This window comes from Acipenser ruthenus, chromosome 29, assembly GCF_902713425.1.
Source record: "Acipenser ruthenus chromosome 29, fAciRut3.2 maternal haplotype, whole genome shotgun sequence".
NCBI classification, from domain to species: Eukaryota; Metazoa; Chordata; class Actinopteri; order Acipenseriformes; family Acipenseridae; genus Acipenser; species Acipenser ruthenus.
In genome coordinates, this window is record NC_081217.1 from 21,518,837 (window position 1) to 21,590,925 (window position 72,089).

The 72,089-nt window shown below is 40.9% G+C and overlaps 2 protein-coding genes across 4 annotated transcripts; one reads left to right on the plus strand and one right to left on the minus strand.

Annotated features, from left to right (window-relative positions):
* Nucleotides 1-24,836: 24,836 nt before the first annotated feature.
* On the plus strand, nt 24,837-38,309 carry LOC117428861 (protein Wnt-2b-A). The gene is made up of 5 exons (XM_059004103.1): nt 24,837-25,640; nt 33,141-33,361; nt 36,143-36,420; nt 36,873-37,137; nt 37,790-38,309. The coding sequence occupies exons 1-5, from the start codon at nt 25,444-25,446 to the stop codon at nt 38,017-38,019; spliced, it is 1,191 nt and encodes a 396-aa protein (XP_058860086.1). The 5' UTR covers nt 24,837-25,443; the 3' UTR covers nt 38,020-38,309.
* An 8,852-nt stretch (nt 38,310-47,161) lies between these two features.
* On the minus strand, nt 47,162-71,856 carry LOC117966042 (suppressor of tumorigenicity 7 protein homolog). Of its 3 annotated transcripts, none has more exons than XM_059003919.1 (15): nt 71,787-71,856; nt 68,651-68,733; nt 67,984-68,149; nt 67,512-67,566; nt 67,053-67,168; nt 65,253-65,331; nt 64,836-64,990; nt 64,129-64,226; nt 63,782-63,896; nt 63,158-63,251; nt 62,399-62,501; nt 55,614-55,764; nt 54,321-54,413; nt 53,688-53,827; nt 47,162-47,930 (listed from the first exon to the last, which is right to left on the minus strand). In XM_059003919.1, exons 3-15 carry the CDS (start codon nt 68,060-68,062, stop codon nt 47,835-47,837), a joined length of 1,374 nt encoding a protein of 457 aa, XP_058859902.1. In that variant the 5' UTR covers nt 68,063-68,149; nt 68,651-68,733; nt 71,787-71,856; the 3' UTR covers nt 47,162-47,834. The 3 variants fall into 3 exon arrangements, with proteins under 3 accessions (XP_058859902.1, XP_034767303.1, XP_034767302.1); XM_034911412.2 differs by lacking the exon at nt 71,787-71,856 and adding an exon at nt 69,814-70,124 and having other exon boundaries at nt 63,158-63,230; XM_034911411.2 differs by lacking the exon at nt 71,787-71,856 and adding an exon at nt 69,814-70,124.
* Nucleotides 71,857-72,089: the final 233 nt, after the last annotated feature.

Here is a 72,089-nt window from a genome sequence, read left to right on the forward strand (position 1 = left end):
AGTTGGCTGAAATAGCTGAGTAATTATACGGTATGCCTCCTCGGGTTACAAGAATGTTTAAAAAAAAAAATGGTAACATTTGTTGTAGGTAATGTCCCCCCCCCCCCCCCTTATCTAGTGCACATGGGTCAAAGGTCAAAACTTCAGAAATGAGGTGGCGATAGGCTACGGAAAGCAGGAGACCTCTTTACACAGGGAGTGGTGAGGGTACGGAATGGGTTACATAGGTTACTTAGCCATGTTGTTGATGAAGAATCATGTGGATGCTTTAAGTCTCAATGTTTTGAGATCAATCAGCTAGTAGGAACCAGACAAGCATTGATATTCTTATGAGGCTGGTTTTTTTTTGTTTTATTGACAGCTGAGGAAAACTGAGCACATTTTGTAAATTATTTTTTGTTTAAATCCTTGGCTATTGCCATTTAAAAATCTTGCATTCTGTTAATACTGCTTGACTGGTTTTCGATCCCTTTCTAAACCGCAGAGCTATTAAAAGCAGACGCATATCATTCCAATGTTTTACAACCTTCCAACAGAGAAACCCGGCATTCAGATAAGGTTTCAAAACCAAGGTGAGGTAACAGCATTGTTCTGGAGACACTCAGCACTCCCATGCTGGGGATGTGTTTAAAGTACTAGATCTCGCTCATAAATATCTCAGATTAAGTCATAAACTGAGCTCAGTGTTTAACAGCTGGCGGAGCTGCCAGTTTTTCAACTTTGAAAAAATTGTTATTATTTTTTTCCTTGGTGATAATAACTCAAAGATCTGTATGAAGCTGTTGGTTAAACTTTATAATAGCCTGTGATGCATAACATATTTAATAAGCTGATACTGAAAGCAGACAGTGAGGCATTGTGCTAAGCATTCAAATCTGGAACAGACATGCATTTCCTGGTGTCAGTCCCAAGATGACTCTAGTGGTAAACTATATATGGATTAATGCAGTGCCTGGATACATTCAGAATAGCATATCGAATTCTGGGGTAGTTCCGCCTGTGTTTCCGAGGGGATAATGACACCCGGACAGCAGTCAACGTGAAGTGTAATCACCCAATGAAGCAGCTCAAGTTACCAGGTTGAGCTGCTTCATTATTTCATTTATACAACGGTTTGGATTTATAGTTTACCTGTGAGGAGTTTCTAGTGGGGTTTCAGTAACCGTCATTGTCTTTATCAATACTAGGCATCGCCTCCCTAAGAAGTTGTAAAACAAAGGCCGGGACAAAATATTAAGGTTGAAAACTTGAAGCCCAGTTTTTCCGGGACGTTTGGCTACCCTCGTCCAAAACCTGAGGTAACACATTTTTAATGGTAAAATATAAAACAACTAAGTTGTAGGTATAAGCTATTAGTTTTATACTGTTACATATCATTTTATATAGTGTAACTCGTTTCAAAGATTGATTTAATTGAACTTTAAATAATCTGGCCCAATGAATAAATAGTAAAAACAAAAAAAAAAAAAAATTGAGAAATGTTATCAGATGAATCACGGAACATGCAAATTTGTTTCAGATTTTTAAAATCCAGATACGCATTTTTTTCCCCATAACTAATGCATATTTGTTTGAAGCTGAACAAACTAATGTAATGGTTCATATGTTTTAAATCTCCCTTATCTTAAAGAGCTGGTATTCCAAGGGGAATTGGTTAGGACCGAGCAGAAAGCCCAAGCTGTCTCTTGGTATGATTCTCTCAGAGCTGTAAAAATAAAGCTGTTATGAACTTGATGTTGCAGGCCAGGGAGTTTCTCTGCTAGTTAACGTGGAGGGCATTCGTTCCCATTGCAGAATGATTGAATAATATTTGCATAGTCCAAATAAAGATTGAGTTGAAGATACAACAGTGCTTTACAGCAACCCTTAAATACAGGTTATTTAAGCAATTATTTGCAAGCACAATCAACCGAACCCGTCCAATGTGTTTGCTTTCCCTGAACCAGCATCCCCTGAGAAAGGGAAATGTGTGATTGACATTGGGAATGGTATTAGCGTGTTTTGCTTTTGGAAAGAAAACACTTTGATACCTTTTTTTTTTTATGCCGCGATTGTACTTGTCGTTAATTTGGCAGCAAATATGCATACGGATATCTGATACAGATCTTTCTTGGACGAAGGCTGGATTTGCAAATCGCTATTTTCTAAGATATGCGTGTTTGCTTATTCAGTGGGCTTGTGTTTAATAAGGAATGCTGTTGCAATGAATTGGCAGCTCAGTCCATTGAATTGAGTGGAAAGGCAAGGGCTGGACACGAACAGCAAACTGTACAGTACGAAGACAAACGTCTTACCATTCAACTGAAGAGCAAGCTGTGCCGTTGAGAGCGAAGTATGTCTCTTCTGATCATGTCATTATGATTCAGCCGCTAGGAGGAGCTCCTTCACACTGTACACATTCTAAAAAAAAAAAAGCTGTTTCTTTAAAATGGCAGTAGCTTATGAAATAATTCTATACATCTTACCTCTTTTACTGTGAAGATGGAACTCCATACCTGAACATGTATTTCACAAACGATATTATAATTAGAAGCGGAATAATGTCAATAAAGCCACAGGCTGTCCTTTATTAACGGGAGAACAGTGCCGGGTCGTTGTGTACGGTATTCTGAAATTTCAAAAGTACTAAAAACCTGCGTATGATTTATTTGAAAATAAGTCATCTTTTTAAGAAGAGTACCTCTTTAATTTTAAAAGAAAACAAAATTTGTGTCACGAAAGGTGTTAAACAAGTGTGAAAAAAGAGGAGTGAGCACTAAAGGGTTTTACATGGGGAGCCCAGTCCTCATGGGAGCCCAGTCCTTGTGGAAGAGCAGTTAATTGAGTCTGAGGTCTGCGAGGGCTTGCTCTCCAGATTAGCACCTCAGTAATGATCTTCTTACCAGCTGATGAGCTCAGTGTGTTCACACATCCTCCAACACGCGTCGTATCCAAAGATCATTTTTTTTCTACTTTGAAAGAAGCTCTTGTAAAGCCAGACTGACATACCCATACAGATTTTAAAGCCAGGTCTAAGGAGGTCCTCTATTAAAGGTGGTGCTTGAGCTAACTCCATGCAGGTGGGACAAATGAGTAAAACCTTACCGCCCCTCAGCAGGAAACCACGGGGGCAAAGAGAGAAAGCTGGCCTGGGAAAAGAAACAAATGTCAAGGCGTAGGATTGGTCCCACCTGGCGTTTCATGATTTATATTTTGATCTGGGGATTTGTCTCACAGCAGCAAAGCTGTTGTGTGACACATGGATAACCTGGATATACTTCCTAGAGAGGTCACCTCCAGGTTCTGTTTGCTGAGCAGGTTTACAATGAAATACATTTCAAGCCAATTCAATAAAAGGCAGTCTCCAGTCGGTTATCTTTCAGTGCAGCTATCCCACAATCAGTGACTAGACATGTTTCCAGGTTAAATCGGTCAATGGCCAGCTGAATATAAAGAGAATGGCTACCCTCATAGGTAGTTTAACTTGGAAAATCACATTTTTATAACTTTTATAACTAAACCAAGCATGAAACAACTCTATCTGATTTTAAGGCACGGCTGCTAAATCCTTAAATGTTTTTAGGTGAAATTTCGAAATGGCATAGTCAGGTAACCATATGGGGCAGTCGGTCATTACATTTAGCTGTGAGTTTTGGTTTCAGCTTAAATGGTCCTACATTCTCCCCCAGTAGAAGCACAGTTATAGCCCAGTCGGGTAAGCTTGTGTCCATTATGCCCTGAAGAAAAGCAGAAACAAATTGCCAGACTCCGACATGAGGCCCGCAGATGTGGGGGGGGGGAGAAGTTTTGAAAAGGTTCTGTGAAGTACAAAAGGTTGCCTCAAATCAGGTACAGATGACGATGAGGAAGGAGAAGAGGAGGGTTATCCATTCGCAAACCATTTTAATCTGTGGAGAAGCCCTGATGCTTGAAAAGCATAAATTACCAGATGAGAGCTGATTTGAAGTTAACGGACTAATTTGCAGCCTTCTGTTTCAGATTTGAAGAATCGAGTATTTTTGATCTGCTGCAATTTGTCATTCGTGCAGAAAGGTATAGAGATGGCTGGTCCTGGCCATATTTAACTAATACCATGGGTGGAGGCCTCATACCTTTGACTGCAAACAGCATAGTGGCCACAAGAATTGCATCAGCACACCTTCCAGTAATTCTGGGCCTACCGGTTTCAAAAGACAAGCTCTACAACAGCCACTTGAATATATTAGGAAAGCTAGCTATAGCAACAAGAAGCACTCAAAATGATGTGAACCGACAGCAATATCAGTTCTCTCTCATCTATGTGTTCTTTGGTTCGCCGTGGGTTTGGCTTGACCTTGGAAATGGCGCCAGCTTGCCCACCTGTGTTTAGTGCCATTCGACTGCAGTTCAGAAAGTGCTTGAACACCAACGCTATTCAATTTATGGACTGGTAGCAAACACAATTCACAAATTAAACACAGGGGACAAACATCTGGAACTTGATGAGGTGCAGATAGCCCTAAACATTTATTTATAAACAGATGTTGGGATCAGCTCCAGCTAAGTTCAAAGTACAAATCACAGCCCTCATTTAAAATGACTGTTGAAAAAGACCTTTTGATTAATCTAAACAAAACCATCGTTTGCTTTGGGAGGGTCATTCCCAAGAATTACAAAACAGAACTGTCAGGGTTTTTTTTAGGGGTTTAGATTGACTATAACTGAAATCCAAATTTGCATTTACTGAAATATAACAGACAGCATTTGGGGTAGAGCAACAAGAAGCACTCAAAATGATTGCAAATGTCATAAAAAGATGAGATTCTTCCCTACTTGCTGGCTATACCAGGTTCCTTTTTCCTGCTAGGTGCTCAATGTGCCATATTTGCCTGATCCTAATAAGAAATGCCTGAAAAGCCCTGGATTTAATCTGTTCCAGCACTCCCATCTTTAACCCCACATACTTCCTCTGATTGCAATTTTGCAGATGATTATACATGTACAACCGTATTGGGAGAATGAATGACAAATGTATTTATTAGAGGGTGGTTAATTAATGGTGGGGGGCCTGGCCCTCCTTGGGTCTGTTCTCGGCGCCAGAGCTGATAAAGCACAATTTAAAAGAACTCTAAGTGGGTGGAAATGGTTGCTATTAAAGCACTAAGGATCCCTGAACTAATAGCTTAGTCATGCCGGGGACATTTCTGATCTCCAAATTAGTACAAAGAGCAGAACTTAGAGTTCAATGTAAAGTCTTATCTAATGACAGGTAAGGGTTAAAGCCGGACCACCAACAAACAGCTCAGGAACTGTATTAGAAACACATGGGCAGGGGTACAAGAACGTGTTGTGATTCCCAAGAGGCTGAAGTTTCCAGATAATCGCTGGAACGGGCTTGATTAATAGGAAAAGCCCACTTTTCCAACAGAGTCCGAGAAACCCGTACGGTCTAATATTCGCTGCTTCTTATCTTCTGCCCTGATCGACATGTTCCCTCTTTTCTGGGAATGTTGTGTTCTTTACAGTGCGACTGCAATGCATTCACTGCCACGCACAGCCTGGTTATAAAGTGTGTAAACCTGGGTGAAGCTGTGGAATAGTAGGGTAAGATTTATCGAAGCAGGCAGGCCAGTGCGGGGTTTCACCTTGCTCAGGTTGCAACCTCTGACTGCCCAGCCAATTGTCTTTTTTCACCCACTGATCCCCAGCAATGAATGTTGTGTAGCCACTGAGCCCTGGAAGTGAAGTCCAGTCTGGCTGGCCCGTACTGGTTGGGCTCTTGACCAGTAGGGGTCATTGAACTATCCTTTCCCTTCCCCATTATTATTATTATTAGTTTATTTAGCAGACGCCTTTATCCAAGGCGACTTACAGGGACTAGGGTGTGTGAACTATGCATCAGCTGCAGAGTCACTTACAATTACATCTCACCCGAAAGACGGAACACAAGGAGGTTAAGTGACTTGCTCAGGGTCACACAATGAGTCAGTGGCTGAGGTGGGATTTGAACCGGGGACCTTCTGGTTACAAGCTGGTTTCTTTAACCACTGGACCACACAGCCTCCCATACCTGCTTGGGTGCGAAAGCCAATGAAAAGCTGATCAACAACTCGGCATGAGCGGGATTCGAATCAGTAGGCACATGAAGGCATGATTCACCTTGCATACCGTGCATATGATATGAAATGCTTTCTCAGTACAAACTCTGTAAACACGACAGTGTCGAAGAGAATACAAATAAAGAAGAGCATCCGTGCTCCACTGTATACAGAGTACTGGACTGCCCCCTACCTGTCCTTCAGCCAGATCCCAAGCCTTGTACCCCATCCAATACCTGGGGGGGGGAGATATGCAAATGAGCTTAATATCAACTATGAACTCTTAAAGAGGCAGGCTACACCTTAGTCAGTAGTTCATTACAATACCATTCATATTTAAAAACAAAGTGTGGAAATCAAAAGGATTTCTGATATAACCTTACCTGTTTACATACCCGCTTTAAAATGTAGAAAACCTAACGCTGAGCACTCAACAAGTGAGCTGCTTTAAAAAAGTCTAAGGGTCTCTGCACTTAGAGCTATTAAAGTAGGCATATTATGTACTATATTATATAACTGCTTAATGGGCTCAGGGAGAGTAGTCTCAATAAAGCCTGAATCTCATTTCTCTGAAAGTACTTAATGTTGAAAACTCAATGGCAAACATCTGTGGAGAGGGCTGACAAGGCCATCATATTTAAGCAGGCATCTGCATTGTAAGTTGCAGAATAAAGTTGGTCTGGCATGAGGCTGGGGGAGGCAGTGGGCAGGGCAGGGGTGGAGTGTTTAGAACTTGTGCCAGTCAGCTCAGGATCTTTGTTTCAGCCTCATGTGGATTCAGTACAGGGTCCTTCCCCCACGCAAGGTGGATTTTATAGATTTCCACCACCAATGACAATCTGGAAGCCACGAAGCCGTGCAGGTACAGAATGGGTGATCCACATCATAGCCACCCTTTTATGCTCAGTGATTCAGTTGTAAAGTGGTTGAAAAGGTGCTGTATAGAAAACCCTTCTCCAGCTGTGATGAAACTTGTTGTGAACAGTATTTAGCAGACACAGCATCAGATACAGGGGATACACCAGGTTGTCTGTCTGTCTTTATATGTGTCCATTAAAATGGGGTGAAACTCAGTATGACCGTCACTGGGAGTCTCAGACTGTGCTGTTCTGTTCTTACTGTTCATCGACGTCATGGTTGAAGTTACAGCACGGCAGGAATGCATGTTACTGACATATTTGTTTTTATGACAGTGAAACCAGCTGATGTCTCAAAAAGTTTTGATTCAACAGGTGAAACTATTTGTCTGGTTATTGTTTGTGATGATGATGAGGTATTGTTATAACGAGTTGGCTGTTCTATAAAATAAGACTGCAGCTGATCTATCACATGCTACACTTTCATTCTTTGTCTGCATCTGTTTTCTTTCGAAGAACATAACAGCACCAAATATATATATGGAAACATTTCAAACGTGGTCCAGGGTGCCATTGATTGGGTCATCTTGCTCTTTGAAGAGATGTCCTTTGTGTAACGTGATAGTTACACTAAATGTCTTACAGATGTGTGTGTGTGTTTTTATTATTATTTATTAAATGTTATTTTTTTAATTACTCTCATAAATATTTTTTTTATCGTGTTTATCTTCTTGAGCATTTATGGATTACGGTTTACTTACAACTCAGCCTGACTTTGTTAACACACACCTCGATCCTCTGTGCTAGTTATGTGGAGGAGTTTTCTGTGGGATATATTTACAGAGAACCGCCTGTCCAATTGTGATGAAACTTGCTCAGGATATTTAGAGTCTGTAATCTACAGGCACATGGAATCTGTCTATCGGTATGTCACACATATATTTAGATTCATCCAATTGTGATGAAACCTGTTAAGGATATTTTTTCAGCACAAGTTATCGAGAGTATCAAAGGGTTGTTTGCGGGATTCGAGCCATTGAGTTTTCAGCAGTTTTCAACCATCTTTACATTTTCCTAAATATCTTTTCCATTTACTGCGGTCCTATTAGTCCTTCTAGGACCTTTGAGGACCATGATCTGATTTACCAACAGATCTTTGTTTGAAGCAAAGGTGTCAAGGCTTATTGCCTACACAGGCGTTGTTTAGTTCCTGAACAAATTACCATGATCAAGAAACCTTTGTTGGAAAACAAGTTAGAATGTCTTTGAATTAGTAGTCTTAAAGTAATTAGATTACTGATCTGTCTGTGTTCTTAAAATAAGGCAATATGGCACCTACAATTGGCACCTGCCTGCACTGTGCCAGTCTAAGCCTGTGCCGTTGCCTTCATGGTGTAAAATGTAACATAATTATGCAGCAACTTTACACAACGTTGGCTTCCCTTCCATTTTAAAATGTTAAGAGCCTCTTGTGTGACCCTGCGACCTGTTGACTTAGGGGTCGTTAGGTTCACCTTCCAGTCATCCTCTCATAATGTTTTACGTTCACAAAGAAATGACAGTAATTGCCCACGACCCCTTAAACAGCACGGCCCGGTGTTCTTCACTTCTACTTTTTCAGTGCAGTTATTTTGAAGTCTTTTCCAAACAGCCAGGATGGATATAAACACAGTAAGCTGTAAAAGTGAGAGCTGTGTAACATTGTCCCCGGCTTGCCTGCCCTTCCCAGTCACAATGCGAGAGTCCGGGTGAAGGGGATAGGGCTCTCTCTGCACAGCCCCATTAATCTGTGTTTGGATAGCAGGATCATCCATCTTCATTGAGCTGACAGCCTTGTTGGAGTGCTGGGATGATATGCCTGCAGCACCCTTAACAGCGGCTGGAAAGGCCAGCAGATTTTCAACTAGAATAATATACTGGCTCCTTTTCTATCCTTGCATTCGCTTTTTATTTGGTACACTATCAACCCCAAAAAAAAAAGATGATCATATTGCGCCTAGTTTTGGAGGACCTACACTCGCTCCCAGTTCGATACAGGATTGATTTTAAAGTTCTGCTCCTCACATCTAAAGATTGGTCCCATATATTCCAGGGCAGACGCTCTGATCCCAGGATGCTGGGTATCGCACCATTCCAAACATTTTAAAAACAAACACAAGAGGTAGAGCATTCTGCTATCTGTCCCCGAAGCTATGGAACGAATCGCCGGTTCCTGTTAGGAAAGCTCCTACTGTAGCAATCTTTAAAATAGGCTGAAGGCACATTTTTATAGCTCAGCGTATTTATCAAATTGACTTTTTATTCTTGTATATTCTATGTTTTTTTATTTTTTATACAGTTTTTTTGTTGTTTTATTGTATTTTTTGTATTTATTTATACAAAAATGTTTTATTTGTTAATTTTTATTGTATTTATTGCATTTTCCTAGCTGCCTTTTTTTTGTAATCTTTGATGTTCTGCAGATGTTAACGCGCTGTGTGGCAACTCGTTGCGAAAGACGCTATACTAAATAAAGATGTGATTGATTGATATTACATTTTACCACAGTGAATTTGCACAGTAATTCTGCAGGTTTCCCATGCCTGTCCCATGGCTATACCATGCATTTATCAGGATACCTTTTTATGATGTTTGCTGAATGCTCGATGGTTCGAAATGCAATTTCTTTATTTTGTGTTTAGTCTGTTTTCAAAGTTTTCTATGAGTAATTGAAATCACTTTAAACCAGCCCCACCATCAGTAATTTCATTTACATTCATTCATCACAGAAAATTTATTTAGAACTTTTACAAGCAATAAAATGATCTTATAAAAAAACACTCTGCATATTCCCAGAAAGTTACACCCACGGTCAGACCCCAGCGACTCCTTTTAATAGATTTCTACTGACTTTTAAGAGCATGAACATGAACCATCACAGTTTTATCTTAACTAATGTATTCTTCTTGTTTTTTGGAATCACTTTGTATATCGTTTTCTATTTCCATCAACACATTTAAAACAGATGTTTAAAGCACCCTGGTGGCTTCAATAGAGATCTAACACATACATTAGTAAGAGACACCATAGCAGCAAATGAGGTATTTCAGTAACACTGTACATGGTGTCTCTCATTACTGTGTATTTATATAGTAGTTACTTAGTACATACATATTTACTTACCCATAATTACAATGTTATTATGCATAGTTACAACATACAGTACTTAATGCGTAAATCTGTTATCAAACCCGCACACCACTTTATTATCCTGGAACATCGTTATTCGGTGTTAAAAGTAGAATTAACATTGTTAAGTTTTCTGTCAAATATATTTTTTGTCTATTGCACTGGTTTCAAAAACAGCCTGTTTGTGGGCCATTTTGGCTGAAGCCACACATGACAGAGCCCAGCTGAAGTTATAATTCACCAACACAGGTCATAGTTGGGAAGCTTGTGTTTTTCGACCTTATCTTTAAAGTTGTAGGAGGTAAAAGGGGGCTCTGGGAAAAGCAAGGACACATAAGAGCGTTGACAGCACACCAGCTGATTTCTATTTGATCACACCATTATCGGCTCATCAGGGATTGTTTTGTTCTGTTTCCCATGAGTACAAAAAGATAGATTTTTTTGTTCTAACGCTCTGCCTGACCCAGCGTGCGGCCCCCCTAATGTTCCACAGACGGCTCATGTTTGTGGAAGAGCCTCAGTGGCGTGTGTGCAATAGCAGAGCTGACGATAGTGCCGTGTTTACAGCAAGATGTTCATCAGGAAAAATAAATCATGCACTCAAACAGCACATGGGAACACACTCAAGAAGCAACATCCTTCATGATAGTGTCGTTTGCAAGGTTATTTTTTTATATATTATTTCTCTTTTTTTCTGTTTCATGGTACTTACCATTAGAGGAGTGATAGGTGGTAACACTTTACATGAAGAGTCTCTAATCACTGAGTATTTACATAGTAGTTGTTTAGTAAATGCATGTTTACTTACTCATATTCACAATGTTATTATGCATAGTTACAACGCGCTCAATGTGTAAATCTTTTTGCACGCTATATGTAAGTACACAATTGTATCAGAAAAGGGTGAGGGGTTGGGGTTTGGGTTGGGGTTGGGGTTTGGGTTAGGGTTGGGGTTGGGGTTTGGGTTAGGGTTGGGGTTGGGGTTGAGGTTGGGTTGGGGCTTGGGTTGGGGTTGGGGTTGGGTTTGGGGTTGGGGTTGGGTTTGGGGTTGGGGTTGGGTTGGGGTTGGGGTTGGGGTTTGGGTTAGGGTTGGGGTTGGGTTGGGGTTGGGGTTGGGGTTAGCGCAAGAGCCAATCTGACGGAATCCCCAGCGAAGACCAGCGACCCATAACTGTGTGACTCACCTGCATCAGAATCCTCAAGGGCTCTGTATCACACAATACTAGCTGTTAAACTTGCTGGTGTTTTTGCAGCTCCAGAACATTTAAAGCAAGCATCACTAAGAGGTCCTTTATTCTTTAGGGTGCTGTTTGATTAGTGCTGTCAGCCTCCAAATAGCACAGAGGGTGCTGGTCTATCACTGTGAAGGACTCGGTTTTCAATGGATTTATTTCTGCAGTATGAGAAATACTTTATAAATGGCCAGATGTAATCTAATCCAGGTGAGTGGTTTCGCAAACATCAAAATATTATCCCAACAAATTATATTGGTGTAAAAAATGGATATTCTGATGGCTTTCTTCTCCTACCTGTTTTCTTTGGCGGACAAAAATGTTCTTTAAAAGTCATAAAATATAGGATCCACGTGGTCTGTAGTCTGCATATCGCTCTATAAATAAAGCCATGTGTGTTTCACTGATAAGCATTACCGTGGAATAAAAACAAAAAACTGAAAGAACTTTGTCTGTACGATTCACAGTGATGGTGGAGGCAACCTCATGAGTGTCCAATGAGAAGGGCATCGAAGGCGGGTTAAAAAAATAAGCAGGCTGAACATGAAGGCTGTGAGCATATTATAATGTCAGGGAAATGGGAAGCACTTTACATGAAGTGTCTCTGATTACTGTGTATGTACACAGCAGTTACTTAGTAAATTCATGTGCAATTACGTATAATTACAATGTTATTATGATAAATAGCACTTATACAAAAACGTAATGCATACAGGTGATCCTTCTCTTGTGTGTAATGTCTGGCTGTGGATTCTAGACTGCAGACAGAACTGGCTGTAGCACCAGTTTGATACTGGAGCGAGAGGAGAATGAGTTTCATGGTACAGTATGGAAATGTGAAGCTGAAGCTGGGAACAGGTAAAATGTGCTTTTGATCATATCAGATTCTGGGGGTAGAGGGGTGTGTCTGTCTGTAGATCCATCACACTTACAGATATGTGAATCTCAGAATGGACTTTGCTGTGAATTTGTTATATATTTTTTATATACTTGTCCATCATAACCTGGCACAGGATTTGTGTGTTGACCTTATTGAGAAAATCATTATCCGTAGTCAAGTTCAAAACTGTTATTGGAAGATAGAGTTTCTCTGGCTTAGGAGGGCTCCCTATTAAATCTCTGTTTATTACAAGTGACAGCATATGGAACGGAGAGGAGTTGTCAGTTTACGCTTGCAAAACTGGTGTTCGTAAATGGAGAGGAAAACACTGTTAACAGCGCTGTGGCACTTTTTACATGCTCACTGCAAACATGAGCCATATGTTCCTGTCCTCTGGGAGGGAGGGTTCTTATTTTGGGGGGAGGGAGAGAGGCATTGTTCAAACAGTGGATCTGGCAAGGACAATGGCTTAAGAGAAATACAGTAGCTTTCAGATGGTTTACTTTGCAAGAACAAGTGCAAAGGAGTTTAATATCAAGTCTGAAAAGAGTTTGCTCTTTCCTTGTTCCTACTAAGGGGGTGTCATTTAGTCGGACAAAATCAAATTGTTTTTTTAAGATTTATTTTGTTCTGTAGTATTTTTTTGTTTTTTTTAAAAAGCTAGACCTTCTATCTCAAAGGTCCACAGTCATCCGTCATGTATTTTGAGGAAATTTGTAAAGTAAAAAAAAAAAAAAAACACAACGTGTGCTTACTTCCTTTTCATGTGCCACTTTTCGAAACTAATTGAAACAAAATGCAAGTGAGGTGTCGGGCCGATGGTGGTCTGAGGTCCTACTTGGCTGCAACATCAAAGCGTGCCTCCCAGTTCAGAAGAAGCACCTGCATCTTATTAAGGAATGGTGTCATCGCTTGGTGTGCTAAGAAGGCCGTTCTCATGCAGCCACTCCACAACAGACTGGCCCCCTGATGTCCAGCATCCTTGAATTGCTTCCTCTGACCCAGGGCTGGTCAACTGAGATCCTAAGGGAGCAGTTCCTTCCCAATTTAATAACTTTAGCAAAATAATAAACCCAAAAGAGAACATGGTTGGAACAAAGACCTGGACTGTAACTTTCCCCGCCCCTGCTCTGACCAAAGACAAAATCAGTGTGGCTAAAATAAAATGTAGACATTGGTATACAGTTAGTCCCGATATCCATAATAAAATAAACTGAAATTGAGTTACAACACAGGGTATTGATACCAAGATACAGCGGCAACTGCTTTTATAGATTTGTACTCGAGAAATGACTATATCCCAACGTTGTGACTTATGATACACATGTAAACTCAAGTATACCACATGTCACAACATGCATTCTGTGTGTAAATCGTGCTGCAATGCTTTTAAAATTTGGAAAAGGGTGCGTGTAAAAGCTTTATAATCATACCCCCCCCCCCCCCCACCCACCCCCCAACCTTCATTTTTGTCTGTCAGGAGTTGTTGGTTGTCCAACTGGCTCCCCACCTCCCCGCCTATCTCTCAGACAGGGACGAACGCCAGAACCAAGCAAGCCAAAATACCGATACATGCTTATATCAAGTGCTTTTATTCTCTAATAAAAGAGAATCCAATCAGAAGGGCTGCCAAGTGAAAGCAGAGCGCAGCGTTAGCATGGGAACAGCAACTAAACACAGAGCAAGATTATCATCACCTTACAGTCAAGGCAGTACACAGTGCTTGGGCATACAAGAACAAATGCTTCGTTTATAATCAGGTGTAGAACTATAACAAAGTCAAGGCTAGCAATGCAGGGCTCTAATCTCATTTCTTCCCCTTTGCTTCTCTTGGACTGTCGCCCACGAGTCTGGTGTCTGGGGCCTGTGTTCTTTGCAGGCCTTTTGCAGCCAGCCCATCACGCTGTGATTAGAAAACGATGTGACATTTCTGCTGAAAGTGCAGTTTGGAAGCCTCCCACGAACAGACATCTGAAAGAGGATTATTACGTTTAGATTTAGTTTCGCTTGTTACTATTTTACAAAACCCCAAGGAGGAGGCAGGCACTCCGGCAGGCCGGTTTGTCATCATTCATCATGCAGGGAGAGGAATGGTCTTCTGGCGCAGCGGCGATCCCAGAGAGCAGTTCTGATAGTCTTGCATGTTTAACCTTCAATCAGGGGAGGCGGTTGTGGAATTGTGTTGAGAGACCGAGCTCCATTTGGCCTCTTTATTAGGACCTGTACCCAATATCGGGTTAGAACATCTGTAAACGATGATGTTATGATGTTTTCAGTGCTGTGCCTTTAAGACATGACCGTGCGAGAGACTAAAGGTCACGTGAGACTCTAATGAGCGAGGGAGAGAGCGAGTTTGGTGTAAATGTGTGTTGTCATGCTCCGTTCCTCCTTTGAGTTATCGATGTAGAGACTGCATGCCCAATGCCTATATGTGTATAGGATTGATACTGCTACAGAAGGGAACAGAGTTATGTATAACTCATGAGACATAATAAAAGTCTTATGCTGGATTCCCTGAAACGCCGCGTGCCTGTGTGTTTGGGGCCTCTCCTCAAACCTGCAGCCGAACCTTCCGCTAATGGACGACGGCCAAGAACCACTTGTAGCGACCCCATGACAGCAAAACTATTAAACAAACAAACACCCACAAAACTTCAAACACAGACACTCAGACACCCCATGATGTAAATATGCGTGACTCGATAGGCTACGAAAGGTGACAAAAAAAAAGAGGAAGGCCAAATGTTTACATTTTTGAACTGTGAGTTATAACTGCTGTTGTCCAGGAATGTGTACTGTAATCACACATGTTTCAGTTAATTTGTTAGTCATATGACTTAGTCTTCCACACTTTACCAGTTTAGTTTCCTTTCCACCTACACGTTTGGATTCATGTTTTCAAGACTTAATAAATCATTATAAAAAACAGAAAGAAAGAAAACAAATCTTCCTCTCCTTCTCATCAGCTTTTCAATTACAACATTTTCCTGGATTAGCCATTATGGAAAATAACTAAGTGACATTGTTCATATCCATAACCGTAACCCTAGAAGCAGAAAATACATGTCTGGCCTTTAGATTTGAGAGACCTAATATTGAGGTGTTTTAACCATGTTCTATTCACAGAACTCACAAAAACTTGTGTAATGCTATATTCGGCAAACTCATTTGTAAAATTGAATCCCAAACCATCAGTTCAAAATGATGTTTCATCAAGCTGGTTCCCCTTAACGTCAAATTACACCTTCCTGCCATGCTTACACATACAAATGCACACTTCCCTTATAACTGTCATATTAAAACTTAAAAACAAATCACAAAGCACATATTTTCATAACCTTGTAGACTGGCCTTCTCTTGCTTCAGTGCCAACAAGAGATCTGCATGTCAGACTGTCAATTTCAGAAAGTGTGCACGGCTAGTACTCAGCACACATATACATATTCCCACACAAAAAAACAGGCTTATAAATAAACATGTTTTTTGCATCTAGAGCTGGTGGAGAGGAAATTATGTAGCTTGCCTTTACTTTTTTTTTTATCACAACCATGCTGCACTTGAATCCCTTAAGATCTCGCCAGTGTACCTACCATTTTCAGAAATGTTGCTTGTGTTCTGTAATGGCTGGTACTGATAGGCTCAATCGGACACAGACAAGCCCTCAAGTAGCCTACCGCATGTTTCGTTAGGGTAATGAAATGGATGGAGCACTGTGATTGGCCAGTTTTTCGCATCTTGTCAAGCCTTTAAGGCACCTAAAATGTTGCTTAAAAAAAACCCAAAAAAGACTGAAACCAAAAGACAAAAGCGTAGCTCCCAAAGTGAGATAACAGCGTGCCTCACCTCTTTGATTATGATGCACTGCTTGTAAGTTATGCCAGAAGGTCTAGTGCAGACGATATGGAGCACAGTCATCCACGACTTATGGAATTGATTTTTGCCAGGATTTTGAGTGTTTTATTCTTTAAATAGTTTAATACCATCTGGTACTGTCGCACCAGGAGCTTCATGATGTATGTTACTTTCATCCAGGTGTCTTCAAAGTACAAAACATATCCATGTCCAAGTGAATGATGTGGGTTTTTTTTTTTTTTTTGGTGTACAATATTAGGTCAGATTGATCAGGAATGATTGTATCTGGAGAATGGACAAAGAACACTATCAAACGAAATCCACAAAGGCAACTAAAAGCAGCGAGAGAAGATTTTGTTAAAACCGTGACAGATCATTTAAAACCAGCAATGGCTGTAGATTTCCCAACAAACTTTGTAACCACGGTAACAGGAAAAAGTGAGGAAAATTGATCATTTTTAAATATTTCAGACACATTCCACAGTCAACCCACACAGCAGTGTTTCATTTCCAGTTTTTATTCCACATTATAAACTGCTGAGGATCTTTCAGCCAATCAGAATGCACAGTTTGGCTGCGCTATGTCACGTGACATTAGAATGCAACCCCTTTCATGACATCAGTATAGTCAAAGTCACCTGCTTTACAAAGCCACGCCCAAAGCACCTCTTGGAATACGCTTGGATTGGAACGTCAATTCAGAACGTTGACATGACAATGGGACATGAATCCCAGCCTTTAAATAGTATTCTCTTTATCAGCCGTTTCCCTGTTTTCAATGAAAATCACTTTGGACTAGAAAGGCTGGCCATGAGCTGGATTTCTTTTAAACTTGCATATTGACGATAAAGCAGTATATAGTATATGCATGATGAGCTATCTTTTCTCATGCCCTGTTTTTTATAAGGCAGTCAAATGTCCAAACCCAACACAATCAGGAGATGTGAAAGGAAACAATACAGCAGCTTGTTTTGTCTACACAACTCGGCATGTTTTGTCAACATTGGGAGAGTCATTATCTTTTTGACCTGCAGTTCTCGGAAAGGTATCAATGCCTGTTCTTTATGAAGTCCCCCCTATTTCCAGCCTCTGCACAGTGGACATCTTTTTTAGATTGGTTTCATAGCACCAGCAACGCCTAGGTCAAATGAGGTGAAGAGCTCTATAACTTCTTGTGCAAACAAGCATGGCACAGTAACACGAAAATAATCAAGCCGACAAGTGCACAAAATCTCATTAATCCCCTTCTTACCTCAAATTGCTTCTGGGCAGGAGAGTGCTCCTTCCCATATCTATCAGGGCACCTGGCTTAGAAGATATTAGACACAAACCATTTTTATTGATCTTATAGAACAAAGAGAATATGAATGTCCTGATCCCAAACCGTTACGTCGAGATCACAAAATAAATGATTTCAGGATCTAGACACAGCAATGCGGGATACAGCAAAGATAAAGTCCTGTGTTTCTTGTAGACGCAGCAGGGGGCTTGTGACACTCTTGACAATAATGTAAAACAATGCATATCGTGCATGTTGTTCTGCAGTTACAGTATAACAGATTCCCATAATGGCATTAACCAAAAAGTTTTGACTACTTAGACGAATCCGCACTCAATCATCTGCGACAACACGCGTTGAAACCATTTCAACAAACTCATTGTGAAAACATGATCATCGCCAATTCGTTTCCTCTAGCACAGAAGATGACTCGATTCAAAAGTGAGTTAAGCCACGGGGAGCAGGTCTCTAAATACGGCACCGACATTCTTTGCACCAAGAGGGGACCTCTCTGAGATGGGATGTTTTTTCAGCCCAGTCATGAATCCCAGAACTCGGATGAAAGCCTTTGGGAAAGAGGGCTTGCAAAGTGCATTTGAGCGCGTCCTTATACAAACCGCCTGGGGCAATGGTCCCATGAGACTGGGGAACCCATTCAAGTGTTTCATTGTACCACAGTGCTATTGTACAGAAATCATAAGCCGCATACACTAGCCCTCAACCTTATAAAACATAACACGTGGGGAATGTGGTTGCTGTATAATTGTACAAATATGTTATATGTAAGGTATGTGGTAATAGAATGTGATAATAGCTGTACTGAATGTTCTCAGAACTGGAGGTTCATTTGGCAGAGATATGTATAATTTATAACATAGTTTATTGGTTTGATTATAATAAAACGCAGTTGGTTGAAGGGAATATAAAATTGACCTTTTAGCATATGAAGCCATCCCTTGCACAGTACCACAGTAAATTTGCACTGTGGTGTTGCAGTTTTCTCACACATTTCCTGTGGTTATACCATGCATTTACCATGGCTTGCCATGTTTTTTTAATGTGCTTAACCACATATCTCTCCATGCTTTCCGATGCTTTCCAATGCTGTGCCATGCTTTCGCTATGGTGTATTATGCTTTTACTATGGTGAGCTTTTATAAGGGATAACCCGACTGGAGTGGTAGCATTTTATTTAGCATAGCAACGAAGAGGTAAGACGATACCTCAAATAAGAGCACACAATAACTACAGGACCCTGCTTCCACCTGCACCATTCTGCATCTGTCATCCAGTCAAAAACAGCACCAGAAGGATGTCATAAATAAAGCATGTTTAACAAACGGCTCCAGCCAATATAATCATCGGCCTGCTGATTGATCACCTGCTCTCTGTTTAACTCAAAGATGACTGCGTGGCTTATAGAGTCGTCTGTGTTTAATCTAATCCGGACACTAAATAAAGCAACGGTCACATGTATGCCGAATTAATCCGCAGGTGATGTCATCGAAGTTGGAGAGCTGGGCTTGGTCAGCTCTGTGAGCAGACAATGCTTGTGGCTGGCACATGCAGGCATATTCTGGGAAAAGACATAGGTCACTGAGCTGTAGAATTTATAGCTCAGATTTTTTGGATTGTAATATCTCTGTCAGCGTGCTGTATATAAATATATGGAAGCTAATAAATTAGAAGCTACAGATATGACGGCTGGTGGATGACCAAATAGGAAACAGGTTTGACACAGTGCTGTCGGTTGAGGTATTTTTAGGGTGTTGCATTGTTTGTGACCTTTTGTTGGGTTTATGACTAATGCCACTGGATTTGTGGTGATTAATAAGAATCTGGGCAGCCATGCATGTGCATTACATCCAAGCTAGTTTACCGCAATATCTGCTCAGAGAAATATCCATGAAAAGATTTGCTGAGTGCTGTATGAGATTGTCAATACTGGGCTTGAAAATGTTTTTCAAACTTGTCTGAAGGTTAGCATGCATGTTTTGAATGTCCAATCAGATTTATTGATTTTCTTAAAATGAGAGTCTAGAATTACACAGGATTTTTCATCAATCTTATTTGTGATTTAAAAGTTTGATTTGGTTAATCATGTGGGTTGCTGTTAGTTAGTTAGTTAGTTAGTTAGTTAGTTAGTTAGTTAGTATGTAAAAAGAATAATAGAAAACAATATTTTTCAGCTTTCAGCCTCAGGCCGCTCACTTCTTCTTGTACTGATATTACTATAACCCTTAACCTTATTATACTCATGCAAATAGCCCATCTGAACCATGAGATGTATCTGATATATATATATATGGTATCCTGATAGCCTGCATAGTGATAAGTATCGACCTCAGTGCTCAGTGAGCTCAAGCAGAGACCTGCAGGGCTGGCCTTCCAGGGGGCGCTAGCTCGCTGACATCCGCTGTAGAGCTGCGATGGGCTTGGTCCTGGGATCAGAGGACACACACTGACCTTCGATCCCCGAGCTATTGTGGAGATTGCAACAGTGAGGGTCCCGTCAAAACTGGAGAGAAAAACAAGGGTCAAATAATCGAGAGGGAGCAAAGGAATGATTTGAGAAGCCCTGTTCGGTTTCTCCTCCTCTATAGGTATACTGCCAGGCTGATCTTATATGTGGTGCCAAGATGCAAGCTCATAAACTTGTGCTCCACCGCGTCATCGTGCTGGCCACGTTCAATACCACTAATTCTTTACTCTTGTGAAGCAATATGTAACTGGAGAAGCTTGTATTCATGGTGCATTCTTGTCCCCAGGGGTAACTTGGGACCTGTGTAAACACAAATTACTGTTTGGTTGTCTTCTTAAACTGCTAAACAGATTTTTTGTTTTCAATCACAGAAAATGCAACGGCCTGTCTCAAGCAGCCATACTTGTCCCTTGGTGACCGATTGAATTAGATTTCATCTAACCAAAAGGATATTTTGTAAACTATCTGATGGAAATGACTGTGACTGAGACTAATTTGTCGAATATTTTCAGCTTTACTGTTTCTTTGTAAATGAAAGCATTATGTACATTGACAGCTTAGCAGATACATAAAATACTTTTGCACACATTGATAGGAAGATAGACAGAGAGATAGATTACAGATGAACTATAAATACTCTGGTCTAAGCCTGTTCATCAGAGTATTTATTTTGCAATTTCAACACCAGATGTATGAGTCGCGCAATTGTGTGTCACACTTTAATGTCACATCCAAAAATAAATTAATAATGATGCGTTCTGAATGCACAATGGGTTCTGTCACATTCAAAATAAGTGCAGCATGAGCTAATCTCTTCAAGCTGCTTCAGTGATGTTAGTATTAGGTTACCTTGGGGTCAATAATTATTATAAAGTTGCTTGGTCGTTTATTTTTTAATGACTGTCGTTTTCTGTAATAATGCCAGTACCATAATATCGCGCACACCCACAGATTCTTGGAGAATTTCCTCGTTTCATACTGGTTAAGCTTCATATATATTATAGTAGTCCATTTCAGGCTGGTTTCACTGACCCTGGTAGCACCTAGCTTACCCAATGTTGGCTTAGGTTAGATAAGACCAGAGCTAATCATTGTGAAACCAGCCGCTGGTATACTAAACGTATTAACTCTGGAGTCCCTGGGTGTAGAGGAAGCTGGCTTGGTCGTGGGATCGGAGGACACCCACTGAACCTTCAGTTTTGCTGAGCTGTGTGGAGAATGGCAGTGGAACCTCAGCCCTTGACTCCCCAGTCACTCTGCAGCTCTCAGTTCAAGCTGAATGACTCCCCCTTCGCTCCACGCGGTAGTGCTTTTACTAGGGGAGCGGTAGGGGTCTTTATTATTAATACTAATATACATTTTCAGTGCAGTGACACAGACTTGCACTAGTAGCTCTTCATTGCCGAACTGAGAGCCTAAACAGCATAGACACTGTCACATAAATATTTATAGTTTCATGAAAAATAAACAAAACAACACACACTCCAAAACTTGATTTTTGGACTCAACAGCCGCTTTTAACCAAAAAAATCTTGGCAAGCACCATTTCAGAGATAAATACGCACTCATGAAATCGGGAGGTTTGGGAGAAAGGGAGAAGAAACCTTTGATGCGAATGAATGAAACAAACAGCGTGTTTATTTAGATTATGCATCCCATACTAAGAAACATGTTTTTATACACTCGTTTGCTTAAAACAACACGTCAGTTACATGTAGGTTGAAGTTGATGTTTACCATCTGGAACAAAATACAGAGAAATAAGTCAGCGATGAGTTGGTGTGCAATTAGTATTAGGGCTTTCAAACTATTTAAAACAATCTTGATCAATCTTAAGATTTAAACAACATGATGTTTTTTTTGGTAGAATAACTGTATCCATCTGTGTGATCTTACGACCACCCAAGTGACCCACAAATTGGCATTAAACCCTGCAGACCCCAGACAGTCATTAATTTGTACAACCCGCAAAATACAACTATATGTAAGATCACCGTTTTGGTTTGTCGTTAGCAGCATGTGATTGCATGTGCACTCCATTCATTGACCGCTTCTTAACTCAAGTTGCAAATTATATCATTTTAAATGAACCAAAGCTGTTGTTTTCTTTTCTTTTATTGATTCGAAATGTATTTGTAATAATTTAGGTATATATATATATATATATATATATATATATATATATATATATATATATATATATAATCGTTAAAAGTTAACTGCGAATAATGGACAGTTCCTTCTCTTTCATCTCCTTCTCAGAGCACACATACAGACGCATGCACATGCACGCACACACAGAATGCTGACCCTATCGCATTGCAAGGGGGGATTCATTCCCTTAGGTAACTGGTGCTTTTGAGTGTTTACAAACCAGAAGCTTATATGATTGTTACATCAATTAGCCCGCAAAAGGTATCTCTTCCCGGGATTTCATTTTTTTTTTTTTTCATTTAATTGCTATGTTCGGTTACAGTTCGGCGGGTGAAGAATCGCAACGGATTGCATCATCAACGCCCTATGCATGGTTAACCTGGGATTACTCGTAAAAATACGAGCTTGATGCAGTCCAGGGGGATCCCACAGTGCTGTACAATGCTCTAAAATAATCCAACTGAGATTTAGCGAGGTATAGGCTGATCACACCGCCTCCTTTGTGTTCATGTCAGCACCGCCACATGTCCAGTTCTAACGGGCTGGCAGAGTCCCGATCGGAACCGATTAGGTGTTGATCTGTAGCTGATAGAAATGAACGAGTCTGATTTCATATCAGCAGAGCTGGATTTGAACCCAGGCCTCCAGAGATGAAACTAAAGACCCCCACCCCCCATTTAAATCGTATTTGCTTCTTCAAATGAACCAGTCAAGCCTTTGATTCAGGATTCCTGCTCAGTGAAGTATGTTGTAGAAATACAAATTGCACAGTAAATTGAATTGTAGACCGGCGTGCTATTAGAACTGTATAGCTTTAACCTCAACAACTCGGCTGTGTGTTTATTCAGATCGGACTGACTGTAACTTACAGGGGCGGGTCTATAACCACAAATACCATGCAGACCCTGAGAATAAGCTACGAACACAATAAATACACTGAGCAAAGCCATTAGGGAAAGCTGTCCGGCATGACTGTGGTAATCAGACCTCAGGGTTCCCTGCTGACCTGTTTTACTTGGATCAGCTGAACCAGTTCCATAACCGCAAGAGCATCTGAAATCCAGTAACCCTACAAGCTCTGACCACTATACACCAGTGCTAGTCGCTGATGGAATTATATAACGCTGTATCCGCGTTTTAAGCATTAGAATATGTTCTTGGAAATGTGTTTCATTGATTTAAATGTGTGTTCAGCACTCCGGACCCTGAAAGATAAGTCCTGCAACGCAGCGGTGCAGCGCATAACAGTGGATGGGGCAAAGTGGGTGGCTATTTTTTACTACTTTGACGGGTTATACATCACAACGCCTTACCATATATACATTGAGAACTCCTCAGGTCTGTTGACTGTAGGAATGCGGTGTATGGAATGAGATTACGCACAGCAACGCACAGGAGCCACACACACGCAAAATAATTGGTTCTAAACTTAGAACCGAAAATGGTGTTGTTCTTTGATGTTAGATCATTTATTCCATTTTTTTATTTTCGTTTGTGCCACCTGCTGTGCTTGCTGACAGAGTAACCCTTACTATAAATATTACATCGTTTATAAATATAAAACAGCTTTGCGCGAATCTGGCAGTAGCCTACTATACAGACTCTACCTGTATATGGTAAGTCGGTATGATACAGACACAACGTAGGCGTTAACCACTAGTTTGTTAAAATATGCCTCCCTATATAAGCAAAACATGTATGGCTTTAAGCTTGTGATTTTTTGTTCGGTTTTGTTGCTGCGTATAAACAATAGGAATTAAAAACAGGTTTATGTAATGTCCGCAAGCAATCGCCGATACAAAGCGGTATGCAATAATTAGTCATGTGTCAGTTGAGATGGGTTTGCAAATATACAGTACATCAAAATCTAAATGAAAAAATATAGCCACTGCGTGTTTAATTCCTTATGCAATGATTTCCCATCTGCCCTCAATCAGTTAACATGCATGGCGTTTTACAAATAATCTATTATTGAGACAAAACACGTGCTATTAATTTGTGTATGATCTTGGTTGAAACAAATAGCTTAAAGCATGCATATTTGTATTGAAACATTTTAAATCTGACAATATAGTTCAAATTAAATAACAAGTATTATAGAGTGCCTATTTAATCATATTTTAAAGTGTTATCTTCTTTTTTAATTGCCTTCTTTCTAAATGTGGTTAATTACGCATGTTTATTACAATGATTAAACGACTCAAAATGCTTTTATTTTTTTTATTTTTTTTAAGAATACATAGAGTAGCCTAGGCATTGATAACCGGTAGAATAATAAAATCGATAGTTCATTGCATTTCAATTCATCGTATTGGTTACGTTTTGGTCTCATGAAATCAGATTTAAGTGTTTAAATTTGTGTGAAATATCGATCAAGACTATAATTCAATACTTATTTTACATCGTCGTTTGTTGGGTGTGTGACCCATATAGTTTTATGACGTCAGTCAAAGTAAGAACGTATTTGTGTTATTTTAAACGGCGTGGGTACAGTTGGTATATCGTAGTGATTTAATGCAGGACTTTTTTCTCCTAGCTAAGAGATAAAAAGTCCTAGCTAGGAGATAAAAGTCCTACGTAGGACTTTTTTGTCTCCTAGCTAGGAGTTTTTTTTTTCATTGGCACTAGGACGCTTCCGTAGAAACCTTAACCTCAATGTAGCTGCTGTTTTATTTATTTGGCTATGTGTGTATTTATTTATTGTGAACACTAAATACTGTGAATGCCGTCTACAATATTTTTAAATTCCTATCTTAAATGAATTGTTCGATGTGCAGGCACACTAAGAACCCGTCCCGTTCTAGAACGCGTGGGATGTCTGTACGGGCGAGGGTGGGCGTTAGGACCCAGTGGTGGTAGCACGTCAGCTCTGTATACCTCTCAAAAGATGCATTTTTGGTCCTCGAGCTATTGCATATTATTTAAGAGCTGCAGGTGAGCCGGGTCAGCCGCGGTGCCCTTCTTTGCAGACCGACACCTTCTGCGAGTTCCAATGTGGTGCACGAGGAGGAGTGGCAAGCGCATCTCACACCAAGACATCTCTCCTTCCGCGTCCACTCTACTCAACGAAACAACACAGGCAAAGGAGCAGCCGACGTTTCGTGTCCAGTTTCTTGAGAAGCGCGTTTCAGTTTATCTCACACGCAGCAAGACCTTCTTGAGAGTGAAATGCTACAGACACTTCTTGTTTAAGGAAGGACGTTTCTTCAACCCAAGGCGAAGGACTGTATAATCACGTGGATCGGCGGAGCTTTCTGTTGCGTGTGGACCGCTGATAAATCCCATCGTTTTTGGATTATACATTACTTTAAAAAAAAGAAGACAATTTTTATCCAACAGCATTTTTCTAAGCTAAAAAAAAAGCAACGCAGACGAACATCTTGTAAATTAACGACCGTTACGCAGAGCGCATTCGGGCGTTTTGAACGCTTTCTCGGTGCATTACGCAGCTTGCATTCGTCTTGTCAGAGATATTTGATGCAAGATGTTTGGTTTGAGTAGAGTTCGGGGGTCTTCACGGATCCTCGGCAAGCCGGCGCTGGCCCCGGGGGGCTCGGGATTAAAGCAGCTCAATAAGAAAGGGACATCTTCCTCGGGTGGGTCCAATGCCACCTCCCGGCTATATTTCGCTTTGATTTTACTTCTCCTGACTCTAACGCCCAGGGCTGACTCGTCTTGGTGGTAAGTCCTTCACTCACACTCATACACCCACACTCATACACACACTCACACTCATTCAGACACACGCACACACACACGCACACACGCACTCACACCACACACAGACACACACACACACACACACGCACACCACATACACACACACACACACACGCACTCACACCACATACACACGCACTCACACCACACACAGACACACACGCACACACACGCACTCACACCACACACACACACACACACACACACAGACACGCACACACACGCACACACACACAAAGCTTTGAATCTTCTTTCATCTTTTTTTTTCAGAGAAAGGAAAGGATTGTTTTAACTACGATGCTAGATGTCTTAGATGAGATTAAAGCTATCCTGTCCATTTCAAATCCCTCGGCAGGGGGGGCCGCGTTTAATTAAAGTATCAATGGGAGTTTGGGTCTTAAATCGAATCTTTTCTTTTCCATTTTCTTTGTTTGTTTGTTTTTACATGTTGGAATGCACTCAGGTGTTATTTAAACTTTTTTTTTTTGGGGGGGGGGGGGGGGGGGGGGGGGGTGAAAGCTCTTTTACCCGATCTGTTTCTAATAAACTGGAGACATAATTAAACAAAGAATGTTTTAGGACCATCCATTTGCTTTCTCGATTGTTTCTAAATGCAATTTACAGTATGTACAAGATGCTGGGTATTATTCCTAAACAAATACAAGCCACATCGATAGCCTCTTGGTTATATTCCTATAATACGTTTTTGTTAGACAGGTTTTTTTATTAATATTATTTTCATTAACTAATTTTCACTAACTCAATCTTATTTATTTATTTATTTATATATTTATTTGTGTATTTATTTATTCTTGCACAGTGTTATTTAGCACATTTTGATCATTTCTGATTTATTAATGGGTTGGTTTGACTATCGTCCATGTTTCTATTTGGAGATATGCGCAGATGCTCGGCAATGCAATTAGTCCCATCTATAAAATACAGCATTTCCGAATCATTATGCTGTTTGTTTTCCCCTTTTGAAGATGGTTGTTACATTTCAACAATTCTAAAGTAATACGTGCGCGTTCAAATGTAATTGCTTTTGAAAAGCAAATCATTTACTATTGAATTCAAATGCATTTTAAAATGTAACTCAACCTCCTAACACAAACATAATTCAACACAAGCACTTAAAAACCACTAATGTGAGTAAATATTCAACGTAGCCTGCATCTATACTTATTAAAAATGAAACATTTTACACAATTATTATTTGTATTGCATACAGACTATAACATGTCAAGTATTTAATGTCTAAAGGCATGGGTTTGTGTAGCTAACACCTGTTCTTAATTGTGTTGTTGGTTGTGATAATGTAAAAATGGGAAGTTGCTGAGTATAATTTTACAATTCTGAAACAACTACTCGGTTTCCAGGCTATAATGCGTATATATATAGTAAAGTGATACACTTCTTTTTATTTCACCTAAATCCATTTTTTTTTTAAAAATCTGATTTATTGTCTAATTAAATAAAATAGATCTTTCAAATAAAATAGAAAAAAATAAAATAAAAATCATTTAAATAAATTAAATAATAATAATAATAATAATAATAATAATAATAATAATAATAATAATAATAATACTCTGCTGATAAAAGGACAGTCTTAATATCTCCAGCTAACCAATCATATTAAACAAACTGCCAATCATGCGACTGTAACTCAATTATTTAAAGCGCAGATTATAAATATTTATAAAACAATCCGTGCACTGATATGAAAGATGCCAAACATTATGATTAATACCGTATATTGTGTCTTGTTTGGGGCAGGCATAACTGCATAGTGTGTGAGCAATATGAAACTGAAATAGAGAAGCGGACAGACGATGTTCATCACAGTTTATTTTGGTGCCTCAAACTTCTTCTACCTCAAAAAGTCCTATTATTTTTGCAAATGCCGAATCAAATAAATGAGATGCATGCGGTAGCCTACAAACATACCGCGAAGACCGATGCAGAACTATCATTTCATGTGATAGTACTAAATACACAGTTAGAAGACATATCTAATAGTATGCGTATGGACATTGTATCGGTGTGTGCTGTCAGTGTTTGGTATAGACATGAATAGAAGGTATAACATTAATATAGGGCACTTCTCCATAACAATAGAAAAGCCTAATAATAAGGCGGGGTTTATATTATAAAGTGCAATGTGATTTCAGAGCATTCGACGATAGAGTCCGTTTAGAATACCCATACATTCTTACATTACAGTATTACTATACAATGGTGAACGTGTCTGATAAGGGCTCTGCTTTATTCACGTCTTTACATCAAAATGCAATTGCACCGTTTTTGTACATGCAAAAAAACCAAAACATTTTCATATTTTCATATATATATATATATATATATATATATATATATATATATATATATATATATATATATATATATATATATATATATTCATGTACATAGAACTTTTAAATGATTTCAAATAATTTCTTTCAGGACGTTTTGGAAAAAAGCCCTTCTTGGGCTGTGTAGATATAAACACGCCCCAAAAAGCATGAAGACACCTCTGCTGTTTTTTGATTACGTCAATCAGACCTTTGCTGCCTAAATATCTTGGCATTCCTGCATAAATAACTGCCCCCTCTTTAGAAACAGGCAAAATAATGTAATCATTCAATAATAATGTTTTACAGGCACCGCGGTGTTAAGGGTCGTTTTGTGTTGCTAGTTTCCTCGTGGGAGTTACCTGTAGATATTAATGTCAGATGAAAGCAGAAGAGGCCGTTTTGATTATGTTCCATGCAAATTAGCCATGTGCTTTTGTGAACGCTCTGTACTCTGTAAGAAGGCGCACATCAATCCTGAAGTGATTCCTTTTTGAAGGGTGTCGTGTGTACGGGTTTATACTAAATGCGAAGCACCGTTTAATTCATCATTTAAGGGTAGTGTTTATCAATTTATTTATTTTTTAAATTTTAGTTTAATATCTCAGTAATAACTCTTGAGAAGGCCTTATTCAGCAATGAAGACTTTTTTCCCTTCATTAAACTGTACAGCAATTACAAAGCACTGAGCGCATGCTGTACACGTGCCGCCGTCTGTGGTTAGTTCAGTATTTATTTAAAACTCTTTGGTCTCGATAGCACACTGATTCGCTGCAGACTTGTTTCGAGGGATGCTGGGTTTGGAATATAAACAGAGAAACTGTAGAGTCTGCGGTTAAAACAGCGCGGCGGGTCTTTACACTAAATGTTTAACCTGCTTATTCTTGGTGCAACTTCGTGTGCTTGGGGCAGTCTTCCTCCAATGGTCTCACAGGAAGTGATTAGGTACAAGGAAGTAGATATTAAACGTTTAGTTAATTAACGTAATAATAATAATAATAATAATAATAATAATAATAATAATAATAATAATAATAATAATAATGTCACTTTGGGAGTGAAAGGCATAAGATTAGAAAGTTTACATGTAAGATGCTGTATTGAAATGATTCATAGATATTGGATACAGCAAGTAAAATATATGTTAATTAATAAGTGATACACGGTGGAAGGGATGTATGTCTAAAATAAAGTGAATCTGATAGGACAAATCATTTTCTTTTAGTAGCACTACCTATTCCATCATTGAGTGTTTTACAGTTATAGAGAAAGGCGTATATATATAATGCTGAAGTAGTGAGCTATTTTCAAAAGTTGTAATCCACAATAATATTTACTTTGGACAAGTTTAAACTATAAATAGAGCCTGGGTCAGCGAGGGCAATCGTTCAGCGTCCAGCACTTGTGTTGCAAAGGGGAAAGAAAATCAAATGTCCCATTCATTACTACCTCCATCCATCTTCTCAGTGCACTTACGAAATGTATCTTTAGTCAGTATAGCATAAAACTAAGTGTTAGAAAATTGCTCTAAATTGATCCAAACAGTGGCGCAGTGTTTTGATAAAGCCTCTGGTGTACCGAGGTTACGAAAATCAAACCTGTAACAGTGTCTCCAGTGTATTTCTGTCAGCAAAGTTCTATTTTAATGATTCAAACGATGCCAGTATTTAGTGCCTCCGTTTAAATCACTTGCATCGACCTCGACTTGATAAATAGTTCTGAATCTCTGTTAGGATTGCACGGTCAGCAGAACTCTCCAACTCACACCAACGAGGAGGTAGCCCTCAGGACCAAATGCACAGGAAGCAACAGGCAGGTTGGACTGCAGAAAAAAAATAAAATACATAGGCAAGGTTGTGAATTCATTTATGTTTGTCTTTTGTGTAATGCCTGGTTGTGGATTGTAGACTAGATTGAATTGGCCCCAGTTTGATACTGGAACGAGACGAGATTGAGTTTTACAAACCGCTTTCCTGCAGGTGAAGCGCTAGAATTATCTTTATAGTGTTGACTAGATGGCTGACAGGCCTTTGTGTTCATACTTTGCCTCTACTGCATATTAATGAAAGTAAACACCTTGTAAATAGCCCAGGCATTTACAGCATGTTATTGCAAATCTCTCGACTATCAACAGGGATTTATATCAGCTGTAAAACCCCCTGAGCTTGCTCCACAGATGTGCAATGGCACCCTGCAGCGACCTTGTTATTTTGGTGGCTTTTTAAGGTCCTGAAACCGTGCAGTGACATTCCCTGGAGTCGGGCTATAGGGATTCTTTTCCGGAGTCTTGGGCTATAGGGATTCTTTTCCGGAGTCTTGGGCTATAGGGATTCTTTTCCGGAGTCTTGGGCTATAGGGATTCTTTTCCGGAGTCTTGGGCTATAGGGATTATTTGGGGGATGGTACAGTATTTACTGAACCACTGTAACAGGCAGTGTTGTCGTGAATTACACTGCTAACCAGTGGTGATTTTAATACATTTAAAAACATTTACATGCCTCCGATCAGCATGATAACATTCTAGCAGGTCATTTTTTTTAAAATCACATTTTTCTGTTGTTTAGTTTCCCCAAATATATGGAACAGAATTTCAGTTGTTAAAATGCATCAAGCATATATATCTTTATTCTTTATTACAGCCATATATTAAAACCCAAAACGTAGTTGCATTTGTATAATTTACAGCTGTGGCTCTTACACAGGAGAATAAAGGGCTTTTACTGTTGATGTTAACATGGATTAAGAGTGAATGAACCAAATGAGTGAATTATCACACCGTAAAGTATCGAGGGAGGAATGCAGTGCGTTGAAAAGATTATCCAAGACCAAACTGTCTGGGAAAATAATGTATTTATAACTTGCAATCGCTTATTTTAAACTGCCTGTGATTTGTAAAAAAATCAAATAGTAGGCAAAACATGGTTTCTGAAAAAAAAAAATAGTAGTTGAAACATTTTTATTAATGAAAAAGTTGGTTATTTTGTGTGATAAAAGCAGGTCTTTTGATTCAAAAAGTGAGAGCCCATAAATGCTTTACAATTAAAACAGCTGCAAAACCATCGTTTGTGTTTAACAAATAACATTTCCTTTGAAGAATAACATAAAATCCCAGACCTCAGTATGTGTTTCCCCCTAGCGAGCGTTGCCTTTTTATAATAAACCTTGTAAAATAACAAAACATTTACTTTAACCCGCCCGCACATTTTTCAAAGATTCAGCTTTCCTCTGTACAGCCTAATAAAACTCAATGGAAAGCAGCAGTAGGTCGTGTTTGCTGTTGTGAGTCTGCTGTGCTCATTACCAGGAGCAGGGGCTGTATGGATACTGGGGTGCAATAAGCACTGGGAGTAGAACACTCAGAAAGACATTAACGTCCATTTAGAACTGGGGTTCACAAAAAAAGTGGGGTCTCCAAAAATGAACAGGGGCATAGAAATGAGCAGAGTATAACTGACCTGCTGTAGGGAACAACAAGAGGTTTTTTTTCTCTTTGAAGAAATCAGAGTTCATTAAAGAATGGAGAAAATGCTTTGAAAATATGGCCCTTACTTTTTCATATTTTATCCACAGAAATATTTATCAAAAAGTGTTTGGACACATGAGTTACATCATGTTGCCTCCTAGTTTTCAGAGTTTAAAAAAAAAAAAAAGTTTGATAGTTTAACAGAGGCTTAAGGTTAAGGATTGCAGATGGTGGCCTTATACTGAATACAGGGGTGACCTTAACACTGAAGGTAACCTTGCTTAGCTGTCAACCAGAGGAAATCTGCAATAAAACACGATGGTTTGTTTTAGAGAGTGAGAAAGGCCTGTCACTGTACGTCCCCTGGATGTCAAAACTGTTGTGAAGTCTGTCTTTCTGAACAAGAGGGAGAGACTGTTTGAAGAGAGTGTGATGGAAGGGGCGGGAGGGCGTCTGGCCTTGATGAAGTGGCCACATATTTAGTTGTGGTTACAGTCTCCGTGTTCAGAAGACAGGAGTAGACGTTGTCACTTCCTCCTGCTCTGTGTGTGTGCTCCTTTCCCTCCTTGGCGTGGCTCACTGCGGTGCTGAGTGAATTTCAAAGCATTCGGTGCAACAGCTCTCTGATCCTGCTTAAACCCTGGCTTTATTTGACCTCAACATACAAGAGGCCTAACTCTCCTGGGTATCACGATCAAAGAGCTGCCCGATGCCCACCCCCCCGCACCCCAGGGGGGCTTAAGACCTTAATTGCCACTCCAGTCTGCAGCTTATGTGCTGAACATATACATGTGTTTCCTATCTATGGCAGTAGACAATTTTAAAAGCTTCATTCAGGATTTTGAAGTTGTCCATAATCCCACGCAAAATAAACGATCACTGCAACTGCTGTGCAGGAACTGAAAACTCAAGAGCAGTGTAAATAGAGAGCTCGATATCACTGCTTTGGAGGGGTGATACTGTGATCTAACTAGTGTAGCGGGCAGTGCTGTATGGTGTACTGACATTACGGATTCTGTCCCCTGTCGCTGAGATGAGGTTAAAAGCTCTATAACCACACAGATTAACTCTTTTGCATAGTGGTTAGGGAGCTATACGGTGCAGTGTGCACGGTTTCAAGTCCAGCATCCACCTTTTTACACTAGTTTGCCTAAATATCTCCTCATGCAGCTAGTTACCCTGTAACACATGCGTTCATTGCGTGCTGATATATTACTATATTACAATGCATGCTTTCAATTTGTATTTGAAGGCATTCTTAAAGAGTCATTGCTTTTGAACAATTAAACTTCTCAATGCATCAGTCTGATTGTTACCTGCCCCCCCCCCCCCCCCCCACACACACACACGACATCACCTTTCAGTCAAACATTAATATAGATTGATCCGTCACTTACCCCTCTTTTAGTTCAATCGATTCCCATCCCTCCTCCTCCCCCCATCTTCCATCTTTCTTCAATTACCCCTAGTTAACCACGGGGGTCTCTTCCAAACGGTCAGGTGATGGATCCTCAATCCCAGCAGGTTTCAGGCCATGTGCTTCATCGTGAGCTATTGCAGTTCTGCACAGGGAGGTTGGTGAGTGTGGGAGAAGGAGTGATGCCACATACCCGAGTAATCTGAAGTCTGCTTGTGATCCCGCAGGTATATCGGAGCCCTGGGAGCGCGGGTGATCTGTGATAACATCCCGGGGCTGGTGAACAAGCAGAGGCAGCTCTGCCAGAAGCACCCGGACATCATGCAGTCGATCGGGGAGGGGGCGAAGGAGTGGATCCGCGAGTGCCAGCACCAGTTCCGCCATCACCGCTGGAACTGCAGTACCCTGGAGCGCGACCACACCGTGTTCGGCAGGGTCATGCTGCGCAGTGAGTCTCCTCATTGTACACTGAACCAGGGTGGAGCCAGATGTGGTCACATTTGGCAGTGGGGCAGTGCTTCAGTGGGGCAGTGCTTCACATTAAGAGGAAAAGCATCTGCCACTCGATGCTTAATTAACAGGTTTCATAACTTTGCGCGCAGAAACCAAATGCCTTCCTCTAACACGAGGGATTTACAGTATTTTGCAGACCATTCAAGTGGCCCACATCTCTCGGGTCAGACCCACAAACTGATATTAGAACGTATATGAAGACTCCATTCTTAATTTAAGTTTCAAATTATATTGAAATAATTTAGGTCAGATTAACCACAGTCCCAAATTTTCTCGAGGAAGGGGTATATCCCAAACACCCTCCACCCCCTCGCTCATCCGCAGCAAATACTCCGTACCAGCATTCCAGATGATGAAACTTGGGACCTATATTTTGTGCACCCCCCCCCCCCCTCAAAAAAATATGCACCCAAAAGGGCAAGCTCTTTTGTTTTGAGTGTTCCTGAGGTTGCAAGAGAATATGATTACAGTCCAACCCCATCCAGTCACCCTGCTCAATGGAATGTGTTTAGGGCAGATTAAGAAACTTCAGCGCACATCCATACGATCCCTCCACCCGGATTACATCAAAGAGCATTCCTTACCAGACAGTCCATGAACGAACACAGCAGATAAAAAGAACCGTTACAGTTCATGAAACCGAACCTGTGAGGTCTGAATCCCTGACAGCTCTGTAAAAACTGCACACCATCATAAACTATCTTGCAACAAAATAAGATGTACCCTTTATTATTCCTCTCCACAGTATGCTTTTTCACTCAATTAGGAGAGGAATGCCCCCTTTTTAATTTAGTCTTCCAGTTTTTATAGACCACGTTTCAGACATTCAAAAAGACCCTGGCCCAGCATTTACCCTGGTCCTAAATAAGTTTTTTGGGGAAAAAAACGGCTTCTGAGGGGAAAAAGGCTTTGTGGAAATAGGCAAGTTAACTCTAGTCTTAGAGGAAGTCCGGTTTAATAGCGATAATGAAGCAGTTAACTGTTTATGGATGGAGGTGTAATTGGTCCAGTTCAACAATTAAGAACATAGTTGGAACAGATACTCAGTCAGGAATAGACAGAGGTGCCCCGCCAGGCTAAAAACAACAACTTGCAGCCCGTCCTTTTAATAGCACTTCAGTGCTTTATCACGTTCTTATCTCTGCTGTTTATTTCACCATAAACAACACAAAGCTATCCTCTCTGGTTTCTTGTGTGCCTGCAGGGGAATTAACATGGGCTGTCTGTAAATGTGGGAGTCTGATGTGCAGCCTGATTTTAATGCTGACATGTAAGTGGCCCAAGCGAAACAGAGGAGAGCTGTTGCACACTTCTGGTTTGCTAGAGTAGCAACCAGTTTAGTTATATGTGAAAGCAAAACCTGACTTTTACAATCAAGCATCCTTCTCCAGAGTAATTCTTGAATCATCGGTTTGGTTGTGTTTTTGAGAAGCAGGTGCAAAGGCTAAAGGAATTGTTCTGAGAAGAATGCATAAATTGTAGCTATTTAAAACGAGTTGGTAAAAAAATGATTCTGAGTAGCCCTTATTTTATATCTAAAAAAAAAAGCACTTTACCTGGTACAAGCACAGCTGTGTGGTGTACAGGGTGAGGCGTGCAGTCAGGGGAGCGCAGGTTTGTGTCCCGGACTCCACAAGCGAGCATCTTAACTGCTATGCAAAAGAGCCGGGCTCGTCTGCATTCGTGGTTATAGAGCTTTTAACTTCATCTCACCAACAGGGGGCAGAATCCGTACCGGCAGTGCATCACACAACACAGCCCGTCACACTCTCTCTCCCCCCAGCCTTTAACCTCAGCGATCGGCTGCAGACTATCCATGAGATGATGCCTCTTGCACTAAGAACATGTAACCTGCCACATGTGATGTTTTTTAAGGCACAAAACTAGTTTTTAATATCGTAGTGGTTTAAAACATGGGTCAAAACCCAGCAAAACATTTGTGCAGGAAGGGCAGATTACAAAACGAACTAAAGAAATGTAGCTGGCTGGATGTTACCCCTGTGGTGGTGATATATGATATAGTAATCAGATACGTAAATATTTGGAAAGAAGCTCTGGCACAGATACAAACGTTGATTCCTTGAATTATAACCGGCATTACCCTTGTGTTTATCAAAGCCAGGGAAACACGAAAGGGGCCTGAAAACCTGAGAGCTCATCCTTTAAAATAACAAAAACAACTGTGGCTGAGCGCTCCGTTGACTGCATGTATCAAAGACAATGTCTTGACTTTTTGTCCTGCATGGCTGTTTAAAGATAAAGCCCAGAACACAACGTCCTCCTACATGCTGTCTCAGAGTGCGCTTGTGACTGAAAGAAAGCATGGTTTGTGTAAGCGTACAGCTTCACCCCAAGGATACTTTTTTGGCTATTTTGAAGCTGTTATTTTCTTCATTTTAAATGGTTATGAGCCTCTAGCAGTAAAGTGAGCGAGACTGCAATGCACTTGTGTCTATTTGCTCAGCTAGGTGGCATTTGAAGATGGTGAACATCAAGGGAGGTGTTATAAGGGGGTGGCTACAGCATTGGTTTAAATTGGTTTAAATTGGAAGTCGGTTCAGAAGGGATATCTGGGGGATATTTGAAACTGGGAGCCATCATTAACTGCTCTTTCACGCAACACAGTTGTTTCTCTCCTGGTTTTCTGCTGGTGCACTTGTGAAAGGGATGGCTCTCGTATCTTAAACAACATGTGCTTCTCTCCCCGGTTCCACAGGCAGTCAGGAGGCAGCGTTTGTGTACGCCATCTCCTCAGCTGGGGTCGTGTATGCTATTACGAGGGCCTGCAGCCAGGGGGAGCTGAAGTCCTGCAGCTGCGACCCCCACAAGCGAGGCCGGGTCCACGATGAAAGGGGAGAATACGACTGGGGCGGCTGCAGCGACAACGTCAACTACGGCATCAAGTTCGCCAAGGCCTTTGTGGACGCCAAGGAGAAGAAAGTGAAGGACGCGCGCGCTCTCATGAATCTGCACAACAACAGATGCGGGAGGAGCGTAAGTCAAACCGGCATCGTTTATTATTTCAAACACAGGCAAAAGAAGACGTGGGAATTCGCGGAGGATCCCACAGGCAGTGGCTCTGGCGCTGGTTAGGGAAACCGACAGGGGGACTGTTTCAAACTGACACCTCCAGGGGCCTGTAGCTTGTAATGAGGCAGTAGGGTTGAACTTCGTTGACCCTAAGAGAGAATGCCCTGGTCTACTATGTACACACATTACTGTAGTCATGTCACATGTGAGATACTAGACCTCTATAATCGGAGTTGTATTCAAGAACAGTTTACCGGTCTGCTGCTTTGAGAGGCTGCACTACAATCTGAAGCGTTAGGCGAAAGAGATTTGCTGCTTTTAATGACAAGAGATCAAGCTCCGAACAGGTATTACTGCAGATAGGGTCATACCTTAGTGAAGGGCACAACTCAGATTGCCTTTGTTGTATTGAACAGGCGGTGAAGCGCTTTATGAAGCTGGAGTGTAAGTGTCACGGAGTCAGCGGGTCTTGCACACTAAGGACTTGCTGGTTGGCTATGTCAGACTTCCGAAAGACAGGAGATTTCCTGTGGAAAAAGTACAGCGGGGCCATCCAGGTGACTATGAACCAGGACGGGACCGGCTTTACTGTGGCCAACAAGAACTTCAGGAAGCCCACCAAGAACGACCTGGTGTATTTCGAAAACTCTCCGGATTACTGCCTCATGGACAAAGCAGCAGGTAAAACACACAGACCCTCTAAATCCTTTGGTAGAAACCTTCTGACCTTGACTGGGTGGGCTTGGGTCACACCTTCTCATCCCAATACAGTGGTCTAATGTAACAATCTAAATAGGGCTTCAATACCTCTATAATAATCCTGCTGGTGTTTTCTCCCATTTATTCACCCCTTCCTTGCATCACTGTGGTACATACAATAAAAACACAGGATACTAGGTCTCAGAAAATCAGGTTTAGGGTGGTAGATGCAGATCATTAAAATAGATTGCCAACATCATGGCCCCAGTCCAACAGTGGTGCTTATTCCTAACCCCACATGTGCTTGCATGTGAGTGTAGCCCGACACAACATACTAAAATAAAGAAAACCCATGTGGATTCCTTTAGCAATGGCACCACTCTCAATTTGCAAGTCCAGTAAACCCTGGCTGGCTGTTGATTCCACCACGATCCAGGCTACAGGCACCAGTGTGGGCAATCACCTCTAAAATGAGTCCCGTAGTTCTATAAGGGCTACACCCAAGAAGCACCACAGATAATGAGCAAGCAAAGGGTCCGAGTGGGGTGAGAAGACTCTCCCAAGCACTGCAGAACTCCCGATATTTGTTTTGCCATTAGCTGCTGACTCACAATGGTGCTTTCTCTGTTTCCAGGGTCGCTGGGAACAGCAGGGAGAGTTTGCAGCAAGACGTCGAGAGGGATGGACGGCTGTGATGTCATGTGCTGTGGGCGGGGCTACGACACTACCAGAGTGACGCGCATCACCAAGTGCGAATGCAAGTTCCAGTGGTGCTGCTCCGTCAAGTGCAAAGACTGCGAGGAGACTGTGGACGTACACACCTGCAAGGCATCGAAGCGAGCAGAGTGGGTGGACCAGACCTGAGGAAGCTCGTTCGCCCCTTCATCGGGATATCGCTTCAGGCTACGGCATTCTGGGAGTTGTAGTTCCATTGCATGGCTTTTATTTAACTAATACGGCAAAGCACTAAAAGAGGACTACGTTTCCCAGAAGACACTGTGGACCGTTGCACATGCTCAGTAAATCTTATTATCCCTTCTGAATGGGGAACTTGCAATATGTGCTAAAACTGTGAACTCTCCTATTTTTCTTTTTGCATTGTATTTTTGTTTTAAAGTGGGACAGTGTAACTGCTCATAAAAATCATTTTTTTATGACGCTTTGAAGCTTTTTTACGACTTTAGAAAATTGGAATGAAAAAAAAGAAAAATATTATCTTGAAAATATTGGGTACGGCGAATATTTTTATAATGCTATTATTTATGCCATTTTTGGAAACCACTGGTGTAGACGGAAAAGGCTTTTAGCAACAATAGATCTCGTTTTTCACGAACGGTTAGCACTACACGAAAAGAATGCAATCTGTGTAGGAAACCAGGGCTTTACAATTATATTTCCATTTTCTGGGTGCAGAACATCATGTAAACGCAATTCAAACTCTTGGTTAACCGGTCCATCGCATTGGCGTCTGTTGGATTTTCAACTTAAGAAACCCCCTGTGGGTCTCTGAATAGCTGCTCCTCAAAACCTGAACGTGATACTATTCCAACCCCTCCACTGCTTCTCCAAGCTTCAGGCTGCTAGAACCCAACGACGCACTCACGGGGAAGCACAGCCTCTTGTGACCCCAAATTCTTTCTCATCTGAAAAGCTGCACTAAAAAAAGACAATTCAAAGCAGCTGCTGTGATAACTCAGTGCATCTAGGACTCTCCCAACACCTCTGTCTGTATCAGAGACACCAAAGCTCGCCCACAACCTGGGAAGCTGAATATTAGTTCAGCAAGGGCTACGTGAACCTTGATTTCCGTGTTACAACTTGCCTGTGGTCGTTGTGTATACTGCTTTTATTATTTCAAAGAAACTTCATATAAACCTATGATATTAGTATGTTACTACAATCTCTGCTGTTTTCTGTTTTTTAAGAATCATGGGAATTAAGCAATGTCTTCCTATTCAGGCATGGTTTGATATCACTTTGGGGTATTCTTCTAATGCAAAAAATGCCCACAATCATAGCAGAAATAATACACAATGTGTTTCCCATGAAACGTGGAACTGTCTTTCTATTCCTGCAGACTCAGTCCTATGGAGAATGCAGCGTGTAATATGCTTTGACATCAGATGTCCCCCTTAGGAAGTTAGATCATTATTTCTTTGCACTCTAGAAATAATTCCAAGGCAACAAGGCATATTTTAAAGATGATCCGCCTCATACATATTTTTTTTATTCTAATAAAAATGCAAACCTTTCTTTTCGTGTTGAAATTTCACTTGGGGACACATCAACAATGACTGCCGCCTAATTCAAAACCCCAAACCGCTGTGCTCATTCAACCGTGGTCTGAAAATACTTTAGCAAAAGCTATTGAGACGAGCAGAGTCTGAGGGGCATGTGGAGGCTGTATCTCAAATCTTCAATGGATTGATTTTAAGTTTGATTGACAGTCGATGCTGTGATGTTCTAGCGGGTATCTAATGTCTGACAGAAGCCCGCTAGAGCTGGAAGCTGATTGGCTGATGGCACTCAATCGTTTTCTAATCTATTATAGAGACCTCATTTTCAAATCATTATGAAAAAGGCATTCTTTTTCTCATCAGAATCTCGAGGTATATGGAGGCTGTCCATCCTATATTACACTTACTACATATAGCTAGAGAAAGGAATTTCTTTCAGCATTACCACCAGCAAAAAGGTGCAAAATAATTACACAATATAACAGGCAGAAAGAGCATGATTTTATAGTTTGGAAAGTCACACAGGGATTTTTTTTTCTAACTGTTACAAATACACAGCAGCACTGTAAATCTTCAAAAGATCCTTGTAAATGTGTTTTAAATAGAAAGCATTATTCCTCTCATCATATTCCCATTGCTATCGTTTCTACATGATGTATCGGGCATTGCACAACCCTGTGCTTTCCCGCTGGCTCAAGAAAAAGAAATCTGAAGAGTATTTCTTAATGCTTTTCAGACCTGTGATGTGTGAGCCCAGTTCCGATCTACCCAGTGAACCCTTTGTGCTGTGCTGTAGTGTTGAAAATTAGAAACGGCCTCTTGGAAATACCCAGTCTTTGACTCATTTTGGCATTACAAGCAGAACGACACTAATCATGATTTATTAAATCTGTCTCACAGTCCCTGCTGCAATGAACATTTATGCAGGATATCCGTGCTAAGTGACATAAGCAGTTGCTAACAGGGTAATCCACAATGAATTCTCTTCAGTGCATTCTTCAGTGTCCTAAGAAGTTATAGTTTGGCCATGTCTCCTGCAAAGGACTGTTCTTCTTTCAGTGCTCCTAAAAAAAACCTATTGATTACAGATGTGCAACTATTCCGAGAGCGAGACTTATATCACCTCTCCAACATGAAATGAAAGCAGTCTCGACAGTCAACACTGCAGATACTGAAGGAGATCGTAGCACTGCTGAGGTGCATTACAAGGTAATAATGGAACTACCCGCTCAGTAAAGCATTATTTGAAAGATTTCACGACTGGGGAAATGGGTTGATAAAATAATATATTTCCTTTTAAATCTATTCCTTTTAAATCTATACGACGTAATAACTTCTTTTGGGACCTCAGAAATATAAATAGGGGTGGTAAGATTTTTTTTGGGGGGTGGGGGAGGTTGGGGAAATCAGAATAGAATAAGTGTCAATTCTGAATCCAAACATACATTTTTTTTTTAAATCAGCCAAGCCAGGATTGATATAATAACAGAGCTTCACTGTGTCGCCGTGCTTTACATAGAAAGATCAGCAATCTTACAGTCCAATAAAAACCATAATGCATTATTGAAACTCACATCCTGCGACTGCTGGGCTGGAAGCTCCCCAGTTTCCAAGCACACTCTCGGCAGAACATTTTACTTGGAATCTTTAAAAGGGCATTTTCTCTATGCTTTTCTCCCTCTGACTTGACTAATGGCATCACTGTATACATCTAACATGCCAGCTGAAAAATGCGGATTTGGATGTAAAATCAACCCAGCGTTTTCAAATTAAAACACACATTGTTTCCTTTGTCTTTATGAACTATGACAATACATGATGGGCATCTAGCAAGACCACTAAATGCACTACCTTTGATTCAGACTCAGGCCTCCAGAGTTAACACAGATGAATGAGCCCCCCCGAAGCACTCGCTGGGCCTCCTTGTCTAATATAATTGGAAGTGTCTGTCACAGTGACAGTGTATTCCCTGTGTGGGCAGGTTAGTAGGGAGGATTTAATTAAAGTAGCTGCCTCTCTCTCACCTCCCACAGACAGGGCCCTGTCAATTGACTCTTGAATGAGTATTTATGGGGGTCGACTTGGATAAATCGCATTCAGTTAATATTTGATGCAGTTAATATTTGAACTTTGTGTTGTGTTTCAGTCGTCACGTCCCGGTGAATGTGTGCAACTCTAAAGTTTAAAGCACCTCTATGACTTCAGTGGGGCTCTCACTGTTTTTTGACATACATTTGTTGGTAACATTTTCCATGAAGTGTCTCTTACATAGTAATTACATAGTAAATGCATGTGTACTTACACATCATTGCAATGTTATTATGCATAGTTATATATTTAACATGCACATATTTTTGCATGGAATATGTAAGTACACAATTGTATCAGAAAAGGGTTAGGGTTAGGATTAGGGTTATATCATGCAAAAACAATTACACATTAAGTACATTGTAACTATGTGTAATAACATTGTAAGTACACATGTCTTTACTAAGTAGCTACAATGTGAATACACAGTAATTAGAGACACTTAATGTAAAGTGCTACCCATTAGTTTTCCAGAAATGTCTTTCTCAGATAGCGGTGGGTGCCTTTTGACATCATTGACACAATCATAAGGGATAAACTGTAGTTATCCTTGTGGCATTGCTCCCAGAGTCATTTACACCAATGAAAATGTCTTCAGAGGAAAATCCAGTCTTTGTACTTACAAAAGACTTACTGTTAAGCATAGCACATACAAAGTCTTCATCATAAGAGGCTTTTAGTTCCTTTCAGAGAAAAAAAACAGGGTTCAACAATCATCTAGTTACTGCCCCGCGGTTGCTATGGCATTATGAGGTGGGGGCGGGGGCGGTGGGGGCGGGGGGTGGCATGTGAACCAGGTATTGTAGGAATTCTCTCAGTCGAAAGGGTTGGCTGGAGCAGGTGGGCAGGTTCTGGTGTTGAAGTTCATCCAGCAGCCTGAGGATCATGTTACAAAGAGCCCCAGCAGGCTTGCTCATTAGCACCAAGATTTAATCTCCAAGCAGGAAAGAGCACCCCTGCCCATTTGTCTTCATTACCTCCTCGTCTGCCAGCAATGTTCCAGCTCATGGAAGCCTGAACGAGAACCAAAACACTGGATGAAAACAGCACCCCCCCCCCAGTGGCCTCTGGGATAGGGTACCGTCACTGCATTGTGAAAGCTGCTGGGCCTGGAGAGGCCTAACGAGTGTGAAGAGAGTGTCTTAAACTGTCACACCATGGCCCTCGGGGACAGGTCTGTAAGCTGAAAAGCCAGCAGCTTCACAGAACCCCTGATGAATGAGCAGCCCCTACACAGAGCACACAGTCATTTATCTTTGTTAAACACAGCTCTGTCAGGAAACAGTTCCTCCAAGCCTGTGTGGTCGATGTTATTGTTTTTGGATGGTTTAATTTGCTGGTCTCACCCGTACACAGCATGCACATTTAATTAAAAACTTCAGTTGTTTCTAACCGTTCTAATAGTTACAGAAGGAAGGGAATGTGGTTTTGTACAAGTGCGTTGCCAAGTGAGCAGCGTTTTTTACAGGTTTTCGGAATTTCATTCTCTTTCGGTGAACAATTCCACAACCTTCGACGCATCATCAGTTTTTGAAGGCAGTTAGCAACAGATACCGTAACAATCTGGCGGACACCAAGACTTAGTCATTTGTATTTACCATTCGTTATGTGCATCTCAAATGTGTAGCTTTGAAAGAAACACGTTTTACTCACTGCGTTTTAAAACATGACCTCTGGTACTACACTAGGTTAAAGAAATCAGTTTGCAAGCTAGACTTCTGTTTGTAATAATAAAAACATGCTTGCTACACGTGTGTTTCTTTACAAACTCCACGCCTGAGAGTTATGGAGTTCTTTTGTTAGCTGCAATTACTTTCAGGTTTGTTTCCAGCGAAGCCACGTGAAGCGCGCTCAGTTTTATCAGCTAATTATCCTCTTCCAATCAAAATCATAACATTATACTAAAGATGGCAGAACAATTAAATAACCTGGGGCTACTTTAGATTAAAGACAATTCTCAGATTTTATGCCTGATTCAGTTAATCTGTTACACTTGAACTTCCCAGGCAATGTCTTCTGAGTCAAGGTTACTGGATGGAAATAAGACTCTTCAAGGTTTTAATATGTGCTTGATTAGTCCCAGTGCACAAGTAACACGTTCAGGTGTGTCTTATTAAACTCATTACAAAACCTGGACTGGATCTACCTGCCATGCAATGGGAGTCTTACTTCGATCCCTGTATTTTAGTTTTTAAAACGAAGTGAGGTGCAGAGACGCATTTTGTTTTAGGTTTCTATAAACCTTTTCGCTTTGCTTCAAACTATCTTTACCACCCCCTCTCAGAAACAATAAACTGGCCGACCAAAATCCTTCTCGCTATGGAGGGAGAGAGCAGGGGAGCTGCAGGTCCAGTCTCTGGGGCAGATTGATTGAGTAGTTGGGACTAATATTTATGTAACCTGCTGGGACCCCTGTGGGAGGCTTTCAGATACGATCACAAGCCCATTAATACAGTCTGCAGTGTGAGCGAGGAGCTTCAGGGAGCAGAGGGGATTACTGCATTAAACCTTTATCGGGTGAGTCAGGCTCGGAGAATGTGGTCCTCTCAGAGATGCCTTGAAGCAGGAGCTCGGAAAACGAGAAACTAAGAGCTGAACTTGTCACTTGGAATGTTCAGTTCCTGTTTTTCAAATTCCAATTCCATTTCCAATTCCTTTTTTAAAAAGAATTCCCAAATCCAATTACAATTACTTCGAAGGAATTGGAATTGATATTTGAGTAATATTTGTTGCGATTGTTCAGCTGCTTTCATTTGAAGCCAGTTTAACTGACTCGCAAACAAACAGAGACTTCAGGTGAGATTTTTATTTCTGTCGGCTTTGAGAGATCGGCATGGAGGATGGAGGTCAACTCAAAGCTCAGCACAGACCGCAAAGAGAGATTTAAATGCCCCTGGCTTGATCGCTATTGGGAGCTGGTTGATCTGAAAGTGGGAGTCACCTCCACAGTCTGCTTGACTTCTGGTAATGGTTGCAAGGATTTCCCTGCCTGGCTAACATGCAGATGCAGCAAGATGTTTCCTACCTGCAGCTCCAGCTGTTCATTCTGATGCTACTGGTGAAGCAGAGTGAATCGAATCAGCAACAGGTGGAGTGAGAAGATCAGATTTTCTAAAGGGAATTAGGGGCAAGAAATCAAAAAAACAGAGATGGGTGCTGTGGAGAGGGGGAGCTAGAAAGGAGCTATTGTCAATGTGATGAGCTTGACATTTTTAAGCACCAAAAATTAAACAAAAAATAAATGAAACCTCCAAAGTAATGTGTTAGTTTGGGCAGCGCTGCCTATAAAACACTGCAAAGCCTTTTATTCCAAATGTGTTTTGTAATGAATGGCTCCCCTCTGAGAAGTTCACAGCACTGTGCGGTTTCCTCCGCTGCTGCTGTTTAATCTAACTCCTGCATCAGGCCGCGGAGTGGATGTAACATTGTGTTTGAAAATCCGGCTTCCCTTTTTTAAACAGCAAGCAGCCTAGACGTTGCATCTTGATCATGTTCAGTCAAATCTGGGAGTATTCAGACACACATGTCAGTATGGGGCCAGCGATATATAATGGCCCTGCCACCATTAAGACTGCTGCATTCTGTCAGGACACTGAAGAAGCTTTTAAACGGATGTCTGCATGACTTCTAATACAATTCTGACTGAGCATTTTGAAGTCAGTTCATTTGGAGTCAACCAGCTCTCCAGTAATATAGGATGCTGCTGTTTCAGTATTGCTGCACGCTTCTGCAACAGCATCACATTTGCACTGTGTGTTCGTGTGACTCAACTCCAGTTTACAGGTTAAACAAGTGATCCGCTGCCATGACTGTGCCTTCAAAACTAGACCAGTGTCATAAAACCTGGATTACCTGGTGATCACTGAATGCACATGTAAGTTTGCCTTACTGACGCATTATAGCAAGGCAACTTCTCAAACTGTTTGAAAATTTCTACAAATTCCATATGACCAAAGGGGTTATACTTTGGAGCGTGGACTTCACCCCTGAAGTGTGAACGGACTGATGTTTTAATATTGCCACATATTTTTGTTCACCAACAACAAGTAAAGCATTACATACTACAAATATTGGGCAAATTCTTTTTTTTATAAGATATAAATACATTTAGTCTTGCATCGATGATGCAAAAAGTGAGGAACTATCTAGAAGCATTTCGTAGTGGTCTTTAGTGAAGAAAATGTTGTAACGAACCGACCTTATCACAAACTAATCTTTAAGGTATAAAAATGGAAACCGAAGACCATGATTGATACTATTTATCTTTACAGCTACACACGCAGCAAACGAAGGCAGAATAATTTCCATTTAGGGCACTTTCAGCTTAAAAAAAAAGTATTAAAAAGGACTAAACTCTAACAACCACCCCATTGCTCAATAGGTGCTATTTACAAATACGTCCTGCTTTAAGAAGCCTCCAGTCAGAGGCCCGGTTCACAGCACCGCTACTGCCAGCGTTTACTGCTCTTCACAGTGTTACGAGCAGATGTGTATCTAAAGGAGTTTGAGTGTATTTCACAGCTACTGTGAGAGCTGATAGGGTTACCATTAGCGTACACACACACATATATATATGAAGCAGACCTCCTGCCCACCTGCGGAGAATCACTTCGAGAGGGGGGAAAGTGTGCTGCTTTTTGTTCCTTTCTCGAGCGCTCTGCCAGCAGGACTCTCACTCGCCGGGCTGTGTTTTTTTTTCTTTCCTGGGGCCTGCCATGAAGCCGACATTGATTAAAACCAGCTCAGGCGATGATGCATTCGAGAGCCTGTCCATTAATAACCTCACACGAAATGCTGGAAAGAGTTCAACCTTCAAAAAGCCCAGTGAATGCTTACCCAAAGGGCCTCCCATTGCTTGTTGAAAGTGCAAAGACATGAGCTCTAAACGTCTCCTAACCATCTCAAAAAAGATCATTCGGATTAGTGGATACCGTGCTAGCTGATGGAAGCAATAGCTACCATTAATACCTTTTGACAATCTGTTAGCTGCGTGCCTGGAAAGAATGGATACTGCACATTTCCAAATGATGGCCTCAGTAAGATCTTCCAGTTTTGATGATTTAGGAGTCTAGGAAAAATACAAAAAACATTTTCACTGCAGTAGAGTTTGTTCGTGATGTGTCTTTTCCCCTGTTTTCATTTGGGGGTCCCTATTACCCCAAAAACGCCCTCACCCCCACCTCAAAAAAAAAAAAAAAAGAATCTTCGATTTGAAGTGACTTTCTATCTGCATTTTCCAAACTGAGATACTGATCCCCCCCAAAAAAACAAAGACCTTACTGGACTTGAGAAGGTAAAGAGAAAAACAACTAGGCTGATCCCCACCATGGCGTTAACTTATAGGACAGGGAAGAACAACACACATGGGAAAGTTTAAAACAGGTCCAGAGAAAGTTAACCCAAGTCACTACTTCAACACAGAGATCAGGATGGGCAAGCACACATGGAAGTGCAGTAAAACTTGAGAGCAGGGGGCAAGAGGAGAGACTGTACATTCAAAACATTCAAAAAACAATTGGATTCCATCCTATTGAACTAGATCCACTTCGTGAAACAGCCTTGTGCTGAACACTTATTCTATAATTCATCTTTTAGGAATTGTAAAAAAATAAGGTATGGGGCATAGCTGACTTAAAGACACTATACCATGCTGTGCAAAATTAATACAAAAAAAAGGAACATTTATTGTAGTTGGTTGTAAGTATCCTGGGATTTTATTATGAAATGCAACATTTTTTTTTTCCAAATATTAGATATTAAAAAAGCTCATGAACACAGTATGAATGAACAAACATGTACCATGCGCTCTAAATTATTATTATTATTATTTTTTTGGTGGAAAAACAATTTCCATTCAACATTTCATGAAATCTTTTAAATCACAGAATTCTAAACCACAGGTCAGGAGGTTTTATTGTTTCCGAAAATTTATTTCAGGCCACAAAACTGGCTACAGTCAGACTGGCTACTTTCTCTCCTGGTGTATTTATTCATCTGTCCCAATACTTATTGGAGTGTGTATTGTATTACTTCAGCAGGGCAAAAATCCAACATTGTAATTCATTGAAGTTAACTGTAAAGTTACACTTAAAATGTACAAATATTTTTAGAAAGTACTGTAAGGGTTAATGGGGGGCGACGGGGGGGCATTATTTAAAAATAATCCTTGGGTCACATCAAGTTTATTTGTCTTCACTTGCAGAGTTTAACTCGCAGGCAGTCTTTCTCCTCAAGTGTGTAAGCTGTGCAGATCCTGTCCACCGCACTGGGCAGGGTTAGTGCGCTCTGCCTGGGTGTCTGTTGGAGATCAGCCCTTGTGTTGTTGGGGGGGTGTTCCTTCCTGTCTGTTTAGTGTCAGATTCGGGTCAGCTGGTGCCAAAAGCTGGACGGCATGAAATTTTCAATCTTTTCCATGGCAAAGTTTAGGGGAGCGAACAGGGTGCTGAAGAACTGCAAAGACACAAAACAAAACAACGTTATTTAATAGCTATAATGCACTGAAGCAGGTCTTTCAGAGGAAGGAGAGTGCGGTCAGAATTAGAATACTACAGCAAGTCCTTTTGCTTCACTGTTCAAACATTTCCTGTTTGTTCTAAACTAGATTTCGATGTTTTGGTTACTCTTTATAATGTACAGTAGCATGGCACATTTTCTGAGACAACACTTGAGGATCGACCTGTTTACCTGAATTGCTGTCAGTACTGCCGTACGTATTTATAAACACTGTCTACCTGCACCAGACTCACAAATAAACGGTCCATACAGCTCCATAGGAGAATCCTAGGAGACAAAAAAAGAGATGCTGCTATAGATTGATCTAACGCCTGTGTGATGGACTGCAGCTAACACAGTCGCCCTCAGCGATGGTCACACAAGTGAAGTATGATCCAGCTTTAGTTCACAACATGCAGTAAAAACTACCTCAGAGCACACTTTTGTTCATACTGCGAGAGGCAGTCAGCTGTTCCTTAACTAAGGCCCACCTTTTCATTTACAAAATTAAACAAATTTTCCTTTAAGAATCTGACCCATGGTGGCCCAAGACCAAGTGAACATCCCACTGACTCCAGGCTGCAAAACATCCCACCGTTACCTTACCCAGGCCCCAGGCATCCCGGCCTACTTAACTGCACTGCATGCAATCGCACATCGAACAATGTTTAAACTCAAAGTTTATTCCACCATAAACAAGACTTTAATGTGTTTATCAAGCCATTCATTTTACAGCCCCACAGCTGGTTATGACAGAATATGGAAGAAAAGTTAAATACAAACTGAAAAAAAAAAAACTAAATTTAAACAGACTGACATTCTTTTTTAGGTTGCATCATTGCTAATAATACAGTAAAACATAACTGAAAAGGAAAAATATACTGCCTGACTTTCTGTCACCTTTTCCCACATGTATTAATACTTGCTGGGGGGTTAAAAAGACCAATACTAAACCATTTCTAGCTTCATATGTTCTTTCCTATAACTGGCAAACAGACGGGGGAAATTTGCAGACATATTTCATACCACTTGTGGTTATTTTTGTTTCTTAAACTCTTAAATAAAGCGTTGATTTTCTCCCATAACTTGAATCAGAATTCCGTTTCATTCACAATGTAAAAAAGGCAGCTCCTTATTTTTTTTTAATTGAAACCGAACACAAAACGCCAGTGAAGTTAATTTCGTGAGACGTATTAGAACTTGCTGTGGTTTACCTGTAATAACTTGTCAGATTCTGAATTCTCAACATACTTGTGGAACCCCAGACCAAGGTGGCTCTGTTTACATATAAACACACATTGGCTGACCTAGCCCACATATGAAGAGCAGCTCCTGAATTCACCTTAAATAAAACCCACAGCATTTGAATGATTGCAAAAAGAAAAAAAAATCACTCAGAATAACAGCAAACATTATAAAAACAAAACTGCTGTTTTAATCTTCTTTAAAATGCATTAAGTGGCAAGGACTCAATAACATTGGATCTACGTACTTCCCATTCATGGAGTTCCTCTCCATAGATGAGCCACCAGAAGTGATTTAGGAGGTGTGGGGGATCATTTGTATAAATAAAACAGAATTCAGTTTATATAATACATTTACAGATGCAGATACAACTGGCGAATCAGTCTAAACAATTTTATAGATGGCACCATTAAAAAAACACCTCCAGCACAATTCAGCAGCAATGATTTACAGAGTCGGGTACAGCCCTGTCTAAATAATGATATAAATGGCACCATGAAAACCGAAATGCCAAGAACTGCAGCCTTACTGTGTGGTTCAACCTGCTTGAACATTGCAAACACAGGCGCTCTTAAAACGATTCAATACTATTGAATGGGTGTTCACCAAACAGCATATAACAGTGTGGGTGATACAGATCTGAGTTAGCTATCAGACCAAGACCATGATGCATCCAGCACGTTGTGGGGGCTGACAGAGTTCAAAGGTAACACTGTCACATGACTTGAATGGAACGAGGGAAGGCTGTTCCAGTCCCGGCAATACAAGCTCAAAGCGAGGCAGATCTGGAGACGGATGATTCATACTGAACACACTATAAACTCATAAGCAAAGCCATTAAAATGAAGCTACTTATAATTTCATATAAAACTTGATTGTGGGAGACAGCATCATTAAATCTCTTTATAGGACTGTTTACTGTGGGACTGAGAACCAGCTTTTCCGACGACAGTAACACGCTTCAGTGAGAGGAGCTCAGTATCAACACAGACCAAGAGGCGGCTTCAGTCCACACCAGGAATGATGCGTTTATGGCGTTATGTCCAAACAGCTCGTAACATTACTTCACGGATTCATAACACTTTATTTTTGGTTTTTAAGTACATAAGCAAAGGACTTGACTCCAACCCACGCTTTCTGGACGACTACGCGACTCACAGACAGAGTTCGGCTTGTCTGCCATAGACATCTGTTACACAGACAACATCAACCGAGGTGTCTTTTAGACACAAGAGCCAGTTCCATCTAGTGAACAGCTAATGCATCTGTTGTAAATCCAGCAAAACACAGCTCTGCACTAGACTAGGCACTGATCTAGCCTACAATATATACCTGTCTGTGGCAGACAACTTGAACAGCACCTCCTGAGCTCCTGTAAAAAGAACAGACCCATTGTTTCTGCAACTCCACATTACAAAAAGGGCAGGAGACAGTGAAACACTGTGCCTTTGAAGTTTAATCTTTCAACTGCTTCCAAACTATGACGGAACACTTCTGGGAAGCAGAGTGTCGTGAAGCGCACAGTATCCCAATTAGAACAGGGCTGTGAGATAAGAGACGGAAGGAATGGGATCTCCCTCTTTATAAATAGCAGATCAGATCTACTTGTCTTTTCTAATCTTTCAGATTACCCCTGGAATTAAGGACAGGAGGAGTCAGAAGACAGCTTATCACAAGTAATTCAAATAACCACCAGGACTTAAAGAGGATTGATAGGAGGGTTTAGTCAAGCGCTCCCCACAGATCTGCAGCTTAAAACATCTTTAATACCAATACCAGAGTGCTCTTCAATCACTTCCTGTGCTGTAGGTTACATGGTCTGCAGCTAGATGCTAGAATGGAGCTTCGGTGCACAGTAACTGCTGTACATACTAGAAAAAACAATTCCAGGGTAACTATTTTAAACAGGTTACACAGACAATGATGCAACCATACTGTATGTAAAGAGGATCGAAAAATCGTTGTTGAGAAACTAGAAAGCTATCCTAATGTCCCGTTAGGACCAACAGATCATTTGAAAAAGGCCATTTGCACACGGCACAGACCCCAGGCAGTTTGTATGTTTATAGCAGTGAATGACAGATGACTTGACAGCGAATGCACCTGCAAAACCAATTCCCTTGATCACTCAACAAGTTACATTACAGAGACAGAGCTGACAGTTCATGATATTTGGGAAACAGACACCGAGAAGAATGGAGATGTTAGTAGCTGGACTGTGCATACATTCCAGCAAGTTTACACTAAACACTGTCTGAGAAATCCTCACCCGAGACTGGAGGAATTGCTCTGACTGGTAGAAATTAGATAGGACAGCCTTATTTTTTTCTTCTGCAATGTGGTTAATTTATATTTTCAGTGTTATAAGGAATAATGTATGTCCAATAGCATATATTACTATCAATACCCAGAACAGGTAAACTGCTACTGATTGAGTGCTTTTCTTTTTTTTTTTATAAGCACCGATACATTTCTGTGAAATTGTTTTGAAAATAAAAAAAACGAAGCTAAACCTTGGGGAGTATATATCATTTTGCTACAACGAGAAACATAAGCCTGCAGATTTAAAAAAAAAAAAGAATGCATAGTGGATTTTGTACACACTGATCTTCCAAAACAAAGCGAGTTCAAACCGAGGAGCTTGGTGGCCTTTGAAACCTGACCCCCTGTGTTGCCAATCTTTCTGAGCTAGCATGGCTAGAGGAATCGCCATTTCAAAATCAACCGGGTCTGAATTCCATTTGTCTCTTTCTGATTAAGGGACTCCAGAGCCTTATTCAATTACAGAGAAAGACGTCGCCTCGCATGCTTCAATATATTAGGAGTAAAACTGCTCTCTTTTAAGACCAGTCACGGTGCCAACAAAATGTGGCCTTACTTAAGAGACATAAAATGTCTAGTAAATGTAGAAATACTAAAAGACACCTAATAAATTCAACAATGCACGTTTCAACTAGATGTCTTTCTCAATGTATTCAACACCGAGAAAGCCATCCAGTCTAACACTGGTCATTAAATGTATTAAGTTTCTTTCAGCATTTCCAAACAAATCAATGCCACATGACTTATTTTTTCTATTAAGAAGTTCTTGGCTTAGACAGTTGTTTGTTTTTGTTGGTTATCCACTCTTCTTAAAAATATTACTTGTAGCCACAATATATTCCTTTGTTTTGGATCTGTGTGAAAAAGATAAGTGATGGTTTCTGCCATTTTATGTCATGTTAAACAGTTGATTGCCCCACTTACTTCAAAAGGGATTCAATATACCCACTCAGTACAGAACAGGGATATCCTCTGATAAACCCAATGCGATCAGGTTTGACTGTTTAAACCCCAGCACAGCTCAGCCTTGTGCCCCTGAATGCAACTGCCCCCCCGCCATGTAACAGTTACTTGATAATAAAAGGATTATTCAAACTGAGTAAATCTTGAAGACAGCCAAACCAAGGTCGTTAAAGGTTTCAACCCCAGGCACTGTGTAGGTTTAAAGAACGCTGCCACTTACACAGAAACAATCAACTGTACCCATGAAAGTGGCTCATCTTGTGAGGGTAATGATTAAAGGGAATGCTGGAGTTTAAGTGGAAGCCCACTCTCTAGGACTTCTTGAGAGTGAAACAGAATCCTTAACCATTACTAATGGACTTTCCTTTGATGAACTGTGCAATCACAGTCGTAAGAAAGCATGCATGCAGGACCTACACCGACAGATAACGCATCGAGACCGCGACAGTGAGACTGACCATGCGCCTTCGTCTCCGGACAGTAAATGGAGACAGTGTGTGTGTATGAAGAGAATGCTAAAAACTGTGCGAGTTTGATACTGAATAAACAGGAAGAAAGAGTCTTTCTTTGCCAAAAAAATTGCCTTCCCCTCCGTTCTGCACAATGGCAGAAAAGTATTATATTTAAGTGATTGCACTGTGCTGTGGGACGGCAGCCATGTAACTAGGGGTTACATTAACTGGGACAGCTGGCAGCGATGGGGGTTCATATTTGGGTTGGCAATAGAACTCTGACTGGACAGCATTAGCGCCCGGTAGTTGACTACGTGGGTAAGGTACCGTTCAGCTAAAAAGATAACGCCCGATAATCACAGGTTTAATTGCGATTGGAAACTGGTCAACAGTGATTTTATTGCGATTGAAAATACTGTCATTTACAGATTTTCAATGTTTCACATAAACAGAAGTGTCGAGTCGTCGTTCTACTGCTAAATTGAGGGGGCATTATTATTATTATTATTATTATTATTATTATTATTATTATTATTATTATTATTATTATTATTATTATTATTATTATTAATTAGTCATTTAGCAGACACATTTATCCAAAGCGACTCACAGAGACTAGGGGGGTGAACTATGCATCACAACTCCTGCTGCAGAGTCACTTCCAATAGGACCTCCGTTTTACATCTCATCCAAGGACAGCTCTACTATAAGAAGCCACTGGCACGTTACTTACGCCTTTAGCGAAGACTCCCATTAGCTCAGGGAATTGGTGTGTGAGCAGCGCTAGCATTGCAGTGAAAGAACACAGGCCTGCTGTGAAGAGGATGAAGAAAGGAAGCTCCTTCTTGGGGTACACAGAGACTTCATGGAAGGCTGCACAGAGTGGGGGAGAGGTTGAAAAACAGATTATTAAACACACAGGATTGGAAACTCGCACTACTCAGTGTGTTTTATAGTTGGTATGGTCTTTTAATAAAATAGATTTCATGATCACATGCTTCCTGAAAGCAGCCCATTAGGACTAGCACATGTACAGCGAAACATTGCGATCTGCATATTGTGACCTCTAGCATGACCTCAGTGTATCGTTGCACCCCTAGCCCTGGGTTTCAGATATACTCCCTATTAAAACTACGCTATTTACTTATCAGATACCCATTAAACAACATGTTCCTCCCTTATTGGCTTCAGAAACAGCTCCTAATCATAACCCTGCAAAATCAGGCGAGGCTCACTCATGCGGTCACAGATGTAATCAGTTCAGTGTAGACTCAGCAGGGGTCATTTAAAGAATACACCTTAACAAGGGCTTGAATTCCAGGACCGAGTGGGGTGCTGGGACAGAGCGGGTTTTTCAGTAACTTACATGGCAGCAGTTCTCTGTCGGCTGTCTCTGTACAGCCTGGGTACGGGTAAAAAAGATGCCCCTTTTCCAATGGATAGGGAATCATCCGAAATGCTGAAAAACACAAATCTCAGCCTTAACCATTCATCTTGAGGAGGTTAAACATTATCATGGCTAATCGTGGGCTATCTAATATTAACGAAGTCCAAGAGATCAGGGGAGCGCAGGTTCCATCCTGGCTGTGCAAAGTTGCAGGTCGTTTTCTGGGGATTCCAGCGGGAGCTTTGTATTGGAATCGGACGATCCTGCAGGTTAGGGATGCAGAACAGCCAAGGACTGTTTCTCCACATCGCGCCACAGCGTCAAGCTATTCGTCAAGGGGAATTGCTGAGGTCAGGGAAAGTAATTGGGCATCCAAAATTGGGGAGAAAATAAGGGGTAGGTGCACTGCCACAGGTTCAAAACATGTCAGACACCAATACACTGAAATACCCCCAGAGATACCCTACTGATCTCTTCAAAGACACACACACACTCACATTAACTGTGAAATCCATGACTAGGAACATTCGTATAGACCCACAGCTGGAGATATCATTCATCAGCAAGTGCTGGAAAATTGCACTTAGCACAGAGTCACAGTTAACAGCCCCAAAACTGTGCAGAGCACACCCCACTGCGCCGCACACACTGAAGTGGCTCCTCTGCAGCTACCACCCATGCAGCTAAAACTACCAGAAGTCCCTGCTGGGAGGACAGAGGTCAGAGGCATGGCTGGATGCTCGGGGGGGCAGGTTATCTGTGTTTGCTATCCCAGCCAACCCAATTATTGTGTCTCTGTGCATGTACTTCAAATTTCAGGGGCCAGAGAAGCTAATCAAATTCCTCCAACTCTTGTTCATCAAAATGGATAACACAGGGAATATGAATATTACACACTGCACATGTGAATTACTGCATAACTGGAATTGTTGTGTCCTGAGGTTAAAACAATGTGGTTCTGAAACTGTTACTGTTCACCGGACCCCACCTGTAATGGAACTTCATTGAGAGAATCACAGAATGCAGCTGCGGACAAAAGCATAACAAGTCACCCCGATAAAGTGGTCATCTTAGGTCAGAGGTCAATTTGAAAGGAGCTGTTAGATTTCCATAACACTGAAAATACGATGCTGCAAGCTGAAATGGTTTATGAGATATTTACAGTTGTCGAATTTGCTCGAATTAAGCAAGTTGATTGGAGCAGCCTCATGTAAAAACTCTTTTGGATCATGTGTAGTGTTTAAACGGTAGCGTTGATTAAGAGATACTTACTGCCTTCCCATGTACAGTGCAACAGATTCAGGGCTCCTTCTACCCTCTTCCAGTGCTGGAGGTGAAAGAAGGCGTAGGCTACTGCTTCACTGTCTCCTCTCTTCAGAATGTGCTCCGGCGGCAATATTAAACTCTTCATTTCTAGTAAATACTGCAATGAAAAACAACAGATTGATTCCCAGGCAATGCTCTTCACAGAAACTTCAAAAGACTTCTAGTAATTCCTCCTTACCCTGTGCAACACTGTATAACCCATACCTGAGCAGCTGTTTCAGAGCTAGTGGGGCTACTGATGGCTTTTGATACACAGGCACTGGCATACGGATATACAGAACAGTAGGATGGACGAATAACCAGCGAGCCCCTGAAGGGTTTGGCCGTGTTGTTTACACTTGTCCTCATGAGTTAAATACCCACAGCACTCCATGAGTGTTTATGGAGTCCTCCATTTATCTCCTCTTACTCACTGCAGATATCATTGTACTAGGTATGCCTGTACAGTACTGACACAAAAAAAAAGATTCACAGCAAGTCTAGGGGTAGGGATTTTGCTGTGTAAGTTTCTTCACTCACTCACCAGGACCACTTGCTTACAAAATCCCTTGTTATCTCTTTTGAATGGTTTATACCAGCCCCATCAATTAAAACAGACAACACATCAAAACTACATTATGTAAATTCTTTGCTACGCACAACAGTTAATAGCCCGTGCCTCGGTGTAAACTTTGTTACCTACATCAGCTAGTGAACAATAAGATGAAAAAGAAACACAAAATGTTCAAGTGGTGTAGTTAGTACTGCGCTCTGCCCTTTGAATTTGAATCGTTCCAGATGGGCTGGAGCCTGAGAGTGACAAACGGATTTTTCGCAAACCATAAGATTATTTACTAATCCTGTTTTGTAGGCTGACCTTTTTCCTCCATTCACTTTGCTGAAAGAATGCACCCGAGGTTGTGCCCTCACTGAATAAAGTACATTTACTGCCTGGCTGAGTGGCTTCTTTTGGCCCGACACGTCCAGGGGTTATCCACTTGCTAATCCCCAGACAATCCTCTCGAGTCCATTTTTCCAGAGCAAGGATCGCCGGGACACACACTCACAAACACACACAGGCCCTGTGGTGGGAGAGCTGGCTGGAAAGCATGACCTTTGACGCAGCTCCTCACCCAGCTAGTGATAAAATGGACACACTTAGAGACCCAACATTTTATAATGAGTGGAGTTCCCCTGCTATTCACTTTCATTGGCGTGCCAAATCCTGTTATCTTGTGATAACACGACACAACAAAAGTCAGCAAGGGTCCACAGTGACAGCAGCCTGTACCTGTTACTGCTTAAATTGGTGCAGTAGGAAATATCTTCGCTATAAATTTGGAGGACACTATCCAACCTTAAAATCCGTTTTCTTTTCTGCAGCTAAAATGCTATGGACTAGTTTCAGTGGACTAGTGTTGTTAAAATTCCAGTACATCTAACCTTGTGCATAGATGTAACCCTGTGCCTAGAGCATGTGACAATACTAAAGTTAACACTGTGTTTAAAAGCAGTGTTTTTTGTGATTTACAACAAGGTAATATGTAGAGCGTCTCTTATTAGAACAGAAATGTGCAGTTTTGGCCACCAGATCCTAACCAAACCAGACAAAAGAAACCCTACACATGACAAATTAACTTCTATAATAATAATAATACGATGTGAAGATTCTCTTGTATTTCTTTCATGAGAATTTGTGAAGCCTCATCTTTAATGCGCTTTTCGCTTTCCATCTTGGCTGCGCCACAGTGTAAACAAATGAACCCTATTCAATACTTGTTTTGTGTGTCTCTTGTGAAAAATGGTTTTGTATTCCACTGCAATAAAACTGGACAGGAAAAAAAAGAGATAGAGACAGATGCATTGCTGTAGATATGGGGGAAAGATAGACAAATGAACTAGTAAATCAGACAGACAGACAGATAAATAGACTGATCAAGCCAGATATTATAAATATTTAAATGCAAAAAAAAAAATTAGCCATGATGCCCACCCTTTTTAGGTTATGGTTGGGTTTGAGTATGGAATTTATCATCCTGATCTGAACTCTTTCCCCGCTCCCCGTACAGCCACGACAGTGGACTCACATTTCCTTGGCACTTGATCAGTCATGCAAGCAGGCTACGATTTCTTCCAGCAATTAACTTGCTCCACATGAACTTTATTAAAATGGACAGGCATGCTTAAGAGACCTGGAGGAGAAACGCAGGAGGTTATAGACCCTGTTACTGCTAACAGCTGTATTTGGGGAGGATTAAGACCACTCAAACACACCCTTCTATTATCAAAGATGTAGAGTCTATATATAATCATTGCAGTCGTTTGACAACAGCAGCTTTAAACTCCCTAAAAGGGTCAAGAAGACCACCCCCCTTGACCTCCCAGTGTGTTAAGGTGAGGATCGTAAATTTGGCTCCTTTACGCACTCAGTCTTGGGGTATTAAGGGGTCATGTCATTGCTGGAGGAGATCTTCTGATTTTTCATGAGACCAAGACGCAGTAGGCAGAGGTGCAATTAGTGCTGGGATGAACTTGGCTTTTTCATTCAGAATTTAAACACATATCCTCAAATTTTGCCAGACGACAAAAAGCATCAAGTCGTACAGTATTAAAAGTCAAATGGAAAAATAAACCACGCTTCTGTAGAATACATGGTACATGGTCATTGTTTCATGTACACAAGATCATTTATTTCAGGATGTTTCAGACAAGCGTCCTTCTTCAGCTGTGTAGAATGAAAAGTAAACACAGCACAGCGAACATGTTCTTTTTCAAAAATTCTGTGGATGATGTCATGATTATGTCAGAACAGAATGTTCATTCCAAGAGGTTCCAAAGTTCCTAGTTCGCAGATAAACTCACGTTCCCTGTGTTTCCGAGCAGCATTTGTTCCACAGCGCTGACTGATCCCACAGATGGTGACGTCTTCAGCAGTGTGATTACACTTCAGCCGTGTAGAAAGAAAAGACTACACCCATTACCTAACATTGAAATCATATTTAAACGTTTAAATTTAACGTCTACATTTTAATTCAGCTACAAAGCTGAAGAGGGGCTATTGTCCCAAACGTCCTGAAATAAATAAAATTAAATTAAAAAACTTTCCATATATAAAAGTTTTTGTTCAAAAGAGCCAACTTCCCAACGTTTCGGTATGTTTAACACACCTTTGTCAATGGAAAGTGTGTTTGAAAACAACAGTGTATATATATATATATATATATATATATATATATATATATAATAACCGGTGTATAAGTCGCACCTGTGTATAAGTCGTCCCCCCCCCCTTTTTGAGACAACAATTTCAGGAAAAAGCCTATAGGTCCCACTGGTGTATAAGTCGCTCCCCCCTTTTTAGGACCCCCTAAGAATACCTAGAAAATAGACTTATACAAAGGTTTTTACAGTGTATATATATATATATATATATATATATATATATATATATATATATATATATATATATATACACACACACACACATATATTTTTAATTCTATCTCAATCCTAAAATTCTAGGTGATGCTAAACTTTTGGCCCTAGCTGTATGTATCTCAGGAGTGTGCTATGCTGTATTTCTTAAGATCATGGGGCACTGTGGAAATAAACAACATGCAGTACTTGACGACAGCACGAACTGCACTAAAACAAAGCAATTATAAACAAGGAACCAAGGCAAGCACTGCACAGGCAATCAACGCTAACAACCGATTCACAGCCTCAAGACATTTATTTGATGTTTCTCCATTGAGCCCCTAATAGTTTCCAGCTTCAACAAAGTCATGCACAGGCCCATGCGCTTTCCAATAGGAATGGAATTAGACCAACAGTTTTCCCCTCATTAGGGATTTTCACTCAATTTGCTGCACAGCCCCCTCCGCATGAAATTAAGTGGCTATTAGCATACAAAATAGTTCAAGAAGAAAAGTTTTGCTTTCCGAGATTGGGCATGTCACGGAGTATTAGCTTCGGTGGGTTGATGGGCCTATGGGGGACTGAGGGAGCATGACCCCGGTGATGTTATGGAATGTATTTAATGAGATAGTTTTTCAAGGCAATTACAGCCCTGACTGAATAATTAAATACAATTGTCCTACGGTCCTTTTTTTTTTTTTGGGTGTGTGCTAAGAAACATATTTTTTTCCCTCTTTTCGGGTTGCAATTCCATTTTCTATGGATTTTTGCATTATTTTTCTTGTAATTGTTCGTCAGGAGAAAGATGCATTGTCTTCTAAACATCACAGTGTATCCAGATCACGCTCCCCCCTGCAGCAGTGCTGGTGCAGTGATTGAACAGTGACTGGCGTACTGCAGGAACTAAAAAGCAGCATGCTGCAGGAGGGGGGAGTGTGATCTGGATACACCTCGATCCTTACAAGAGAAACCATTCTTCCCCTGGAGAAATGTATTCCCCAGGTCATTTACGACCCAGGATTAAAAAGTTCAAAAGAGTCGGCAATATGTTTGCCTCCCCTGACTAGATGCTTTCATCAGCAATCAACAAGTTTTTCATTATTGTGCAACCCCCCCACCCCACCACCCCAACTAAATGGGGCACGATGCAACTTTGTTTTAAGGCAGTGATCACATTTCAACTCTTTATCAAGATTCTCAAACAGCAGATTAGACACACACGCACTCACACACACACACACTCACACACACTCTCTAGGAACGGATTCTCCTGGTCTTAGCTAAACGAACACAGTACCGTTATTTTAATCTCATTGTCAGAGATGCCTATTTGGATTTAGCCTTCTATTCAAAGTGACTGAAATAATTTCTACCGACTGGGTGAGAAGAAAACTATTCAAAGCAAACAGAGTCCCGAGCGCTTATCATGAACGGAAACACCCAATGCTGCGTTTTCAAAACATGCATTTACTTATTGTGAAGAAGTGTGAGCTCACACTTCTAGTTAGTTCCCCCACAATGGCATCTTGTAATCTTTCATCGAGTTCATATTGCTATGAACCATGCACAGCTCCAACTCTTAGTTTCAAGGACGGCATGGGAATCAGAACTGTATAGCAACTTCCAGGAAGGGGAGAAACTCATTCATGTTGTGCACCCTTCTTGTTCTGTCTTGAATGGAGTTTTTTTTTTTTTTATTCCAGCACGTTTTGCACAGACGATGCAAACTTTATGTAGCAGTGTCCAAACAGATTCCATTAAAGCCATTTTCAACCTCTGAATAATGGTTATCAAACAGATGTTAGTAGTTTGGTCAGTATATATATATATATATATAATATGCTACTTGTGTCACTCATTATTGAAGCAGTACAAAAAGTAATGTTTCTCTTCCATTTTCTGTAACAAATCTACTGACCAGTTTTGTAAAATCTCACGTCCTGAACGTCACGGCCAGAAACACGCTTTCGACAGACCCTGTCAATTTTCCCTACTGACCCAATGAATCTTAAATGAAAGATTGAACCACATGATTAGCTCCATAGCTATGGGCCACACAGTCCTTAGATTTCACAACTAGAGCCCTCTGGGCACGTTAACTCCTATATTGCCCACAATGTGTTTGCAACTTGTGGTCGTAACTCAACAAGCTAAAGAACTGACCGCTTAGATAGCAACACTACTAAATAAAAAGTCAGTAGAGGTTGTCTGAGGTCTGTTGCCTAGTTACACATTTTTCCCAGTTTTGCTTTAACTCTACTGTACAACCAGGGTGTGAGAATGGATTTGCACGGGTCAAGCCAAACTAGACAGCTGTTGCCAACTTAGAAGGGTATCCTGCCAACAAATTAATCAGAACTTCATCCTGAAGATGTGTGCCTCTCCTCCGCTGGGACGTCACACAACATGAGAAAGCTTGTCAGTAACTCAAAGGTGGCGCTCAGTATGGATTCACCACATGTCTCGTCCAATTAGTTTCAGAACATTAAACTGGAATTGAAGGATTGCATCCCCCTTTAGCAACTGAGGTTTACAGAGTTCAAAATCAAATGGTCAGGGACCTCGCCCGATGCAGTAATGGACTGACGGTGTAATGCAGCAATCATTGAAATATAATTCCCCAAGAGCAGCATGGAATCAAACACATTTAACAAACACTAAAAGAAACTAAAAATCCACCACAAATGTTTCCACTAGAAGTCTTTTGCCATGGAATATTTTTCATGATGGAAGTGCTAGCATGCCCAAAACCAAGGCTTGCGAACAGAGATTTCTATAGCGTGGTACCAGATATCATATTTTACAATTATGTGCTTCTTTCAAAACTGCACATTTAGGAACTGTATAGCAAAGTGACTGCCCGGGAAGATTTAAGGAATTATTCTGTTAGCTATAAGGCTGTTGGCCACATGTAACCTCTCTGCTATCGAATACTGATGAAATAAATTCAAATGATAGCACTGGTTTGCAATTAAGCAATGCTGGATCAATACTGTTATTGAATCAAACGGGATCGCTTTCAATGGAGTCCTGGTTTCTGGATGCATAAACCCATCAGGTTTGGGAAGGTGTTGCAGTGTGGTGATGAACTAGTCCCATTTCAAAGTGAATATTGCCGTGACCTCACTCTCCTCACACACAAGTGCTTTCTGCAAAGCACAGCGACCACACTGGTCTTATTTTAGACAGAGAGCTGCATGAAATTACAAAGCAGCAGCCTGTCCTTTAAATGAGGCCAGCGTCAGTGAGTGGGTTTGTACGTTCTGTGCACAGGAAGAGACTGTCGACGTACTGGAGTCCTGACCATTCCTCGCAGGCAGCGGGTCTGCACTCACCTTTGGCACGTGAGGGTTAAACTCTACCGCTCTGTGTATGGCTTCCACGGCATTCATTTCTGCTGTACTCAGCCCTCTTCTCGAGGCCGTCTCTGGAGAAAATCTGATAGGAAAGAACACGGTCAGTGTTTCTCAGCCTTTTTAAAACCAGGGACCAGCGCAGAGTCGTTCTAAATACCGGAGGAGCGCTCTGCGAAACACTGATCACCGCAACAGCAACCTTTCATATGATCAATACAAAGCAACACCTTCTCCTGGACAGGAGAGTCGGGTCGGAAGTATATCTAGAATTATTTTCACTTTCAGCTTTCGAAATGAAAGCATACGGCATTACCAAAATCACTGCAGTAAATATGATCTAGTCTAGATCACGGATCTCACATTTTCCTTTGTGCTTTTTGGGAGTTTTTCTGAGGAAATATATATTTAAACAAAAAAAACACATTTGGGAGACCCTGATTAGCAATAATGTTGGACTACCTACTGTTACCTTAAGTGAAGTAATCTAAGATTGTGCTAATCAGGGTCTGCGAAACCAGCCAAATGTGGGCATCTTTCATATAGGAAAAAGTGAGCCCCACTAAGTAATCATAATACATAGTAGGTTAAGATGTACTGGAGTGATTTTGTTAGCTACGTGTACTTTAAGCCATGCATGTCCCTTCTTGGTAATTATCCAGTTATCTTTCATGTAGGATCTGAAAGTCAAAGCTAGAATCACAAGCAGCATGTAACACAGTAAACGCCTCCAATCCTTACTTGTCTGACACAGCCCTGGCTTTGAGGAGTGCTGCTGTGTAGCATATCGTTGCTGACTTCGGCAAACTGATATCTGAAAAGAAAGAAGGCAAGCCTGCAGGTTTATAAGGATCAATCCCAGAAGTCTGGCATCAGGTGTGGAATGTGTTTAGAGCTAATGCAGATCATTCTGATGCAGGGTGCAGTTGTCAACAGGATGTGACCGTCTGATCTAACATTCTAATCAGTGTAATAAATGATACAGGCTGACTTATGGGACCCCATGTACACTGGGCTACCTTGTTAACAGGGCACCTGGTCAGCAGGGGTGCTGTAACACAGCGTCTCACAATTTTGCCTCCCTGACCCAGCGGTAGCACCAATGCCAATGCAACATTCCCTTGATAACACCACCAAAGCAGCAGCAGGCATTTTTAAATTATTTTTAAAATGATCATCATCATGGTTTACAGGGTAGGTAGAGGATGATATTCAAAGGACAGGGTCACACTGTGATGCACCATTTGATCAACAGAGGGTTGTTCGGGTGTAAGAGGCTGGGTGCCTACAGTTCCTCAGGTCTCCCAGCCTCCTCCCTGCGTGATTGTGAATCGCTCTGTGTAAGACACAGGGAACACTTCTTACCATCATATTTGGCCAGCACAGCTTGCACATCGGCGTAGGCTTGCAACTCCAGCAGTGCTTCTAGTAAATTCTCATGTATGTTTAACATGCCAAGCAGAGGGAATTCTTTCATTAACTGCAAAGACAAAAAGCACATTCAGCGTTAGGGGGAGCATCGGATTGGTTATCGACAGGACAGAAGGTGTCGGATCTAGGAAGTGCAAGAATTGCAGACAGAAAGTAAGGCTTGCAAACTGAGCACTTCCTTTATTCTGGTATCAGCTATAATGAAAAAGTTCTATAAAATGTGTCTTTCAAAACTGCACACAGATTTTAACAATGATAAGCATGCAAAGTATTTTACTCACATCTCTCATGATTTTTACTGCTTCACGAATTCTTCCTAGCTTCCGTGCACACATAGCTAATCTTCGTTTAATGTACACCAGTACATTTGTGTCTCTTCCTGTAAAAACATATTAAAAGTGATTTTATTTTTCTATGCGATGGCCTTATTGAGCAGTTCTGGGTTTTACGTTTCTCCAGTAATCCTTTTCTGCCTTCAGCGGGCTTGTCTGGAGAATCTGAAGGGCCAGAAGAGATTCAAATCAATGAATCATTCATTCACACAACAGTGTCAAAGCATGGCATAAGCTGGCGACACACTGTCTGGCCACTAGAGGGCTGTTCAAGAATGTAACCATTTAAGTAGAACTGAAAACAATGCAAAACAACAATACTGTGCAGATTACGAATCGCCTTGTATAAACTGACTTTAAAAAGGAATGAGGAAGGCTGTGCCAGACAAATCTCAAAAGAGGAAAACATGGTAACTCAATAGTGAAGCAACAGAGCCCAGATCCACTCAGAAAGACTGTGAGCACCATACAATAGTAAGGGAAACCTAAAATAAACAATTGAAAAGGACTCATTCTTTCATTAAGGCAATGATACCTTCAGATATTGTCATGAAACCCCCCCAACATACAGTACTGTCGTCACGGTCCGTGGCAGATGGACACGAACGTCTTGGTTTTTAATGACATAGCCCCTTTATTTTGTGTGCTACTCTTACTGTGCTGTGCGTCCTGCTGTGCCCCGTGGTGTTGAATCAGCTGACTCTGCCTGTAGCTCGCCTCTCCAGCTTTCAAGGCCTGCTTGAACCGTTGCTCTGCCTCTGTGATGGTCGTGGCCTCTTCCTCAGCCAGCAGGACATAGGCAGCGGCACACCTGCAGGCAAAGCAAACTAAGGGTTAGGAATCAGAGAGAAGGGGCTTAAAAATGCTTCTCAGGGAGGGCAATAAGACGCCCATTGCACAGCAGTTTGATCCATTCCTGGTTTTACTACGAGTCTAATAAGACACACCCGAGCTTGTTACCTATACCCTGTGTTGGAAAAGGCACACGACCCCTGGGTAGCGAGTCTGGCCTTTTACCCTGATGATGGTTTCTTAACCTTGAGCATGTTTAAGCAGAGCTACTTGGTACTCACTCCTGGTTTATTTCGATAGCCTGGTACGCTGCCTTGATCCTGGATTGTGTATTCCTCTCTCTCCATGCTTTCTGAATTGCTGTGGGGGGAGAAGAAGGTTTGTCAATACACATCCTGGTGTGCAGTCAGCAGTCCAAGAATTACCCAGAACACGTCTCAGTGTAGCGATAGGTTACCTAAAGCTTAGTAAAAACGGTTTGAACCAGTGACTTGACAGCTGAGGAAACAGTGCCACCTAGTGGAAAAAATACACTGTGCAAGGTTTCTTCTATTGCAGTCAAGCTCACAATTTGTTTCTCTGTACAGATTTCTTGTGTGCCAAAAGGAACAATACATTTAAACACAGTGGATACACAGCAATTACTAACATTACTGGAATTCAAAGGCAGGAATACATCAAAGAAAAATACAGTCCAGCAAATGGCGCAGGTGAGTTTTTAAACCCACTTTGAGATTATTTTGATTTCTGTTTTAATATTTCAGCAACGTTCATCCCCTCCCACAGCTGTAAATTCATTATGCACAAAACACTGATTTCCATGATCTACAACAGCATGTACAGAACAGTGCCGAGCAAGAAATGACAATGCATGGCTTCATGAAAATGGAATCAATGCTTTGATCTGACTTGCAGTACGTGGAATTACACCTCATGACAAGGGACTCAGTAATTACTGTGCACACTTCAGCAGGCTTGCCACTTCTCTCAGACTGTTTATTCTTTTTGTTGCTTGAATGATATAGTAGAATGAGAAGCAATAAATCACCGTTCTTGTGACTGACATCACTCAAAAAAATTGACAGGTTTTTTTGGCCAACAGAAAAATATTTGTATCATTTTATTGCTTCCCCCCCCCCCCCCCCCCCAAATACTCCCCCACCCCCAATTTTTGTCTTGTCAATTTAATCAAGATTTACATTGCATATATCGACAGTGCCTATAATTGTTTTACTGATCCATTCTAAAACAAATATTTAAAAGTGAAATTATTATTTTAATATTTAACGGTTTCATACGAATCACATATCTGCGGTTACCATAAGTTGTCTTGTAATGAGTATCTAGTCTGTAAATAATAAATGAGAAATAGTCGGTTCCTCATCTCACTCCCACCCTTCTATTACACACATTTTTAAGCAGTTCCCCCCCCCCAAACACTGCGATCCAATTACAGCTCAGGGACTAAACTGCCATCCAAAAGCACTCTGAGAAAACTGTTACTGAGATCTGTCCTCAAATAAAATTAGAGGAGGCCGGTGATATGAAAACTATTTCAAAACACAATACAGAAGGGAGAAGAGAGGTGTGTGAAGTGGAGTCTACTGCAACAATGTTGGCTATTGTCAACCTGCACTAAACACCCGTCCAAATGAACAAACTGACAGTCTCATTAGTGAAGCCATTCTGTACCCATTAACCCCGGCTGAGTGTATTAACCCGCCTGTCTGAATATAATTCATCTTGACAGATTCATCTTCAGGAATGCATGAACCTGAATCAAGATGTTTCTTGAGTAAGCGTATACTGACGAACTCCTGCCTGTTGCACTAAATCTTCAATCGCAGTCGGGTCAAAAAGCATTTGAATGGCTAAAGTTCATTTGAAAACAAGTTATGTCAGTATCCACAGCTGGAGATCCAAGTTAGAGGTGACAGCATGACATTGCTAAAAAGACGGACCTCTATCCCAGTGGCACGTGGAAACGTGGAATGATCTGCACGCTACTCAGCAGCTGTCACCGTGATGTAGGATGAGACCAGCCCACAGGTTCTGCTGTCACTGTGTGTCTGCAAACCCACCTGCATCAGCTGGTCGAAGCTGGTCTGTATCGCAGGTGAAGAAGGTCTGGTGGTCTTGTGCTGATAAATTCATGTCATAGTAAGTTAGAGGCTCCTTTCCAGTTACCCACGTGTACCTTTTGAAACAAGCAAAGCCTTATTCACAGAAAGACGCCCACTATTCATTTATGATTGATCGGTCCACTTTTTAAATTACGAGTGCCCAGTTATTTCACCCCCGTTTAATCACCCCGGTTGAGAATTTCCAATGACACAATCCCCATAACAGCCCCGACGGTCAGTGGGTGTCCTCCGATCCCCAAGCCAATCCCCTCCTCACACCCAGGATCTCCACAGCAGATGAAGTCGAGCGACCTGCCTCTGCAGGACAAGGGCCAGACCTTCAGGTGTCTGCTTTGACCTCAACAGGCACCTGGCCAGCAGGGTGCGTTGTGTCCTTTGATGTGAAAATGAATTTACCTGCTGTATTCAGCCCCTCTAAAAAGATTGAGTGGGTTCCTCCAAACTTTGCATTCTACAAAACACAAACAAGTTATAACTTACTATATATAGCGAAAAAAAAAAAAAAAAAAAAAGCCCAGTAAATCTAATATCTAAATTTGTATTACCATCACTTCGTAGCGATCACATTTTCCTATATGAAAAAGGCCTATTAGATTTTTATTTTCTCCAAGCATTTGCATGCCATGAAACTTGCACTCTTTTCCATGCTGCGTTTCCCGTTGAAGGAACGACATGCCAGGGGCACCAAGGTATTTAGTAAGGTGTCTTAAATGAGTGAGGAAAAATGAGTAATAAAAATCCCTTAGTCTTGCTGTAAATCATTTGCTGTTTCCATAATTTGTGTCGGTACTGTACATCATTGAGTAGATCAAGAACTACAATTGGCTGCACCTCTAGCCTTGGCTAAGGTGAGAACAGAAAGGCATACCTGAGACACTGGAGCTGCCAGGTTCTGCCTCTCCGTTAATGGAAGTGAACAGTTGAGACGAGGCGCTGCTGCTCTCCATACCTCCGAGCAGTGGCCGCAGGTGACTCACAGACACCTTCTCGATGAAGGAGGTGCCATACTTCCGAAAGTACCACCACTCAAATATCTGCAACACAGATCAACGAGGGAGAGAGGCACTTGAGACCCAAGCATGAGCTGTCTCCTGACGTGTGAGATGAAGAGAAAGGGACGAATCACAGGTTCCAGCTCATTTCATTTTTAAAATTTTTTTTTTACATGCCCCTTATTCTGTTCTGGTGTTTGTAATTAATCAGAGTGGTTGCTGCAATGCTAGGTTATCATAATGTGTCTCTAAATCTGTGATTAGTTTGGAACTTGCTTTAAGTGCTGGACTGAACAGCCGTCCTGATTCCATTCAGATCATGCAACGCTGTGACTGTGAAACTCTCCCAGTGCCCCATTCTCTCTGTCTATACACATGAAGAGTAGGTGGGGCTGGCACAGAGTTTTGATCTAGTACCGGTTTTGATCTAGTTTAAAATATGTATTCTTTCAACAAAAAAATAAAATAAAATAGGGCTTGCTGAAGGAGTTGTGTTTTGAAAATATCTTCACAATGACTAAAACAACACAAATAGCTACTCACCAAAATGAGACCTGATATTAGAGATGAAGTTCCAGTCAAAGCCACATAAAACTTCGGGGTGAGTGTGTTCAGAAACACAGTAACTGAAAGAAAAGCAGTTTGCAAGTCATCTTACCTTGAGGGTTATTATTATTATTATTATTATTATTTTATTCTAATTAAACATTGCGACTATTGAACACTGCCAGACAAACCTTGCATTGTATGCATTTTTTTTAAACTGTTAAACTAACAACAATTGAATTTATGTCAATATTTTTTAATCCATCAAAACTTATAAAAAATAGTAAAAACGTTGCGATCGGGCCCCCTGTCACGTCTGGGACTGACCCTGCACTTCTGTCTAATACCCACTAGGAGGCACAATTGCAACATGCTGTAAATAACTCACCTGTGTAAACTGCAAGCTTTCACTGCAGTACCTTAAAGGAAAGAGGACTACTGGTATGTTATTAATAGCTGGTTACTAAAAAGTATAGCAATGGTGAAAACCTGCCAGTCTTAAATGACTCTAAATGACCAGTACCTATGTATTTCAATACAATAAATCAGGCTGTCCAAACGGTTCCTTTTTCTGATCACGTGGAATCTGGAAATACAGCTTTGCCATCGATCAGTGCCTTGATACGGAGCCGATAACACGTTTAATCAACTGATATCATCCAAAGTGTTCTTTAAAATGCATTGCAATACATAATTCCTCGTCATTTAAATAGTGTTCACGCCGTGCATCAGAAATGAAGCACCATTCCGACACAGAGTCAGAATTCTGCTTGTACGTTCGCCAGTTTAACTGTTTAAATTGCAAACATGGAGCATGATTTGTTTGCCATATTTAACGTGTTACCCTGGGAACCGCATCCATTAAAAAGGAATGAATGCTTTTAACTTTTTAATAAAGGGATCCATCCCAAAAAGAAAAAAAGCATGCAAACAATTTTGTTTAAGTTTGGTTTCCTTGAGGGCAAATTAACTACGATCCAAAAAACAAATACATGCTGACAACCACTCGACAAGACGAGTGTACATCAGAGTGATGTGAACCACTAAGACCGTGGATATTCTCGTGTAGCATTATACTATAAAATAAGCTGTGTACAAACTTTCCGAGTCTGAAGCCAGTATGACAGTTGTCATTTGTATTTAATATTTGTTTCTGTTACCTGCAGTTAGGCTTTCCTGGAGCTTTAACGGGGTTCTCAAGATGTACATCAAAAATAAGAGCATAATAAACCACAAAAGCCACAGGTACGTCCACGACCAGGAAAGCCACGATTTTAATTTCTCTGTGAATCCGGGAGACTGAGAGCTGCTGTTACTGGCGTCCGCCATCATTCCTTGGATGATAAACACAGGCACGACGGGATACCGGAGGACTGCGTGCTGTCGTCACTCTCCGGAATCTCCCAAAAACTAAGCAAAGTGCGACCGAAAAACCTGGACGGAGAGTGGAGAACCGCGCTTTCCATTGGGAAAATGTGACTTACTTATTTATTTAATCGGTTTAAACGGAAGTTCATACAGTCTTAAGTGGAATTCTCTTGTGGTTTAAACCCCACAAAAATGAAACATGTTTATTTTTAATGCTAGTATATTCTTATTTGCAAAGCATTTTGAATGCATACTGAAACTATGTTTCTTTAAATTATTTGGCACTGCACTGAACTGACGTGTCGGCAAATAGTACTTTTGCCTCAGCGAGGGCCAAAAATTAAATATTTATGATGGAAGTCGTTTCTTTAATATTTGCAGGCATAAATGTACTACCTTGCCCCAATTATGCTCAGAGGGAAAATGCCTTAAAATGATCAGACTTGCACAAGTGGACCTACATAGGATTCGATGCAAATAATAATAATAATAATAAGATTGTTCATGCAAATATTAATTCTTGGTATTGTGCCTGTAGACGATAATCACGTGTTAAAAACTCAGAGGTAGTAAACAAAACTTTACGGGTAAGACATTTTCCTTTTAGGGGGCTAGGTGGCGCTGTAGGCTAATTTACCACCAAGCACTTTGGGAGGTCTGGGTTCAAAAAGATTGCTCAAGTCATAAATTAAAGTAATTCACATGGCAGAAAAAACGCCATTGTGCATAATTGTCCGTCTGTCTCTTTATAAGGGCTGCAAAGAGCCATTTAATAAAGCTTGATAATAAAACCTGCTGCTCAGTTTTTAAATCATTCACGAGTAAAAGCTAGGTACCATTATTCATGAACTGCTCTCAGTGTCAACCAATGAGGAGAGACCATGAAGCAAAAATTCCAAATAAGTAAATATCAAGCCCCGCCCATTTCATAAATGGAACGCCCTTTTATTTAAAGCTGCAGTAACATATATTATAGCACTGAAGTCAAGCAGACAAACGTTTCAGTGTTCCTTCTTCAGTGTGCTAGGAATATATTATGGTGGCAGGGAACATGGGATTTGAGGAGTTTGGGACTGTGTAGTAGGTCATTAGTGCTTTCTTCCCGTGAATTAGAATTGATGTGTTTTTCCCATTAATGACTAAGCATTCACACGGACACACACACTAGAACAAAACATAATCACAGTAAACGCTGCTTTAAGGCCAATACAACCCTTACAAGCATGGCAAAGTGTAATAAATAATTGTTATGCACCGTAAATTCTTTCATATGAATGCATTACAGTTCACTCTATGTACCTGTCAAGGCCACAGTCTGTTTGGTCTCTTGACTGTCTTTAATAGCCAGGTTTCATTGCTGGCGTGATACCTGCAGGGCTAAATCACATGTTATCGAATACAATTGTTTTTAAACACTACCCACACCTGCTAATTTACAAAGCAAATGAGGATCCCCTTAGTGCAGGCGGGTATTCCGTATTAGAATGAGGCTACACATTGACTTTTCACAGACCTCGCTCAGCACTAATTTGCAGCGTTTCCTTTTAGCGTTATCAAATGCGGCTGGCTAATCCGCTTTAGCTGCGATAATTAACACATTATCAGGTGATTACATGCAATTAATTGAGATAAAACCAGGGATATGTCCATTTGGCTTGCTGATATTCAGTAAAAATAATAATAATAATAATAAAAATCTCTCCGGGTAGTTTAATTGTGATTCCAAAAGTAAAATGAAACACGTTGAAAACGAGTTTTAAACTACCTGTATAAACTGCAGCCTGTTGTACGCCTCTTGACTGTAACCCTTCTTACCATCCCGTGAAGGGGGCAAGGGGGCGCTGGGTTCATTCTCACTAGATAAACTTGAACACACACCTTTCACCCCCAAAACCTCTTTAATAAAAGCTCAACACCCGCCAATCAAACACGATCAAAGACGTCAGCTCACACAGTAACTAAAAAACTGACTTATATATTACACCAGTGAGATGCCAGGCAGAATAGACAAGAATGCCATCTGCTTTTCGAAACCATGTAGCAGCCGGGTTTGTTTGTTTGTTTGTTT

What these genes read in the sequence shown, in the direction of transcription:
- LOC117966042 (XM_034911411.2), bottom strand. Translation starts at nt 69,985, where the DNA reads ATGATGGCGGACGCCAGTAACAGCAGCTCTCAGTCTCCCGGATTCACA. An exon ending in AGAGGGGCTGAATACAGCAG is followed by an intron (nt 67,169 to 67,511) that starts GTAAATTCATTT and finishes TTGTTTCAAAAG; the next exon opens with GTACACGTGGGTAACTGGAA. An exon ending in GCACTGTACATGGGAAGGCA is followed by an intron (nt 54,414 to 55,613) that starts GTAAGTATCTCT and finishes TGTGTTTTTCAG; the next exon opens with CATTTCGGATGATTCCCTAT.
- LOC117428861 (XM_059004103.1), top strand. Translation starts at nt 25,444, where the DNA reads ATGTTTGGTTTGAGTAGAGTTCGGGGGTCTTCACGGATCCTCGGCAAG. An exon ending in AGGGCTGACTCGTCTTGGTG is followed by an intron (nt 25,641 to 33,140) that starts GTAAGTCCTTCA and finishes GTGATCCCGCAG; the next exon opens with GTATATCGGAGCCCTGGGAG. An exon ending in CCTCATGGACAAAGCAGCAG is followed by an intron (nt 37,138 to 37,789) that starts GTAAAACACACA and finishes CTCTGTTTCCAG; the next exon opens with GGTCGCTGGGAACAGCAGGG.